The sequence below is a fragment of the Bicyclus anynana genome, chromosome 24, assembly GCF_947172395.1.
Source record: "Bicyclus anynana chromosome 24, ilBicAnyn1.1, whole genome shotgun sequence".
NCBI classification, from domain to species: domain Eukaryota; kingdom Metazoa; phylum Arthropoda; class Insecta; order Lepidoptera; family Nymphalidae; genus Bicyclus; species Bicyclus anynana.
The window spans coordinates 9,977,892-10,049,075 of record NC_069106.1 but is presented as its reverse complement, the minus strand read 5'-3'; the positions used below and the strand labels follow the sequence as shown (position 1 = coordinate 10,049,075).

At 37.5% G+C, this 71,184-nt stretch overlaps 7 protein-coding genes across 7 annotated transcripts in view; 3 read left to right on the top strand and 4 right to left on the bottom strand.

Annotated features, from left to right (window-relative positions):
- LOC112054904 (BTB/POZ domain-containing protein KCTD9) overlaps positions 1-4,521 on the top strand; it is a 9,597-nt gene extending 5,076 nt beyond the window's left edge. Inside the window, exons 4-6 of the mRNA XM_024094847.2 lie at positions 2,668-2,742; positions 3,218-3,336; positions 4,284-4,521. Of these exons, the coding sequence (XP_023950615.2) occupies positions 2,668-2,742; positions 3,218-3,336; positions 4,284-4,400 (311 nt within the window). The 3' untranslated portion in view covers positions 4,401-4,521. The remainder of the gene's footprint in view (positions 1-2,667; positions 2,743-3,217; positions 3,337-4,283) is intronic.
- A 1,134-nt stretch (positions 4,522-5,655) lies between these two features.
- On the top strand, positions 5,656-28,400 carry LOC112054908 (methenyltetrahydrofolate synthase domain-containing protein). The gene is made up of 13 exons (XM_024094851.2): positions 5,656-5,850; positions 11,456-11,672; positions 18,088-18,248; positions 19,268-19,354; positions 20,819-20,907; positions 21,983-22,057; positions 22,968-23,083; positions 23,531-23,660; positions 24,007-24,150; positions 24,917-25,006; positions 25,817-25,867; positions 25,993-26,226; positions 27,085-28,400. The coding sequence occupies exons 1-13, from the start codon at positions 5,811-5,813 to the stop codon at positions 27,091-27,093; spliced, it is 1,443 nt and encodes a 480-aa protein (XP_023950619.1). The 5' UTR covers positions 5,656-5,810; the 3' UTR covers positions 27,094-28,400.
- A 5,796-nt stretch (positions 28,401-34,196) lies between these two features.
- On the top strand, positions 34,197-36,693 carry LOC112054906 (uncharacterized). The gene is made up of 4 exons (XM_052888899.1): positions 34,197-34,250; positions 34,784-34,945; positions 35,518-35,713; positions 36,500-36,693. The coding sequence occupies exons 1-4, from the start codon at positions 34,197-34,199 to the stop codon at positions 36,691-36,693; spliced, it is 606 nt and encodes a 201-aa protein (XP_052744859.1).
- A 5,215-nt stretch (positions 36,694-41,908) lies between these two features.
- Positions 41,909-47,571, bottom strand: LOC112057053 (uncharacterized). The gene is made up of 8 exons (XM_052888898.1): positions 47,514-47,571; positions 45,896-46,089; positions 45,206-45,440; positions 44,338-44,549; positions 44,070-44,255; positions 43,607-43,744; positions 42,413-42,585; positions 41,909-42,011 (listed from the first exon to the last, which is right to left on the bottom strand). Exons 1-8 carry the CDS (start codon positions 47,569-47,571, stop codon positions 41,933-41,935), a joined length of 1,275 nt encoding a protein of 424 aa, XP_052744858.1. The 3' UTR covers positions 41,909-41,932.
- A 92-nt stretch (positions 47,572-47,663) lies between these two features.
- LOC112054911 (uncharacterized) lies at positions 47,664-56,133 on the bottom strand. Its single transcript, XM_052888897.1, has 10 exons — positions 56,121-56,133; positions 54,471-54,601; positions 53,216-53,367; positions 52,168-52,250; positions 51,393-51,610; positions 50,711-50,878; positions 50,249-50,413; positions 49,033-49,205; positions 48,164-48,241; positions 47,664-47,842 (listed from the first exon to the last, which is right to left on the bottom strand). Exons 1-10 carry the CDS (start codon positions 56,131-56,133, stop codon positions 47,692-47,694), a joined length of 1,332 nt encoding a protein of 443 aa, XP_052744857.1. The 3' UTR covers positions 47,664-47,691.
- Positions 56,134-57,276: 1,143 nt separating this feature from the next.
- On the bottom strand, positions 57,277-65,033 carry LOC112056491 (uncharacterized). Its single transcript, XM_052888896.1, has 10 exons — positions 64,943-65,033; positions 64,351-64,499; positions 63,314-63,465; positions 62,280-62,362; positions 61,532-61,749; positions 60,608-60,763; positions 59,586-59,738; positions 58,706-58,878; positions 58,175-58,252; positions 57,277-57,442 (listed from the first exon to the last, which is right to left on the bottom strand). Exons 1-10 carry the CDS (start codon positions 65,031-65,033, stop codon positions 57,277-57,279), a joined length of 1,419 nt encoding a protein of 472 aa, XP_052744856.1.
- A 3,562-nt stretch (positions 65,034-68,595) lies between these two features.
- Positions 68,596-71,184, bottom strand: part of LOC112056490 (uncharacterized) — a 7,769-nt gene continuing 5,180 nt past the window's right edge. Inside the window, exons 6-9 of the mRNA XM_052888895.1 lie at positions 71,131-71,184; positions 70,197-70,361; positions 69,164-69,336; positions 68,596-68,680 (exon numbers count right to left, since the gene is read on the bottom strand). The exon at positions 71,131-71,184 is cut by the window's right edge and continues 120 nt beyond it. Of these exons, the coding sequence (XP_052744855.1) occupies positions 68,596-68,680; positions 69,164-69,336; positions 70,197-70,361; positions 71,131-71,184 (477 nt within the window). The remainder of the gene's footprint in view (positions 68,681-69,163; positions 69,337-70,196; positions 70,362-71,130) is intronic.

The window sequence follows — 71,184 nt, the reverse complement described above, 5'->3', positions numbered from 1 at the left end:
ATGGTGTTTTATAGAGCTTCTGATTATAATAGCTGTGCCACCATGAGCTGTGCCATCGGGGTGATTGGTTAGGTATGTACTAAATCCATCAAATTTAATGCAGCTGTTATTAGTACAATGCGTTTCAGTAATAAGTAGGGCGTCAAGTTTGTGTAGTTTTAACAATAACTCTGCCTCTTCTTTGTTTGGACTTAGGCCATTGATGTTCCAAGTAGCAATTCTTAAACCTATTTTTGGGCTAATTTATCTACAAGCGTTGTGATGAGGCTCATTAGAGTACTCATTTGTTGTAAGATGAGATCAAATTTTTCACTTTGCTTAATGAGAATTTGTTCTAAGTTAAAGCTTAAGCGATCATCATATGTTGTTTGAGGTTCTTGAGATTTTTGTTTGTTTTTGGTTTTGACGGCTTCTGCATAATCCATCCTGAGTTTTGATGATTTTGGTTGTTCAGAATTCTGCCCTTCCGACCTTTTATTAGAAGAGTTTATTGGTTTTCTGGATGGCTGTTTGGTTGACCTCCTAGCTAGAATTTCTTTATAAACCTCGCATCCTTTATAGTTGGCAGGATGTGATCCAAGACACAAAGCACATTTTGCAGGAGTATTTCTGTCGCGTTTGGGGCATTCTGATGTTTTATGCGATTGGGCACACTTGACGCAGCGAAATGGTCTCATACAGTAGTTTTTGGAGTGGCCATATTGCTGACAACGTTGACACTGTACGATCGTTTTACTTTTTCTAGGGTCTTCAATTTTGACAGACTGATGGTAAATGTACTTAATGTCTTTAACAAGTCGATTGTTAGCATGGGGAAGGAGATTCACAAAGAAAGTAGATGTGGGTTTCTTTTCTGGGCCATATCTGGCATTAATAATTTCACCAGATACTGTATTTCCCGTTTTCTCTATTTCCTCTTTTATAACCTGAATTGGTGTGGTATGGTGCAGATTTCTAATCACGAGCCTGCAGCATCTGTTATCTTTTCTGTTGAACGTATGACCAATTAGTCCTTGCTCTCTTATTACGGTAATGATTTTCTTGTATGTGTCTACATCACCAGAATGAACTCTTAGCTGGTTTTTGTTTACAATTTTGTAAGAAAATTGTTCTTTCTCAGCTACAGTTTTTAAGAGATCGGTTAACATATTTAAATCCTCAATCCCATATAGAATTATTGGAGGTGGTTTATTTGATCTGACTGTGCTTGGAGCCGCAGTTTCCTCAGGAGAATCAACATCCAGATCAGAGAATTGGTTGGAGGTTTTAACAGGATCTGGTGAGGGGCTTAACAATTTCCTTTTTTTAGAGTTCCTATTAATGGGCACTCTTTGCCAAGATGGAGGTTGGTTTTCCAAATCTGGGGTGGGTTCCGACCTTGATGGTGGTTCCTCCGGCTGCCTGTTTCCAACCGAGGAGGATTGTGGCCTGGATATAAATAAGCTTGGGTGAAACGCTTGCTGTACAAGCTTTTTGGTGGTGTTACTGCTGTTACTTGGGCCCACAGTGCTGGTCTTAGAGGGTGAACTATCTTTTTGCCATTGGTGTGTCTTCTGTATTTTCTTCGTAGTTGTTGGTGGAGTCCTCTGCAAGCCTCTTCTTTTAAAAGGGTCTTCTTTTTCTTCTTCATGTTCTTTCTTCTTGTTTACGTTTTCTCTTCTGTCTTCCAGTGACAATTTGGGTGAGCGGACTTTGCCCCCCCCAGAATACGCGGGGCAGACAGACGAATCTGTGAGGGATTCTCCTTCCGCAATGCGGTCGGTACCCTCCTGGGGTAGTTTATAAACCTTGTTTTGATCCGCCATCCAAATTTTCCCCAAGTTTCCCCCCCTGTTTGGCCGTTTGTGTTCAGAGTTGGCCTTCTCCTAGATGGATTACCAGCCAAGGTTGACGAGGCCCATCTCCCCGAGCAAAGAACATAGTTTATAGTGGCGGCTCTCACTCGCCACTGACGTTCATCTTCATCGAGTTTTACGCCATTTGTTGGGGTATACTCCGCCACAAGCTCCCCAGCGACCCTCCGATGAACCGCTCCCTGTCCGCAACTGCTTATTGGGTATTCGCAGCTAACCCCCATATCTGAGGGCCGTTTCGCTATCCGCAACCTGCGACGCGTGTGGTGGCATAGAGCTCTGCCCCTGGGAATTGTCGCCCAGAACCACAATTTGTGAATATGGGGATAAAATATAGCCTGTGACAGAATTTCACGTGTACGATGTCACGGGCATCCGCTAGTTATCTATACTAATATTTTAAATGCGAAAGTAAATCTGTCTGTCTGTCTGTCTGTCTGTCTGTCTGTCTGTTACCTTTTCACAGCTAAATGACTAAACCGATCAAAATTAAGTTTGTATGGAAAGTCTATAGCAATAGCAATAATATAATAGAATAGAAAACCTAAACTCCGTTTTGAGTTTAAATGTTTAAATTTCTTAAATCACATTATATTTCGTAATTATTTTCATGATTTATGCAAAATCTTAATATATAAAAGCGAAAGGTCATTCATCACGAAATCTCGAAAAACCGATTGATGTACAAAGCTGAAATTTGTCAGGGAGGTAGTAAGTAGGTATCCATTTTGTGATAGGGCTGGATTAAAGAGGTCTACGGGCGGACGAAGTCGGGGACGTCCGCTAGTTATTAATAATATTTCTGTATCTTCAGGTGCTCTATTGAAAGGGTGCAACATGGAGGATCCTGCAGGATCAAGGGCTGTCATGGAGAGTGTCAATTTGAAAGGTAATTAATTGTTTAAAGGCCAATATTATTTGGCCGCCATTTTGAAATTTTGCAAAACTTTAGTTTGTGTCCCAGTTATCATCACAACTTATATAATACAAGAGGACTATTACATTATTATTTAAATTCTGTTTTTATAGAAATTCTGCTTTTTGCGAGAATCTTCTACTCTAAGGTCCTAATTATCTATATAGCAAATTTCATTTAAATTGGTGCAGTGTTTAGCCGTGGAATGGTAACAGACTTACTTTAGCATTTATAATAATAGCATGGAATTGTGGATTTATAACTGAATCTAAATGTATAAAAGCAAGAGGTCATCAGGAAATATTCAAAACTGCTTAATCGCTATGAATGGAATTTGCAACAGGGCTGGATTAAGGAGATCTAAAGTCTGCTAGTAAAATATTTATAAAACTATTTTTATCTGACTTCATGTCTGTAATTCTGTATGAGTTTTTTTTTATAATTTCAGGTGCAGATCTAGAAGGTAGCAATATGGCGGGCGTGAATTTGCGTGTGGCAACACTGAAGAATGCCAACCTTCAAAATTGTGATCTCAGAGCCGCTGTGTTAGCCGGTGCAGACTTAGAGGTGACATTTTTTTATTTATTCATTAATTAAATTCAGTTTTTGGAACAGTGGATTTATTTGGGATAAAAAGTAGCCTATTATGTCATTCAATTAACTCCTCTGCTCTTTCTACTAGTGAAAATCTTATTAAAATCGTTTCGAAATTAGAGCAATAGAGATTAGACCGGACAAAGACAAATTTTAAAAAGTTTTTTCGTGTTTTGCTGTGGTGTGAAAAGAACTTGAACTTGATAAAACACAGTTATTTTGTAATCGCTGACTAGAATTTCATTATAAAATGTAGTGACAACCAACTAAATATGGTAGCAGAAAACATTAATTCCTCCTAACAGAATATAAGATTAATCTGTGTATTGCCAGCTGGCATAATATTCGCGCTAAGAGTTAATTAATATAATATTAACCATGTTTTTGCATCAGTAATTTTCCATTTTATAAAAAAAAATGGCTTCTTATGTTTTTAAATATTTTAAAAACTGTTCACAAAAACTAAAGAAATAAAATGGAGTAATTTTATATTGATAATTAATGATTATTTTACGTAATTGTTGTTAGTGTTAAATTTTGAAATACAAATTATGCTTACAAAGTATGTAAGCGGTAGCATTTTAACACTCAATACAATAGAATGACGAAAGAAAATGTAAGCGGTTGTCAAGGAGACGGGTGATGTTTGTTTTTTTAATGGCTTTCATCGGCTTCACGTTGCTTGTAAATACTCACTCTGGTTACTCTATGGCTTGAAATTAAATTCTGGAGCTTAAGTCCTTGGTTTTGTAACGTTGTCCGGTCATCTATTCCCGCAAGTTTTGTAACTGAATTTCCAGTTTGTAATTCACGTAATTTTGGGATGGAATTTTCATTTTTAGTTAATAAAAATAGAATATAAAACCACAGATTAGCTAAAAATTAGTTTTTGAAAACCATACATTGTCTTTTTTTTCTAGAGTTGCGACTTGTCGGGCAGCGATCTTCACGAAGCCAACCTGCGAGGAGCCAACTTAAAGGACGCCATGTTCGAACTAATGCTGACACCATTACACATGTCGCAGACTATAAGATAATTTATTTATACATGTTAATTACTTAAATAGTTAATTATTGTACTCGAATTAAATAAAATTTTATTTGGGTTATTTATTTTTAATATTAGTTATCTACTTAAAAATATAAACATTAATTTACTTCTATTGTTTCATTTAATTCACTTTCCGTATGCACGATAAAACGAATGTGCAAGGCGCAATTTTAACTAAAGTAAAGGAATGTTATGTCAGTTTTCACTTCAACACGTGATAATGAAACACTAGAGAAAATCTTGGTTTTAATTAACATGCAATAGGTAACAAGAAAATTGACATTAATTATGTATTTTTAATATGACAATCACAAAGATTTCTATAGTACTAACATCAGTGTATTCATTTCTGAATATGTGAAAGTGAACAAAATAAATATTATATTTACATATATATATACAAATCGATTAAGTCGCGCTCGAGTTTCGGCTTAACAAACTAACGGCTATTAAAATTAAACATTTTACAAGTACTGTTTGTACGTTTCGATTGCAAAAGAAGAATATTTAGTTAACGAAACAGCCATCATAATTCTCATCACGTAACCTTGGTTAACAAAAGTTATTATAGTGCGACTTATAAGAGTAGAAAATAATAAAATTTGAAGTAAAATATTCGCTGTGTGGCAACACTACATTTACTGTCATTATCAGAAAGATCTGTCATTATAGAGCAACCGATAATTATTGATAGTTTTATCAGAATATTAAAATCATAGTTGAAATTCGGATAGTTACCAGACGAATTACAATAAATATTTAGATGAGATTGACTTGAATTTATTGAAATTTAATAAATGCAAACCATGAAATCACCTGTTTAGTACCCATAACACATAATGATCACATCTGGGCTAGATAGTAAGTATTTTTCAAATATGTTTATTAATTTATATCAGATAATAATATGATTTTCAACCTCTCATCTTATTTCAAAAAATAACTCATTTATTTAAAAAAAGAACATAATATTACCTATGTAAAGAACCAAATATCAATTAATGTCAAGTATCAAGGTAGTTGCAATACCAAGTGGGTGACAGTACACTGGGCTACCTAACCCTTCTTTATTGTTTACTCTTTTGTGTCGCATTATACGAAAATAATACGAAATAAAAATCCAAATATACATGGTAAGTTGGCTTCCAAGTTGGTGACCAAGTTGTAATCGTGTATCACAGCCTTAAAATATTTCCCTGATGTTGGCATTACTTTGTTCTGCATCGCGAAGTTGGTTGCATTTGTTTTTTAATTTTTATTCGCGTTCTATTTTTGTGTGTGACGGTTCTGTTGAGTGGAAAGCATTCTGTTTTGCAAAAAAAATTGAAAATTTGATGATTTTCACTTAGTTTGCCACTAAATCGATCTTTTCCTCCCGATTGCGATAGTTTTCACAATGCAGAACGGAGAAGAAACGCCGGCGTCGACCGAAACAGGTGAGTTCTAGGTTTGTTGTCGTAAATATTAGCAGGACAACAATACTAATGCGCTGTTTTCTTTCCGGGTTTCACCGAAAATAACTTTAGAAAATGATTTAAAAATTGTAAAAATTTGTTCTATTACTTGATAAAACACGTTGCGAACACGTTATTTGGTATTACCCTCAAAATTGGCTCGACATTTAACTTTTTTTACCAAGCGATTTTTCCATTAACGAATTCATTGCATTTCCCTCTAATTACGCTGTTAAATTATGTTTTCACTTGGTTTCGTGCATTGATTTACGTTTTGGGTGGTTTCGCTTGCAATTACACTACAGTTGGTGGCATAATTGGAGTGTGAAAAATGAGTCACATACCAACATTCTGCCCACTTATTGTAAAAATGTTATTTATTAGACTTCTAATTGTGTTTGCTATCATTTTTCTACGTTACTATTCGCCTTGATAGATATTACATGTCAGAAACAGTGGCTTGTTATAAGAAAACGTGGAGATTTTATTTTCTTTGCCTACCTTCATTTATGTCTCTAATTGAAATGAATTTCTAATTTGATTCTAAATCCTTTTTAATCGTACATTGTACAGATGGATTATAATATATCTATTAAAATTATGGTTCTGTATTAATTGTTTTGTATGTGGGAGTTATTATTTTAATGTAACAACTTGATGAAGTTTCAATGTCAGCCCAATTCTGTCTCACTTGGCTTAAAGCACATTTCTCATTAATTAGCAGGAAATGTTAAAAAATTAATGAGCCGTGATAGCCCAGTGGATATGACCTCTGCCTCCGATTCCGGAGGGTGTGGGTTCGAATCAGATCGAGAGGAGACTTGAGCTCTGCAGTAAGCCGAATATGGGTTGATGACGTAGGGCTAGACTAGAGAGTGATGTTTTGATCATGCCGCCATTGGCAAATGTCTTTCTCTCGTTTATAGATATGTCGTAGCACACATTTTAGGCCTTTTTATGTTGTACCAGCAGTTGCCTCACAGTTTCACCTGTTTTGTTTTCACTTGGGAATATAGGGATAAAGCCTATGACACTCGTAAATAACGTGGTTTTCTATTAGAAAAAGAAATTTAAGAAGGAAATTCGGAGATTACCCCTTCCACAAACTTTACCTCTTTATAATATTAGTATAGAAGGTAGGCCTGTCTACAATCATGCCTGATGGAAAGCAATGATGAGGTCTAAGATAAGGCGCACTTGCCTAGAAGATGACTATTCACCATTGCTTTTAAGGTGCTCAAATTATATGTGTCTGGGAACACAAAATCCTGAAGGGCATTCTACATCTTAGCAGGATTGATATTGAGTGGTTAACCACAATACCGTCTTCATCATAAGGGTACACGGGGCATGTGCCCAGAGCCCTACTTCTAAGTATATACCTGATAGAAGATTTTGCTCAACATTATCGTAACCATTATCTATCCGTTATCGTAACCAAAAAATCAGCAGAATTCTAATATCATTAATGACATATTACCTTTATCATACTGTATTTGATTACCTATAATATATGGTCATACTTAATAAACAAATGGTTGTATAATTTACTTTTTTTATTTTCCAAAAGGGCCCCAAATTCTTGAGTGCCCAAGAGCCCCAGCATAGTTTAAGACGGCGGTGGTTAACCATTGTATATAACAGAGCCAGGTTATGAAGGTATACAAACAACATTCCGTGTTAGACTGGCTTTTGTCAACCTGAGGCAAAATGCAATAAGAAAAACAAACCCTTGCAGAGTTTCTTGTGGGCTCTTCTTAAACCAATGTGTATTTGGGACCCTCCTAACTTTAATTTTAAGTTTTCAAGGACTATAACAATATAACCAGATGTTGCAAGTGCTAGTGAAATAAGCCTACTTATTTAAATTAAATGAAATTGGAATTTGAGCTTCATGTGTCTGTCATTTCGCTGTTATAACTTTCAGACTCACAGCAATGCTGTTTGGTGGCTTAATTGAGCTTCATCAGGGTATGTTAGGCGTAGGTTAGAGGTAGGGTAGAAATAGGGTAGGGGTTGTGTTGAATAGGGGTATGGTAGGGTAGGGTAGGGAAAGGGTTTCACACAGACAGATTCGCAGGTGGCCGTTAGTCATAGAATAAATTAAAGGCATCTCTTTTTTGTAGATGTCCCTAGGACTTTAAAGAGACTGGAATATAATGCGTGTGGTCTTCTATTAGCATGGCTATAGTTTGGATATACCTTTCGTGAGTCTGTGGTTCTTGATTCTTATAACTTGGGCATGTTTAAAAGCAAGAGTGAATAGGCATCTTCTAGGAAAGTTTGTCCCATCTTAGACCATATCTACACATCAAGTGAGGTCCAGTAGCGTAGCTTGCCCTGGAGGGGCACTGTATTTAAATGAGTTGGGGACCCAAATGAAAGGTAATTTCCCACAAAAGAAACATAAATGCTCACTTAAAATAAATATGACAGTGACTTAAACTATGTAAGATGTTTCCAACTTTTGGGCGCACGCTTAACCAGGGAAAAAAAGAGATAGGTGGGTTACCTATGTTTTACTAATTTTTGCTTTCACACGTAAGGGGCCCCTATAGTCCGTGGGCCCTGTATTGATACGGCTGGTACGGTGGTAGGTACGCCCCTGGTGAGGTCATAGACAAATGCAAGCCTATCTTGAATTTAAAAAATTCAGGGCATACTAAGTGTGCTCCTACAATATTAGTCAAGTGTTACACATACAGTTATTATAATATATACAGTCATTATTATATTATACTAACTGTTGTTGACTGATAAGATGTCAATTAGTAACTGACAATCATACTTACCTATATCTAACACATTATAATATACCTAATACTTTATTAATATTAAATCCATTCATTCTCACCTCTGAAATAGTACAAAAATCTTTCTCCGCGAAAGATTATAAAATTTCAAAATCTATTGAATTGTTTTATCGTAATTAGATGAAAATTCGTGCAGATTTAGCTTACTTACATTAAATGTAACATTTTTTAATAAGTGAACTATAAATATAAACGTACAAATAAAAAAGATATTAGTAATTTTGTTTGAACGCCCATAAATTTGCTAAATGAAAGCTGAAATTGCAGCCAAAAAACTGGGAATCCTGAATAAGGTCAAGCGGTACTTCACACCCCAACAACTTCTCACCCTCTACCAAGCTCAAGTCAGAACTTGTATGGAGTACTGCAGTCACCTTTGGGATGGTTCTGCAAAATATCAGCTTGATGCATTAGACTCGATAGATCGCCGCGCTAGAAGGATAATTGGTAATGAACCGTTGACACAGGCGAAATTGCAGACCTTGCAACATCGTCGCAATGTAGCTTGTCTGTCGGTTTTTTACCGGATATACTTTGGCGAGTGTGCTCAGGAACTTCACCATCTAGTTCCTCCTTCCCCTTTCTACCACAGAACAGCAAGATGTCGCAAACGGTGGCATCCATATATTGTGGATGTCCAGGCAACTCGTACGAAAAGATTTGCATCTACATTTCTAATTCGTACAGCAAAAATTTGGAATGCCCTTCCGGCGTTTGTGTTTCCTGACAAATACAATTTGGACACCTTCAAAGCTAGAGTGAATAGGCATCTTCTAGGTAAGCGCGCTCCAACTTAGACCGCATTAATGCTTACCATCAGGCTTAATTGTAGTCAAGCGCTGGCCTATATTGCATAAAAAAAAAAAAAAAAAATACAAATCTAACGAACATTATGTACTTACGACGTCATTAATTCGTATCATATTGTATGGGGTATTTTTCAAGATCCGTGGCAGCGCCGCAAATCTGACCCTTTAAATCCCTGTAGCTCCGAAAGTAATGATCACAGATACCCTGTTACTTTTACAAAATTGCTGTACTATTAGCATACTATTAATGTATATTATATATACTATTTTAAAAACTGTCATCGTCCCTATTATAAATTTCATTTCATAATTATTGTGAGTTATTATGGTTGCCTTAAATAAACAGTTGTACAACTTTATAGAATGTTATGTGTTCAGGTGTTTGGTATGTGGAAGACTTGGCCTTGTACTGTAGTACTAGTTTTTAGTTTTTTTTTTTTTTTTTTTAAAAGAATATTTGCCATATTTTTAAATATGACCCAATGGGGAATATTTCCCATTCCCCTCCAACTAGTCGGGAAAGACTGTATTAGGAGTGGGTGCGACAATAGACCAACGGGGCGGGGATCGAACCACCACCCTTCGGTGGTGAGTCCGACCGCTCTTACCGTTGAGCTATTGAGGCTCTAACTAGTTCTAGTTGTTTTAAGGTGATCACTCATTTGATAGCAATGCAAACAATTATAATCTAATACTATCCTTTATTATAACCATTGCATTCCTAATGTATAATCATGGACCTCTTATAATAAAAAGATGCACAATCATGTAGAAAATTTCACTTGATAACTGGCCAATTTTGCTTCGACAGTTTTAGAATTATTGGTAAAGAAAATTATACCTAAAGACCTTTAAATATGGTCCAATAAAATCCCAAATTCAGAGCAAATTCAACCTTAAGTATTGTGTTTAAGGTGTAATTTGCAAATGCGACTACTTGAATTGAGTGCCAAGTAGTTGTGTTTGGCACTCATTGAGTGGGGACGTTTTTTGGTTGCTGATTGTGCATCCACTTATTAATGGGAGATTCATGTGTAGAATGTCTACTTGTTCTATATTTTATAGTGCACCTGTAGCTCTCAGATGCTCAGACCAATGACCTTTTATAGGACCTGCCTCGGTAGAGGTTTACCCTTAGAGGTTAAAAATATATGATGCAACTGCATCTATAGAATTGATGTTTCATTGTGTTAAAATTACACATGTGTGTATTATGATTTAAAGTTTATAGTTGTGTGTGTAGTGTAAGGACACAACATAATTATTAGTGTTAAATGTTTTCGGTTTGTGAGTTTACCTCCTTTCCTTCAAAAAGCGATGGACAATTTTGTTGTTGAATTTTTTTCAATCTATAATATAGAAAGTTCTAAACTGACCTAGCTGAGAAATTAGGAACCGAACCTAGAACCTCTGTGTTGAGAACCACTGCACTACAAACTGCTGATGACGCCAAAAAGGTAGTCAAATATAGTTGCCCTATCCAGCGTCTCCCTGCAACCCGCTTGATATCCTCGATCCACCTAGTGGGGGGTCGACCAACACTGCGCATTCCAGCACCTTGGGACCCCAACGTCCATCGGCTCTTCGAACTATGTGGCCTGCCCATTGCCACTTCAGCTTCGCGACTCTTTTTTTTATTCTCTACAAGTCAGCCCTTGACTACAATCTCACCTGATGGTAAGTGACGATGCAGTCTAAGATGGAAGCGGGCTAACTTGTTAAGAGGATGAAAATCCACACCCCTTCGGTTTCTACACGACATCGTACCGGAACGCTAAATCGCTTGGCGGTACGTCTTTGTCGGTAGGGTGGGGTCGGCCACGGCCGAAGCCTCCCACAAGCCAAACCTGGACCAATTAAGAAAACCTCAATCGATCCAGCCGGGGATCGAACCCAGGACCTCCGTCAACTGCGCCACGGAGGCCGTCAAAACTCGCTGACTTTGGTGTACATTGTCGTCCACAGCACCAGTGCCCGAGGAGATAACGAAGCAGTCATTCCGCGTGAAGATATGGCGCCACCTGGAGACCAATGGGCTGGCCATGTTCCCCCGCCCGGTGTACAACCGTATCCCCAACTTCAAGGGTGCTGCAGAGGCGGCCGCCAAGTTGGCTGAGCTCGACGTGTTCAAAAATGCCAACACGGTGAAGGTCAACCCTGACAAACCACAGGAGCCTGTGAGGTTAGTGTTTCCTATAATAATAGTATAGTCTATGTAAGACAAAATATTAATTTGTACAAACGAAAAGGAGATTTAAACCCACGTCTTACTAAGGTTGTTGAACTTTCAGCCTTCCTAAAATGAGGGATGTCTGACTAGCACAGGCTTTCGGTCCACTAGTTTATATAAAATCTCTTTTTTTTTAATATATTTTCTATATTTTGATCTGTCAGCTGTTTCGAAAGTAATATTAAAAAGACCAATGACCCCTACGCTTATTTCTGTATCCAATGGTGTCGGTCGTGGGTTTTGGCAGCAAAGCCGTGTAGGCCCGTTAACTGTTCAATATAAATAGACAAGCGCTAATGTACACTACGCGTTAAGAAACACACTATATTTGCGACACGATAAAAGGGCTGTTTTGATTTGATTTTAGGGTTCCGAACGTACTTAGTACAAAAACGGGACCCTTATAATATCACTCGCGCACATTTTAATGTTTATCTGTTTTCTCCGAATGTACTGGACCAATTTCAAATTGTTGTGACCCAAATACATGGATGAATAGGTAAAATTTGGATATGGGGGGTAAGATGGAAAGTTGGAAAAAAAAAACTTTTGCAAACTACATCTTGTGATACATCACATGAAAGGTCTCGATAACAGGATTTAAAAAATACTTTTTTTGGAATTTGAAAAAAAAATGCTTTTAAGTTATTTAAACAAATAGACGACAATTGACCATGCCCTTTTTCTCCGAAACTACTGTATCTAGAAATTTGAAAAAATACAGAAATTAGCTTTTTACGTGAAGATTTTCGAAAAATTTGGAAACTCTGAATTTTTTTATATCTTTTTTAACTAACGTTACCAACTTGCCTATTATTATTTTTATTTAACTTTTTGTCAGCGTACCTTTTTTTCTGCCTTCTCTGTCACTCGTGTATTGTGCATGTATTTATTAAGCAATTATGTTACTTTTAATTTGGTATGATTTATTTTTATTTACTGAAAAAATTATATGTATTCTACACCCGAACATATACTTCTGTTTTAGAAGTTGGATAAAACTATGAAAGAATCTATTTAATTATATTTAATCTATTTTATTATTATTATTATTTTACTTAGCAACTAAGCTAAGTAAAAAAATATTTATAATTTTTTTTAATTAAAAAAAAACAGTGACAATATTTTTTAAAAGATTACTCTTGTTGATGAGGTCGTCTTTGCTTGTAAATGTTATACTGTTCTTTTTTGTATTTGTTATATTGTATATGTGCAACAAAGATGTCTAAATATATAAAATATATAATGATATTCACAAAAATTCTTATAACCTGATCTACAGACCTTTAGTTTGACTGTGCAGTTTTAACTGTACAGTTTTATTAATCGAATGTTCAATCAAACCTGTTTAGCATCGCAACAACGTACACTCATGCAATAATTAAGTAATTTTGTTTTACTACCTGCTAATGATTTATTTTTCTCTTTTGGTTTTTAGGTTTTAATACTGTATAATTTTTTATAATAACCAGTGTACAGTAAAACCAACTGGTTTATGTTGCACTATGGTTAGGCTTAATTTCAATATGTATTTTGTAGAATAATAAAAAATCATTAAAATAATTCATTGACCTTTTATAATAAAAGGACACACAATCATATAGAAAATTTCACTTAAAAACTAGCCAATTTTGCTTTTACAGTTTTAGAATTATTGGTAAAGAAAATTATACCTAAAGGCCTTTAAATATAGTCCCAAATTTAGTGCAAATTCAACCTTATGGATTGAGTTTAAGTTTGAAATGCGACTACTTGAATTGAGTGCCAAGAAGTTGTGTTTGGCACTCATTGAGTGGGGACATTTTTTGGTCGCTGTATGTGTATCCACTTTTTAATAGGAGATCGATGAAATAACTGTACAGTCAAAACTGAAACCCGTGTGTGGTGTCCGTTTTGACTTTACAGACTATTTATTTTTAGTTATTTATTATTATTATTAATTAGTATGGACAAACCCATTTACACTAATTAAGAAGGTACATGAAAAAGAAAAGGAAACAAAACAGCACAGTAAAAATAATAAACTATAATTTAACTATACAGCTGCTGTACAGTTAAAACTGCACATCTGTAACACGTATAAGAAATTTCGTATTCGTAGTGCGAATCTAATACCCGCTTCAAGTAATATATTTAATGATAGTTACGCCTATATAGCAGTGGGCAATTGAATTAATAGTTTCAATACACATCCTGCACGCTATGACTTGTTTATATAATACGGAACCACTCTACCAGAACTGAGAGAGCACCGTCTCGCAATGTTATAGTTGTCGACTGTATGTAACTATACAGTTGTTTACTTTTTACCCGAATTCCGAGGAAGGAATATGTTTTTCGAGTCTATAATTAATTTGTGTCTTCTTGGACTAAGAATGACTGACAACTTTAGTATCAGACTTTGATAATAAAGCTATTTTCGTATCGACTTAGGCTGCCAGTCCACCGAAGCGGAGCGAGGCAGCGGAGCCGAGAAACGGAGAAATATTAACCAACCAGCTGACGCCGCGTGGTTTTACCCGCGTGGATCTCGTTCCCGTAAGAATACGGGGATAAAATATATAGTCTTCCTCGATAAATGGGCTATCGAACACTGAAAGAATTATTTAAATCGGACCAGTAGTTCCTGAGATTAGCGCGTTCAATCAAACAAACAAACAAACTCTTCAGCTTTATAATATTAGTATAGATAGAATTTCACAAAATCTCCGCTCCTCTTTATTGGACAGGGACTTGCGAGCTAGTTTGAAAGATTCATATAAAAATGGTAACGGAGTTGGGTATCACGTCTGCAATTCTGCTCCGTAGTACTTTTTCACTCCGCTCCGCAGCCTCGCTCCTCTCCGGTGGACATACAGTACGCAACTCCGCTCCGCATTAGTCTGTTTCTCCGCTACGCGCACTGGACAGTCAGCTTAAGGCTAAAATTTTTTTATTATTAATCAGCTTTCTAAAGACAGGCGTCCACAGATTCGACTCGTACGTATCGGACATATCGGTTAAAGGGATTTTTAATTTTACGGTAGATTCGTGCGATCGGCACGATGCGGATCAGTGGACGGACTTGTATGACTTTCTGAAATAATTGCAAAATCAAACGTTAATTTCTTTTTTTTATAGTTCAAAATTTTTTTTTGTCATTTAATCATTTGTTTTTAAGGTCAAGTAGGTACAAAGATTAGCTTAATTGCTTTTTGACACTGATATGCGGGCGACGGGGGAAAGACTGCGCGTGTTTGAAATCGTGCGTGCGGGGAATTGAGGTGCATCAGTCATGGGTTTTTCATTCATCGCTACACGCCCCCCGACAAGCGCGGACCATAGCGAGTGTTACCAAGCTATATGGCTCTTTAATGGGACCTTAACGGCGTCACCGGGGGTTAGGGCGAGCGCAGAAGCATCGCCTGATGGTGCCTGAAGGCAGAAGCATAAGATGTGGGCGGTACGTCTTTCTAAGGGCGTCTCCTCTAATTATAATAATAATATAGCCTTTTATTTCCTTATCGAATCTTACAATCTAAATATAATATAGAATAATTATTACAAGTAGGTATTACATAATGTGCATGCATGATGTTACTAAACTTTTTACAATTGATAGAAGTTACGATTACATTTTACTCGTAAATAAACACATTATATAAACTTGTACCATATTTTTTTTTTTCATTCCATATGGACCCCACTACGAGTAAAGGCCTCCTCCAATTTGTCTCCTCTAATTAGCTTAGCTTAAATTGAAACCAATGTCAAATATTGATAAATAATGTTTGCATATTTGCATTTTGACCCAATGTCTATAAAACTGATACACTCGGACCTCTTGTTAGCACATAGATAACGTATTTATAATTGCACGGGGCTCGCACGCTTTTATTAAACTAATAATAATTAAATTGAAAATTTTGAAATACTCGGACATTCATTTTTTTTTACTCAAACAATAAAACAAGCAAAAACTTGTCTAACCACCAGCTCTCGTACCAAAATATCATGTCACACCTCAACGGTAAGAGTGGTCGGACTCATCACCGAGGGGTGGTGGTTCGATCCCCGCCCCGTTGGTCTATTGTCGTACCTGATACAGTCCTTCCCGACTAGTTGAGGAGGAATGGGAATATTGGTCATATTTAAAAAAGATATGGCAAATATTTTTTTTATAAAAAAAAAAGCGTACACCAAACAGTTTTAGTTAATGCGTTTGTCTATCTCGGTATTGTTTATACGAGTACAATGAGTGCTTATAACTTAATTTTAATAAAATAACTTTTGTTATCAATAAAAATCGTTGTTTGGGATTTTAAGGTGCTGATAGACTCGAGTATTTTTTTTCTGACTGTACCTATAAGTGCCGTAGGATCCTTATGGGACCTCAGCGGCGTCACCGGGGGGTTTGGGCGAGCACAGAGTCATTGCCTGATGGGGTCCAACAGAAGCAGAGTAAACAGGCGGAACGACTCTCTAAGGGCGTCTCCTCTGAGACTCGGACCTCGGCTTAGAAGGCCGTTCGGGAAGGGTGTTTTGGCATGAGTGTATCAGTCGGGCGCCCCCGAGATCGTGAGTTAAAAGCCCACGTCTGGGTGACGTCAGATATTCGGAGCCTCGTCTTTGCCGGCGAAGACGCTGTGTAGCTTGTGTTTGTGTTGCCTGGGAAGCGTTGTCGTCAGGATCGTAAAGGACGTTATTTGGGCGTCTAGATCTACAATCAGCGTTGGTATCGGGGATGTAGCTGCCTCAACCACCAGTTGCTTGGGGTATTCACTTGTAACAGAACATCGAGCATTCGCCATTTTTATATTTGTTGAATTGAACAACGAGCCGAGCTAAGCATAGAGTCAAATATTGTTACTAACATCTTGAGAATTCTAGCGAACGCTCTATTCGAAGCAATCAATTAAGATTTATTTATTATAAATTCAGGTTACAGTCTGATCTTATTGAAATAAACACCAAATTCCGCCTTACAGCTTGCAATATCATTATAAAAAACAGCTAAGATTGTAATTTACAATAATCAATTCACACATTAATTATTTGTACAGTGATTAATTTATTAGTATGTAGGTACATTGAATATTTTAGAGAATAAACCATGCAAAACAATAAATTCCAATAGTTCCAATAAAACCATGAAAAAAATTCGATGCTCGACAAAAGACATTCTTCATGAAGATGTCAGCAAAAAGCTCCAAGCAAATCTGCTCGCTAAAATGTTCTCGTATTTTTCTGTGATTTAACATTCGCACGAATACTCATTACTAGTGAATGCTCAAGTCTGTCAGCATCTTTAGATTGCAACAAATTACGTAATCAAGTCAAGTAAGGAAGCATAAGGACAAATGTCTGAATTTGTCAAAGGCGAATAAATAATGACTAATGAGCGAGATAGGTTGACCTCGGATGCAGTATCGCTTTTAATAATATCTAGATGTGACATTTCTCTGATATATCTATCTTAAATATATAAAACAGTAAGGTCATTCATCATGAAATTTCGAAAACCGTTTAACGTACAAAGATGAAATTTGGCAGTTAGTAAACGTTGTAAGAAAAATTGTAACGTAATTGAATGAGAGGGTTTCAAAGTTACAAAATAAAACATTTTAGTTATCGAGTTACGAGCGCGATTAATTGTTTTACTTATTTTGAAGGAAAATAACCTCCTAATTAATCGCTAAAATTTTCTGACAATTTTAGTAAGCCAAAATAATAAAGAGCCGTGATAGCCCAGTGAATATGACCTCTGCCTCCGATTCCGAAGGATGTGGGTTCGAATCCGGTCCGGGGCATGCACCTCCCAACTTTTCAGTTGTGTGCTTTTTAAGAAATTAAATATCACGTGTCTCAAACAGTGAAGGAAAACATCGTGAGGAAACCTGCATACCTGAGAATTTTCTCATTCTGAGAGGAGACTCGAGCTCAGCAGTGAGTCGAATATGGGTTGATAATGATATCTATCTTTAATATATAAAAGAAAAAGGTCATGAAAATCGAAACCACTTAACGTACAAAGAAGAAATTTGGCAGGGTGGTAGTTTATAGTTAGTAAACGTCCGCAAAGACGGGATTTTGCGACATGGCCAGATTAAGGAGCCCTAAGGGCGGTCAAAGGGGCGTCGATTCCGAGGGTGTAGGTTCGAATCCGGCGCGAGGCATGCACCTCCAACTTTTCAATGTGCATTTTAAGACATTAAATATCACGTGTCTCAAACTGTAAAAAGAAAACATCAGAGAATTTTCTTAATTCTGCCAATCCGCAATTGAACCAGCGTGGTGGATTGTTAGCCTTTACCCCTCATTCTAAGAGGAGACTCGTGCTCAAAAGTGAGTGGAAAATGGGTTGTTAATGATGATGATTTGTTCCCAGGGTAACGTGCCTGGAGAAACAGAAGACCCTGTACGTGCCAGTGCCGCGTCTGCAGAGCGGCTTCCTCAACCGCATGGTGTTGCCAGAGGAGGAGACCAGGCCCGGCGCCATAAGGAAGGCGGTGTCTCGGAACGGCATGGAGACGTATGGGAAACCTTTGAGTGAGTGTTTCAGCCGTAAAAACCTATGCTAAGGCTGCCTTTCCACCAAAGCGGAGCGAGGCAGCGGAGCGAAATATTGTTGATTTCTGGTTCAGTTATATAAAAATATTAACTAAATTGCATACATATTTCCTCAAAATTAGGTAAAGTCCCTTTCAATACAAGCCATTTATGAAAGGGACAAAATACAAAATTTTTAAAGATGAGGAAATAAACTATGAATTGATTAATGATAACTATTGCATTTCATTTCAATAGTCTAATATTAAACGCTTCCTATTCGTCTTCAATCTGTTCCAAATATTTTCTCAATCGCTTACTGTGGCCTCGTATTCAAAAATGTCCCTTTCATGCCACCTCTCCCCTACTCGGTTTGTTGTCGGTAAACAGTGCACGTCATCAAGTATAGATTTAGGCTGCCAGTCCACCGGAGAGGAGCGAGGCTGCGGAGCGAAGTGAGAAAGTAATGCAAACGTGATTCCCCTAACGAACATACAGACAGACAGACAAAAACTTTACTAATGCATTTTTGCACCTTTCTAAATTTTTGGAAATATATTTCGCTAGCGGACGCCCGCGACTTCGTCCGCCCTTAGTTACCTCTTTAATCGAGCCCTTACGCTGTAAAAATGGAGAAACTTCTCCCGTTTTCCCAACATTTCCCTTCACTGCTCTGTTTCCATTGATCGAAGCGCGATGAAAAGTAAACTATAACCTGTCCAGGAGTATGAAGAATAATTGTACCAAGTATCGTTAAAATCCGTCGAGTAGTTTTTGTTTCTCTATCGAACATACAGATAGACACAAAAATTTTACTGATTGCATTTTTGGCATCAGTATCTATCACTAATCACTCCCTGATAGTTATTTTGGAAATATATTTCATGTAATTCTATACATGAAATATATTTCCAAAATAACTATCAGGGAGTGATTAGTGATCTCTCTACAGATTTATTATATAGACTTGAAAAACTGTCATCATCCCTATTATTGAATGTATAAATGGTCTCCAACAGGTATCGAAGACTCCGTTTCGCTAGATCTCGTCGTGATGGGCTCCGTCGCGGTCTCCAAGGAGGGATATCGTATTGGTAAAGGGAAAGGTAAGCCATGTTCATTAAAAGAAAGAAAGAAAAATGCATTAATTTCAACATTATGCTACACATCATATCTTTATACACCCAGAACAATTACCTATACCCTGCGATTTCTGGCATAACCAAGAAAATGCCCCCAGCTCGGCTTAAGCTACCCTTAAAAGGGTTGATTTTCATAGAACCATAGATGAGGTGTCGCCACAGACACAGCTCACACAATCTTGGTTCATCGGTTCATTGTTCAAAACCTCAGACTAATTACATAAGGATCTGCCTCGCTAGACGTTACTTTTCTGTCCAAGTATATGATTGATGATCTAATGCGATTTTAAAAACTGTCTCTATAGAATCGATGTTTCATAGTTGTAATCGAGTATAAAATAGTTTAGTAAAATATTCAATGATTTATTTTAATTGATAATTAAATGTACAAAGTCTACAATTTTGGATATTAAGGGAGATGCTTTTACCCGGTAACATAATTTCCGACTACTGTGAAGATGAATAATGAGTATGTGAGGTAAACGTGGGAGATAGTAGTTTAAAAAACTCCTTTCGTAAGTGAATCCATTCGTTGTTGTTTTCTCCACTTTACCTAGGTAGTGAAAATAATATTTATAATATTAGTGTGTTTACTCGTAGTTGTTAGTAGTAGGGGAGCCGAAGAGGGGATTTTTGCAGTTTCGAGCGCGGCAGATAAACATAAGGGAGTATACCTTGCACGTTGTTGAATACCTCCACCAAGTATGAGACCTTAATATTGGGTGAGTACGTTTAGGGCAACCAAATAAAAAACTAACTTCATAAATACTCATCCAGCACGTCAGATTAAGATAAGTTAGGTGAGTTGATAGCTAAAAACTGCACATTTCGAAAATCTGACGATTTGAGCGTAACGTAATGAAATGGGAGGGTTTCAAAGTTACAAAATAAAACCCTTATATTTTAGTTCTCGGGTTACGAGTGTGATTTTTTACTTATTTTGAAGGAAATAACCTCCCAATTAATCGCTAAAATTTTCTGACAATTTCAGTAAAGCATAGTAATAAAAATTGCTTTTAAAGTCTGTAGTTTTTTTTTTCTACCGCTAAAAGTAAAAAAAAGTAAATAATCATTTATTCTTTTTATAATTTAATCTACCAAATGCAATCGGTCCCCATGACGTTCGAGTAACTGCAAATTTAGCATTCCGGGCTTCCCTACTATAGTATAGGTTATCCATTAACTTCCCTACTATAGGTTATTATTTAATTATTTTATTTTATTTATTTAGAAAGGAAAACTTACAGCTAAATAAATAGATAGCAAGCTCACAAGGAAAACATACTTCAATAAAACTTAATAATGATAATAATAGAAATAAATTAATAGAAAAGGCGAAAAAGAAAACAAAAACAACAAAACTAAATTGATAAGTAAACAAGCTAGCTTAACATAAACAATCCATTAATATTATTATAATGTTTTCAGGCTACGGTGACTTGGAGTTTGGTTTGATGATGCACATGAAGGCGATCAAACCCAACACGCTGGTCGCTACCACTGTGCACGATTGTCAGGTGGGTATCAATTAATAAAAAATCAGAATGTGTAGCGCACTTGTAACAAAATATTTTATTAAAAATAATTTCGAATTGGGCTTCTGTATTAACGTTTATTTATAATTTTTGTTTTCTATAATTTAATTTTGTATTCTATAATTTAATTTTGCTTTCTATAAATTAATTTTGTTTCTTTTTCATAATGATTTTACACTGCTTTCTCTATTTAATTATTACATATTAGGTTTATAACCTTCTTCTTAGCTTCTTCGTTTTGTTCTTCCCTCAAAAGGATTGGGCAGAATATCAGCGTTGTAGGTACTGTTGTACCCACAACATTCTAGCTGAGTCGGATCCATATTATTGGCATAACACATTTAATTCTATATTATTTATATATTTATAGTTATAAGTATCACGATGTGTATTAGTTTTAAGTTTTCAATGTGTTGTGTTAACAAATAAAAATTTTCTATTCTATTCTAAAAGTTAAGGATTTCTTATAAAACTCAATTTAAATATCACGTTCAAATTTTCCAAACGTCAAAAACGCTGTCGTCCTTTTTGTGACGTCACTTGATGTATTTTCTATACCAATAATTCTAAAACTGTCAAAGCAAAATTGGCCAGTTTTTAAGTGATAGGTGATGGTCCATTTCACGTCCACTCTTGTACCCCGTATCATAAAATTTTAAAAAATACAAGTATTTTACAAAAATTTATTAAAGTGAATAAATCTAACTAAATAAAAAAGAAATAAATCAAAAAATAAACCCAAGTTTTTGAGTTATATCAAGATGGCGACCATAGAGCAAGACAATTGACAGCAAACGTCAAATCGATTACTGCATCGAAAACGTCATCTATCCGCCATGGGTGCATTTCTTGGGAGTTAATGAATATTATTTCTAAAGAATTAAAGTAAATTCGTAGATTTATATAATCTAAAATAGTTAAAAAAAATTATCTTCTTTTATTTCAGCCAGGGTACAATCCTGATCCTGGGCTTCATACAATTATGGACCATTTCCTTGTGTACACGATTGTGTGTCCCTTTATTATAAGAAGTCAATGTATAATTATGATGTTTCAGGTGTTCGACACATTGCCAGCTCAGCTGTTTGGTCCACACGATGTGCCCATAGACCTCATTGTCACGCCAACACAGGTATATATCTATCTATACTAATAATACTATTTTAGCAAACTCAGACAAATATAAGAAAAACAATGTCAATGTCAATGAACAAAGTTCACAACATTTGTCAGGACAACTTAATAAACAAATCAAACTGTAACAAAAATAAGACAATTGAATGGCAGAGAATGACCTTGAGTGAAGTCACGCACTTGTAAACGTTGTGTGTAGGGTTAAAGACGTCTTTGACTGTTAACCAACACTCCTTTTTCACACTCACTATAGCCGACCGTACAACGAGCGCTTTATATCGCAAGTCGTTCCCGCCAACCGATCGCTACCCCTCTCTAACGCCCCACTCTTTACGACAATAAGTCGCGGCACTTGACGTCATTTTCGTCTCAGACTACAATGTCCTACAGTAAATATAGCTGACGCCGCGTGGTTTCTATTCCCGTAGGAATACGGGGATAATATATAGCCTAATAGCCTTCCTCGATAAATGAGCTATTTAACACTGAAAGAATTTTTCAAATCGGGCCTGTAGTTCCTGAGATTAGCGCGTTCAAACAAACAAGCGTTATATATTAGTATAGATAGTTTGCGAGGTTTTAGGGGATAAATTCAGAATCGCGGAATTATGGATACACTTCTTCTTCACTTCAAAAAGCAAAATCTTTCGAAAAAGTCCCATTTGTCACTGGTGATCATTTGTTTTTTTTTCCGAGAAAATCGAATTTATACTAAAAGAAAATGGATTCTATTTTAGATTGTATCATCACTTACCATCAGGTGATTGTGGTCAACTTGTAAAGAAAGAAAAAAAAAAACATGAAAAACTGTCATCATTTTTACTATCACCCCTGCAGTTATACGTCCCCCGTCGCCCGCGGAGACTGTCACCAACGAATTTGCCAACTGTTTGATGATTTTTTACCAGGTGATAGAAACCCAACGCATGAGCCAACGGCCGGTGGGCATCCTGTGGCACCTGCTGTCCAACCGCCGCCTCGAGCTGATGCCGGTGCTGGGCCAGCTGCGCGAGATCGAGATGCTGTGAGACAATCTTTGTAGTCTTAAGTTATACCAGGTGATAGAAACCCAACGCATGAGCCAACGGCCGGTGGACATCCTGTGAAGAAAACTTAATTTAAATATCACGTATTTTTTCAAATTTCCAAACGTCAAAAACGCTGTCGTCCATTTTGTGACGTCACTAACACACTTGATGTACTAAGCTTCGAACTATTGTTAACTAAATATTTTCGTCAAACGCTCCGTTTGTGAGGGATTTATTATACTGACGTGGTGAAACAGTTGAAACATAGACTGTCATGGCTGACAGGTGTTTTGGATCGTATTATCAAAAACGTATTTAAAATCTCGTCTCAAAAAAAAATATGATTTTTTTTTCCGTCTAGTAGAACGATAATGAACTATTTAAGACCATTAAAAAAAAAGTGTCAACTAGCGTATTGTTTGAGTCGATTTTTGTTTTTGCAGCGCGGGTCGAGCGTGCGTACTGAAGGAGGACGACACGGACATTGAGGAGCGCACGGCGCAGCGCACCGGACAGCGCACGCGCCGCCAGCGCAGGCGCACGCGCTCGCACAAGAGCCAGAGCGAGGGCGAAGTGAGTTACTGTCAAACTGTATACAAACATAGGACCAATGCATTGGTGTTGAAACAACTCGACATCTCGAAAAGACTTACAAGTATAGGAGCAATGCATTTTAAAATGGAGCGAGATCCAATTATGGCGCCTCTCCTGTTTGCTCCTAATTATATGGAGACATCTATACCATATTCTTACTTTAGTAAGAATGGAACGCGAATATCTTGACCATACTATGGGTTGACCAATTGAAAATCAGTCGCAGTACCGTCTACGGTTGATTAGGATTATCATTTAGGCGCTCTCTAGGTTTTGGCGCCTGGAGCGACTGCTTATAACCATTATATTATCGTTTCGTTCGCAGGGCAACACCACAGAGGGCGAGGACGCCAAGTCGACGAAGGCGCGCCGCACGCCGCGCCGCCGCAACAGCACCAAGTCGCTCAGCAAGGAGGACAAGCCGCGCCGCCCGCGCCGCCCCAAGCCCGTCATCGACTTCACTGTCAAGGTGAAGCTATGCTTCAACGATAGGCTCAGCGATGCTGCAACAATGTTAACGCAATGATTCAACACCAGGCTCAGCAATGCTTCAACACCAGGCTCAGTAATGCTTCAACAATAGACTCGACAATGCTTCAACAACAGGGTCGTTATGAACGGTCTCTTTGGGACATAAATGTCAAAAGACATAACAAGTGATTGTTCCAGGATCTAGTTGAAGATCCGTATTAGAAACGTTCTTCACCCATCTGATTATTGGATGAAAAGTGTTCTATATCAAACCAGCGGACGCCAGCGACTTTTCCACTCAAGTCACTCTCTCCGCCTATCCCAAGTAACCCATAAAGAATTATACAACAAGAAATGTGGACTTCTCGAACGCCACGAGTATACTGAAGCCGACCGTACGACGAGCGTCTTATATCGCAAGTCGTTTCCGCCAACAAATCGGTACCCCTCTCTAACTCTCCACTCTTTACAGAACCAAGTCGCACCACTTGACATCATACTCGTCTCAGACTACTATTTCCTACACTATATTAACCATTATTAATTATTAACTATCATTAAAGAGAAATGGCGAGCAGTAGATACAGCAAATTACTGAATTTGTATCAGTAGAGGATCCCAATATATCCTGGACTGAAATTTTTTAGGCAACCCATTGGCAATATATTTGTTGACATATTTAATTTGATATAAAATACTTAATTTATATAATTTGTGTAGATCTTTTCTAATTCGGATCTTAGACTATATGTTTTGTTGTATAGATCTCAAACATCAGTCCCAGTACGCGAGTGCGCGATCTGAAGCAGGCGCTGTCTGAACGCGGCGTCAAACCACAAGTCATGGTGTGGAAGGTCAGTATTTTTTTTTTTTAATTTAAGCACACAAGAAAACGCTACTGAGCTCTGTAGCGTTTCTCAACAGGTGGGCCTGAAAATGAACACGGCCAAAACAAAAATAATGTGTAATGCTCATGTATCGCTCCACCCAGTTATAGTTGAGAACGCTGCATTCGAAATTGTAGACGACCTAGGACATATTATGATCCAGTTGGTCTAATTTCGAGAAAGAGGTGAACCGTCGAATTCAACTCGGCTGGGCTGCATCAGGAAACTTCGCGACATCTTTTCGTCCGAAATTCCTCAGTGCCTGAAGAGAAAAGTCTTCAAACAGTGCGTGTTGCCAGTTCCGAGACTTGGTCGCTGACTATGGGCCTCATAAGAAGGCTCAGAGTCACACAGCTACTGGAACGAGCTATGTTAGGTGTATCTCTGCGTGATCGAATCAGAAATGAGGAGATCCGCAGAAGAACCAAAATCACCGACATAGCTCAACGAGTTGCGAAGCTGAAGTGGCAATGGGCGGGGCACATAGTTCGAAGAGCCGATGGACGTTGGGGTCCCAAAGTGCTGGAATGGCGACCCCGCACTAGTAAGCGTAGTGTTGGCCGACCCCCCACCAGGTGGACTGACGACATCAAGCGAGTCGCAGGGATTCGCTGGATGCAGGTGGCTCAGTATCGTGATGTTTGGAAGTCCCTACAAAAGGTCTATGTCCTGCAGTGGACGTCCATCGGCTGATATGATGATGATCAGATTTGCGGCGCTGTTATCATCCCCATTCTAAAATTTAATTATATATTAAATTTTTATTATATTTTACAGGGTTTCCGTGGATTCTGCTATCTACATTTCTTCAAGCCTAGCCCACCAAAGGTAAAATTACCTCAATACCTGTATCTTCTAGAGAAAGTTCCATTAAAATTCTAAAGATTAGCTCGGACAGAGAAGCACTACAGACAGATATGTATTAGTATTGTTGATTTCTTGTTTCACCCCAGGGCGAAGGCGACGTGTACACACCACCGAACATGGAGAGCGTCATCTCTGCGCTGTCGGAGATGTCTCTGGGCGGGTCGGGGGGCGCGCCCGGCGAGGAGCGCGACGACAAGCCACGCCTGCTGCTCGTGGAGCCCGCTCCCCCACGCCAGCCGCCGCAGCCGCCCGCAGACGTGCCCGCAGACGCGCCCGCAGACGCGCCCGCAGTCGTGCCCGTATCCGCGCCCGCACCTGAGGTACGTACGCACGCACGCACGCCGCGCCTGCTGCTCTAGAGCCCGCTCCCCCATGGCAGCTGTCGCAGCCGTTCACAAACTTTCTAAGACAAAATATTCATCATCATCATCATATCAGCCGATGGACAAAACATCACGATACTGAGCCACCTGCATCCAGCGAAAAAATAATTGTTCTCAATTGTAAATTATAATACTGTATGACTTCAAAAGAGCAACTGTTGAATTTCTTGCCGGTATCTTCTCAGCAGAACCTGCCTTCCGAACCGGTGGTAGAAACTTTACAAATAGTCAACTGACGTGTCAAAAGTGCTTGTAAACTGAGCCTACTTGAAATAAATTAATTTTGAATTTGAATTTGAAAAAAACGTGCCCGTACCCGCACTCGCACCTGAGGTGCGTACGCACGCACGCAGACGTGCCCGCAGATGTGCACGCAAACGCGCCCGCAGTCGTGCCTTTACCCGAGGTACGTACGCACGTGTCGGTGCGTGTGAGTCATTAGATCGGTTCGTGACGTCACAAGCCGAGATAGTACAAAGTGTTACGTGAGTTAGGTGGGGATTATTGGGAGGCCGAGTGCTGGTGATGAAGGCGACTAGCTCATTCTTGTCGTGACGTTCGATCCGTCCACACTTATTGTTGGATTTATGGATTATTTGCCGATGGCTAGTTCGTTGATGACCATGCGGGCGACGGGCGGGGAAGGACTGAGCGCGGTTAATCGCTACCCCCCCTCTCGGCTTATCAGGAGTGTTACGAACAAATTTGCCAAGCTATAGGCATACAAATCGATTAGCAGATGCGCACAACATTTTTATATTGAGATAAATAATGTCATAATTATATCATTTCCAGGTACACTGATTCCCGCGAGCCGAAACAATTTTCGACCCGACAGAGTACACTAAATAAAAAAAAACATAATATTTTTTAATAAATATAATTTGTAAAACACACATATATTACGGTCGTTGCTCGCTTTAATTTCGCACGCGGAGCCTCGACGGCCACTGTTGGCTGTCGCATTCCGATACTAATTGTTTTAGGTTTAAGGTTGATTTTACTCTGCGCCGGGCGTGTGACACTAATTTTAACAATACTTGTTGTTTTGATACTGAACGTTATGGTCAATTTGATTATAAAATATTACAAATCTAAAGGTACTTTTTACTTAAAACTTGGGTATCGAGAGTTGTAATACATTTTCAAGTTTTATTTTATTCGAAAAAAAAAATGTTTGCAATCACTGGAACATTGATTGCAAACATTTGATGTTAAATTTGTTTTTAAAATGTTTATATATCATTAAATACGTTGTCTGGATTTTTCAAGTTTAAGTTATTAAAAGAAGTAACAGGCCAGAACTGATTTTTTATTATTTTATATATTTTCAAGTAATATTGACTTCCATACCTAAGTTTTAAATATTCATACCTTACCATTTGTGTTCATACCTATGTAGATCTTTACTATATAAATATATATATTTATTTTATGCACAAAGTATTCTTGTGTAGGTACATTAGTATACGGAATTCACAATTAGTTGTAATTATACCCCTTTATTATAACCTCTTCTTCTATCGTATGTCAAATTACTGTTGTTAGACAGAGATAGGGTTACTATTCAACCGTTACGTTTATTACTAAAGTACTGTCATAATGAAAATTTTTAGTTCATACGTTTTTATATTTATGTATATTGTATATACACCTTATATATTGGATTCTTTATTAATATTATACCAGAAGTGAGAATTTTAGTTTCCCATATATAAAGAACATAATTATTATGTTATATGTATTTGGTTTTTTATCTCTCTCGCACACGTACCCCGGCGCATCTGTTTAGAAAGAGTGAGCTATATTTACAAAGAGTATAATTGATATATCTTTATGAATGTTTAAGTTGTTCTCTAGTCTTAAACGTTAGATTAATATATATTTAAAAGTAAAAAAAAAAATAGTAAAAGGAATTTACTCTGTTTTTTTTTTTCAATGCTAATGTGAGACTTGAGCATTTCTTCCATATTTTGTTAAACATATTTTCTTAGTGTTGTAAGATTTCGGTCGAGTAGAGAAGATACCTTGCGATGAGTTTTGTCTCCACTTTGTATACGAATGACGTCATTAGTAACAAATCATCCAAAATCGAAATTCCATTTGAAAAACGTAAAATATAATAATACCAGTTAATTATTTGGAGATATCTTGCTGTTTGTCATTTTTTGGTAAGACAGAAACCGAGAATGAGTTATATAATAAAAGTTAAACAAAAATCGAAATTTCACTATCTATATAAAATATGACTTGTCGGATTCGTAAATGCTAGTGACGTCATTAACATATGTACAAAGTACTGAAAAAACATAACAAGGCGATCTTCCTCTCTTGCGAGTGAGCCTTACAAGTAGATTTTTTTATTTTTATTAATAAAATTTAAGGTGCTTAAGTAAACGGGATTCCAAACTACCCTCTTATTTTTATGAAAAACTTGCAATCTGCTTCTGTGGTTCCAAAATTATGATTCTGATTGTGAAATATTCAATTTGGTTATAACTGGTTCGGGATTTTGATTATGAATTACTCAACTGTATCATATCGAACTTCCTAAAAATATAAAAATATTCTGATTAGGAAAAACTCTTTTTCACACATGCATAAAGGAGATGGTCTAAAATTGTATGGAGCCCAGGATCAGTCATTGGTGAAAATAAAAGGAACTGAAAATTTTAACTATTTTCGATTATACAAATCTATGGATTTACTTTTATTCATTCGAAATAATATTCATTCTCTCCCAAGAAATGCAACACTAATATGGGTATCAATGGCGGACTGATGACATTTTCAACGCAGTAGTCGTTGTGATGTTTGCTGTCAATTGTCATGTCAGAGTTGCTTTATGGACGCCATCTTGATATAACTCAAAAAATTGGGTTGTTATTTTGTTTTTTTTTTATTTAGTTTGTTAGATTTATTCACTTATTTAGATTTTAACAAAAACCCTATATTTTAAAAATTTTAATGATGAGAAGATCCACAAGAGTGGAGTGAAATGGAACATCTCCTTTGGTATCGTCGTGATAAGTCTTCGGATATCGCCTTAATAACTTGGCCTGTAGTAGCCACGTGGCACTATTTCTATTAACGCTAACGTTACGAAAACTAAAAAAAAATATGTGAATGACATTTGCTATCGACATGTCACTTGATCATGTAATCGATCGGATCTGTCATTCCATACATTTTTTTAGTTTTCGAAGCGTTAGCGTTAATAGAAAGAGTATCAAAGTGCCACGTGGCTATAAGGCTTGTTTCGTCTCAAGAAAGGAGATTGCAGTTTAATTACCTATCGTCTAGTGATTTTGAAAATTGTTTAAAAGGATTTGATTAGATTTTAAGGAGATATTTTTTTTATATAAATTAAATAAGTTTGGACTCCCGTTTCGAAAACTGTATCGTTGTTTGTGCCAACTTTGCGAATTTTTAACTTGTTTTTTTTTAAAACTTTATCCTGTAGGGATAAATTGTATAGTTTGCTAAAGTTATCCCATACAATGTGCGAGGCGATACGATGCGATGCTATACTAAAAATCCGTTAATTTGATTATTACCTTTCACTTACTATTTGAGATTGCTCTATGGATAAGAATTTATTTATTTTGCATAATAGGTCAATGCATATGAAACAATTCATTATGTGTTTGTTTCAATGTATTGCCGTTATATTATGGCGTCCAAAATAAGTTATTAAAAGTGGAAAATTAAAAAAAATAAAAGTGCTATAGAGATTTTTATAGTATTTCAAACGAAAGAAAATATACATCATCACTTTCAGTTGTCAGATTTTTTCCAAAATCCGCATAAATTTTATAGTAGGTACATACTTAAAAATATATTATCGCTTCATGTCGCTTCGCAATTTTGATGGATCGGTGCCCCATTTCTTACATATCGATGGATATAAAGTTGGTATAAATATGTGTTATTAAACTATAAAAATACTTTTTTTCAGTATTAGGTTATTCGTAATTTAAGACGCGAGAAAGTTAATATATTCGTCATAATAATATATTTAAATTATTTACTATTTCTAGAATTTAAGGCGAATTCTCACAATGTCTGCACAATAGTTTATTATAAGTTAATTTATTATTATTTAAAATTTAAAAAGAGATTATTATGTAGGAGTTATACCCAATCTTAATGTCAACTTAGTTTATAATGATTAATAATGATAACTGGCGTGCAATAAAAAAAATAAACAGAAATATGTGACAGGTTTGGGTATAAAAAACTCAACGCAATAAACCATCATGATTATAGAATCATGAAAAGGCATAGCATGTGGTCATCCATACAAAATTGTAAAGCCATGACTTTATTATCCATACAAATTTCATACAACTCTCAACACAGTTTGTGTATGTAGATAACCTAAATGCGACGTTTTATCATCCATACAAAATGGCACAATGAAGTGATTGGTGCAATATTAGGTATCATTAATTTAGTTAAACTATTAATATCGCCGTGCAGCAAAGTGTGATGATTCGCCTTAATGTGAACCGCACGGTTCACGCGTCCTATGGTCTCTTAGTAGCGGAATATAAAGATGTATTTTATATAGATACTTTGGGGGATATATTTTTTATCTCGGGTGTATTTTTCGAAAATTTTCGTTCGAAAAATATATATATTTAGTGTTTAGCTCTGCTTATACGAGACGAGGTTTCTTTGTTACGCATTTTTTCTTGTGTAGATTTAATAAATATGTTGTAATGGCACTTTGTCTTATACATATTATGTGTAATTAAAACCCTTGTGCGTTTTTTTTTATTACTTACTGTCGTTTATATATTTTATTTAAGTTAATTTGTAGACTTCCATAAATCGCTTTTTCTATCAAGAAAAGATGGTTGTTATGGAAACAAAAATAATATTTTTCACTTTTTAACGAAAGAAGGGCAGTGAATTAGTTAAAAATAATATTTATTTTGGGATAAACCACGGTTTTATAGATCGTACACAGTTTGTTAGCCTCGCTTTTTTTTTAAATTTAACTTGACGCTTGGTTTTTGTATGGCAAAAATGTTCTCGCGTAATACAATTGCGTGCTAGATAACCATACATTTTACTAAGAGTCATTCACATAGAACGCGCGACGCCGCGCGGTTTAATGTGCGGTTAATTAAATGCGCGACGCCGCGCGGTTTATGAGCGGTTAATTAAACGCGCAACTGTATAACGCGTTACATTATTTGTCATTTGAAACAGAGTTACTAGAGTACAGAGTTACAGAGTAACAGTTACTCAGTAGTTAATGAGCTTTGTTGAAATTAATTGTTACTAAATTAAATTACAAATAACACTTGTTTTCACTTCACTGAGTGATGCGAATGCGATGCGATGCGAAGTTTCGCGCGGTTAACTATTTGTGTGCGGTATATAGACTACGGTAAAATCCTTTGTGCTTTATTGTATTACTCGTAAAATTTAATTTTTACATTTTATTTATACAAATGAAACATTGCTTATTATCACACAGGTTTGGTATTCGTGTCTCACAAACATAAATGGACCAAACATATATAATGTCATACCACATTCATGCAATTTATCCTGTAGTAATGTCATTGATTTCACATTTTTGAAAATTGCTCTTAGTTTGCCATTATTTTTTTCTTAAAAAAATTAACATTGTAAATGTGGATTGATTGAATATCTTAAAACGTATTTTTTAAACGAAGTAAATTCATATTAGAATAGCGGTGGTGGGATTTAATGGCATCAGATAATTAGCAATATGTTATTAAATTATAAAATGCCAAACAGAGCATATAGCTCGTTTTGTTTTCTTAGTAAACAAACATACTATCGGTATGAGGTTATTATGTTTAATTTATATGGTATAGGTACTAATGAGACTTCGTTGTAAAATGAAGTGAGGTGGCATTACAAAATGCTAAACTCGAGACTCATTCTATCACATCTCACATCCAGACTATTTGTCTGGATATAACGTTTATTACATCCAGACAAATGTTTTCCAATCCAGTTTGTTTATGTGAAAAGCTAGGAGGAGGAAATCGTAACCGATGTGAAAATGGGCATTCCAGATAGTACTACCCTGGGTGATACAAGATAATTTTATTAGACATATTCAGTTAACAGTAACAGAACTTAAAGTACTTGTAATGACACATGACACAGAACTTTTAAACATCTGTATTACCCTGGCTATTACTAATTTTAATCCCGTATTACTTGTATGTAATATGGGTTTTAATCTTCCATTATCTTTTTTTTTTTTTTTTTATAAATATTGTCGAAGTTCTTTTTTTTATTTTTAGAATTAATATGTTGATTAATAAAGCGCACAAGTAGGTGTTTATTTACAATGAATTATCACTAAAATGTTCTATAAAATTTGCCAAATATGAAGTAGGTACAGAAATAACTTTTGACTAAATATTATTTTTTTTAGCTAAAATATTTATTGACGGTTTGAGTTGTGGTAAAAAAAAATACACTTGAATGAGATTAGCGACTTTTAGAACAGTACTATACTGTTTTTTTTTCATTTGACTTATTAATTGCATTGAATTGAACGCATTTGCGTCTAAACGGTGCGGTTTGATTAGATTGGGCGTTTATTAGTGGTCGATGGCAGCTTTTTTTTACAACTTTAAAGTAAAATGGTAAAAAGTATATTAAATGACACCCAATTGGTTATTTTATATATTTGTGTAAATTTTATGAAATTTTTTGTGATAATTCATCACATGAATGATTTCCAATTGAGTTTTAATTATTTTAAGCACATTTGTGTACTGACTAATTCCTTCACATAACCATGCGTGTATCTTTCATTGATTTTGTAGTCTTTAATAGCGAGCGCGGAAGACGTTTTTTTTTTGTTTTGTATTTTTTTTAATAAATTTATTTAACACTTACTGGATTTTTCTTTTTTTTTCGTTTCTTATTTCCTTATTTTTAGTAGACTTCTTTATTTCCTTTCACACTACGACATTTGCGATGCGCGTAATTATGAATTTAATAATTGTTTCTGCATTCTAATAAATAAGCGAGTATTCGCTAAGAATCGTTTTGTTTTATCTGCGTCAATGTATCGCGTTAGTATGCGACGTTTTTTTTTCTGACGCACGTAAATTACTCGTATAATGTCGTTGTGTGAGAGGGCTCTTATATTTGAAACTAAATGTTGTGATGTAGATACTTAGCCGGTTAGATATGACGGCCAAATTATATACTATTTTTCTAGAGAATTGGTGTATTATTAAAATACCTGAAAGATTTTTTTAATCATAACTTTACGCAAACTGCAAGCTTGTTAAATATTGACTTTGCAATTTATCGGGAATGGTCACATTAACATAGAACGTAACATACGTCGATGATTATAAATACTCTTTGATACCTAAACTAAAATGAAGTACTTCTCATAAATTAATCAAAATAGTCCGCCGTTTTTATTTTACAAGTTTACTACAATCTCACCTGATGGTAAGTGATGATGCAATCTAAGATGGAAGAAGGCTAACTTGATAGGAGGAGGAATGAAAATTATTCACACTTCTTCCGGTTTCTACACGGCATCGTGCCGGAACGCTAAATCGCCAATCAAGAAAACCTCAATCGGCCCAGCCGGGGATCGAACCCAGGACCTCCGTCTTGTAAATCTACCATTTACCATTCTACTGCGCCATGGAGGCCGTCACTTACTACTTCAGTACTTGCGGACTGTTTCGATGAGTCGATGATGAGATGAGATGAGATTTTTTTTTTATAGTTTACTAACTGAAAATTATCTACACTATTGCATTTGCGTGATTTACACCCATACATCATGGTATTGACAAGAAATGTTTTGTACAATAAACGTTATAATTTGTCGATTATTATCCATTCCGACATGTTATTAGGACGCTATCAGATCAGCCATGCTACACAGCATGGACTGTTATAATAAAAGTGGAGGTAATATCATCTCGCAGGTATTGCTTGTTAGGACACTTGAAGATGCGGACTCTGGCTGCGTTCGTTTTGATGAAATTATTGGCGTTCGTAAGTTTACAGGTGAGCTTTGTTTATTGGCACTGTCCTACTTTAAAATTAGTTTGCAATATAATATTAAAAAGTCGTCGTCGTCGTCATCAACCCATATTCGGCTCACTGCTGAGCTCGAGTCTCCTCTCAGAATGAGAGGGATAAGGTCAATAGTCCACCACGCTGGCCCAATGCGAATTGGCAGACTTTACACACGCAGAGAATCAAGATAATGCGTGTAATGCTACTTCGCCGCTATAGTACACCGGCGAACTTTTTGAACATTAAGACTGGATATAAAAACAATATTTTTTCTTCAAGAAACATTTTTTTATTCTTATCTATACATACATCATATTATCATCTCTATATACTTTTATAAGGGGGTATACCTGGGATCCTGAAGCCGGTGGTTTGTTACCACTCGTGAGAGCTAGGGTACCTACCTACTGAGTTGTTGATGTTTTTACCGTTTGTTCAGCAATATACCCTCAACTTCGATTCCCCGATATACTTGTGCTCGGACGAGGAGAGTCAGGCGTACATAGATACCTCAGAGGTGCAGGTGAAGAGGTACAACGAGACTACCGTCGTGATGACTGGCATCTTCAAGCTGTTGAAGGCATTCGAGCAGGGCACCATGGTAAATAATATGTTAAATTTTATTTTTTTATTAGCTAAATACCTACTAGCGGACGCCCGCGACTTCGTCCGCGTGAAACTCGATATGAACTTTCAATCCCTATTTCACCCCCGTATATATTTTCGCATGTATTATGTATGTCGGCGCGTGTCGTCATGAGTCGAGATAATAGGTGGGGAGTAGTGGGAGACCGAGTGCTGGCGTCCCAGCGGTCATCTGTTCTGCGACAAATCCTGACGGCCTCCGTGGCGCAGTGGTATGCGCTGTGGATTTACTAGGCGGAAGTCCTGGGTTCGACCCCCGGTTGGATCGATTGAGGTTTTCTTAATTGTCCCAGGTCTGGCTGGTGGGAGGCTAGTTAACACCCTACTAGCAAAGACGCACCGCCAAGCGATTTACCGTTCCGGTACGATGTCATGTAGAAACCGAAAGGGGTGTGAATTTTCATCCTACTCTTAACAAGTTAGTCCGCTTCCATGTTAGATTGCATCATCACTTACCATCAGTGATATGGTAGTCAAGGGCTAACTTGTAAAGAATAAAAAAATATATGTTATTATATCATATTACAGATTGAAATAATAGCAGAAAAAGAGGCCGGAGGAGTCTACGAGATGGTGTTCTCCCATGAGATTTGTAACATCTGCAAGGAGTTGACGAACCCTGAAAGCCTATACAAGACTTACATGGGATATTTTGGGTTCCCTGCGGAGTGTCCATTTGAACCTGTAAGTCATCAATACATTCACTGGCGTCCACAATATAGCGGTAGGTAGGTACCTATTTTTTTTTTCGAAACGTTAAAGTTTGTAGAAAAGGTTTTGATGTTTAACTTAGCTACAGGACAAATCTGTAGCCATCTGGCAAGTCGGTTTTCTTTCTACAAACGTTAACGTAACGCTTCGAAACCTAAGAATACGTATGTGGATGACAAATCGGATTGATGACTTGATCACATGACCTGGCGATAGTTAATGTCATTCACATACAATGTGTAGGAAATAGTAGTCTGAGACGGATATGACGTCAGGTGGCGCGACTTGTTTCGTAAAGAGTAGGGATTTAGAAAGGGGTAGTGATCGGTTGGCGGGTACGATTTGTGATATAAGGCTTCAGTACGCTCGTGGCCGTCCACAGTCCACATTTCATGTTGTGTAACTTTTTATGGGTACTTGGAATAGGCGGGGAGAGTGACTTGAGTGGAAAAGAGGAGTGTTAGTTAACCGTAAAGGACGTCTTTTTTTTATTCTTTACAAGTTAGCCCTTGACTACAATCTCACCTTATGGTAAGTGATGATGCAATCTAAGATGAAAGCAGGCTAACTTGTTAGGAGGAGGATGAAAATCCACACCCCATTTCGGTTTCTACATGACATCGTACCGGAACGCTAAATCGCTTGGCGGTACGTCTTTGTCGGTAGGGTGGTAACTAGCCACGGCCAAAGCCTCCCACCAGCCAAAGCGTTTTTCGAAGCGTTTGCGATCGTAGAAATAGAACCCTTATGCCTTGGCTACAGGGGCTGGTCTTACGAGTAGTTTAGGTAAATGACTTAGTTATCACAAATTTCCAGAACGACTACAACATCAACGACCTGGTGACGGACACCGAAGCTCTGCCGCTGAACATAGCGACAGAAGGCCGGTACCAGGTCACCATGAATATGTACAAGAGCGATGAAGACAAGTGTCTAGAGGACAAGGAATTTCTTGCGTGTTTAAAACTTGATTTTCTTGTTGAAACTGTATAAAATAAAGTAAATATCATCATTGACCTACCTGTTTTCAAACTTTTATTTAATGTGAGTAGGCAGTAAATCTTAGAAGCTATAGCTTGTCAAGAGAAATATTTTGTATTTCTCTTGACAAGCTAAGTACGTTTTGATAAATTTGAGTATATACAGTTCCAAGACGTTACGGGTGAAATAAATTGACCAGTTGACTCCTAAATGGACGACCGGTCGCCCATCGTATCCGTTACGTGACATGTAAAAAAATGTAAAGTTAACTAAAGGCAATAGGCGAGTACAGTATCATGCTCCGCGCGATAGAGGAATATAAAGATTTTTTAAATAGCTCACAACGGTAGATTAAAACCGCATTCCCTGACGGTCGGCTTTTTCAACGCAGACGGGTTTTCGATAAAATACTCGCGGGCAGTGAATGGTTAAAAAACATTTTTAGACGAAATACATTTTATTTACTAACTCATTCGTCGTCGGGCTCATTGACAATTTCGTCACGACTCGACTCATAGAACTCTTATCTAATCTGCGGCTTAAAGTTGTCTCGTTTAGCTTGTTTGTCACCTACTAAATAATACCTTCGGAATGAGGTATTAAAATACGACTATCTATAGTTCAGAAACGTGCTGTGAATAAGCATAGAAATCTCGTGTGTATTATGAAAAAGTGGGTATTATGACCAATATAAAATATTTTTAGACGAAATACATTTTATTAACCAACTCATTCGTCGTCAGGTTCATTTACATTTTCGTCGCAACTCGACTCATAGAACACTTCTCTTATATAAGGCCTGAAGTTGTCTCACTTAACTTGCTTGTCACCTAATACTAAATAATACCTTCTGAATGAGGTATTAAAATACGAGTAAGAAAAAAGACCAACTGTTGAGTTTCTTGCCGGTTTCTTGTCAGCAGAACCTGCCTTCCGAACCGGTGGTAGAATCTTTACAAATAGTCAACTGACGTATCAAAAGTGCCTGTAACCTAACCTACTTGAAATAAATGATTCTTATTTTTTTTTAATTTTGAGTATTTAAAGTTCCAAAACGTGCTGTAAATAAGCACAGAAATCTTATCTAAGTGGGTATTATGACCAATAAAAAATATTTTTAGACGAAATACATTTTATTAAGTAACTCATTCGTCGTCAGGTTCATTGACGTTTTCGTCACGACTCGACTCATAGAACACTTCTCTTATCTGAGGCCTGAAGTTGTCTCGTTTAGCTTGTTTGTCACCTAATACTAAATTATACCTTCTGAATGAGGTATTAAAATAGAAATCTCATCTAAGTGGGTATTATGACCAAAAAACAATATTTTTAGACGAAATACATTTTATTAACGAACTCATTCGTCGTCAGGTTCATTGACGTTTTCGTCACGACTCGACTCATAGAACACTTCTCTCATCTGAGGCTTAGAATCGTCTCTTTTAGACAGTTTGACGTGTCGTTTCGTCTTCTTCATATGTATCGGTCTTTTCTCGTGTTTGTCGTCATTTATTGTTTCTTTCTTCTTTTTGTGCTCTTTGCTGTCGCTATCTGAACTATCTGAACTCTTGTTTTTGTCTGCTTTCCTAATAAAGAGAATTAGATATTGAAAGAGCCGTGATAGCGCAGTGAATATGACTTCTGCTTTCGATTCGGAGGGCGTAAGTTTGTATCTTTCGGTCCGATGCAGGGTCGTTTTATTAAATTAAATATCACGTGTCTCAAATGGTAAAGGACTAACATCGTGAGGAAATCTGCATACATGAGAATTTTAAGGGTCCAGCCCCCCTAGCCAAGTGGCTCGCCGATTCTCATTCTACGATCGCTAACGTTACGAAAACTAGAAAAATGTATGGGAATGACAGATCTTGATCACGTGACCTGTCTATAGCAAATGTCACTCCCATACATCTTTCTAGTTTTCGAAGCGTTAGCGATCGTAGAAAGAGAATCGACATGCCACTGGGCTAGGGGAGCAGTTATCTATCGACAAATAAATATTTAGTTTTGTAATTTACTTTAAGTTTTTATGTATTAACTATACTATGCACAAAAATTAAGGGAGAAGAAAAAAATCCAAATTTTTGGGGGATTTTCAACAGGCTGTAACTTATACAAAAATGGTCGTACAGCAAAAAAAAAGAAGCAAATTGTAGCTCTAAGTGTTTAATTTTTGGATCTGAGTTTGAAAATTTTTTTTTGAAAATATTTTTCGAGTAATCATAAGAAAACCACCGAAAAAAACAATTTCGATTTTTTTTTGGTTTTTTTTTTTAATCTACGGACGTGGAAAAAATTTTTTCGACTCAACCTCCATATGGACCGGATAGCTTGTTTATTCAGATTTAATTTCGTTTTTTTTAAATCTCGATACGAGCATTTCTCGCTGAGATATCGATGTTTGAATGGAAAAACATCATTTTGTCTTTGATTACCAATATCTCAGCAACCAATGATCGCACAGAAATTTTGAGGTTGGTTTTAAAAACTTGAATAAATTTTCTACAAGGATTGGCAATTGAATTTTGAAAAAAAATTTTTTTTTCAATCATTACATGAATTTGAAAAAGCATCCAAAAAAGGGCTTTTTGTCGTTTTTTGGAAAATCAAGCGCTCAATCAAAAATATTGCGGAAACCACTGACGTTAAGTGTGCCTTTTACTGTTCAATATACCCACAAAAACCCTACAAAGTTTCAATTCAATCCAGTCTACCGTTTTTTTTTCCCACTTGATCGAATTTTTGAAAAAATTAAAGGAGCAAGAATTTCGCTCTGAAAATGTCATAATTTTTATCAAAAATGAAAAAAAATATTTTTTTTCATTTTTCTCTCAATTCTGTATTAGTGACTTGAAAAATTTAAGAAAATTTTTGAGAAAAAAAAAATATTTTTGCCAATCCTTGTAGAAAATTTATTCAAATTTTTAAAACCAACCTCAAAATTTCTGTGCGATCATTGGTTGCTGAGATATTGGTAATCAAAGACAAAATGATCTTTTTCCATTCAAACATCGATATCTCAGCGAGAAATGCTCGTATCGAGATTTAAAAAAAACGAAATTAAATCTGAATAAACAAGCTATCCGGTCGAAATGGAGGTTGAGTCGAAAAAATTTTTTCCACGTCCGTAGATTAAAAAAAAACCAAAAAAAATTCGAAAATTTTTTTTTCGGTGGTTTTCTTATGATTACTCGAAAAATATTTTCAAAAAAAAATTTTCAAACTCAGATCCAAAAACTAAACACTTAGAGCTACAATTTGCTTCTTTTTTTTGCTGTACGACCATTTTTGTATAAGTTACAGCCTGTTGAAAATCCCCCAAAAATTTGGATTTTTTTTCTGCTCCCTTAATTTTTGTGCATAGTATAGATGACGCCACGCGGTTTCACTTGCGTGATTTTCGTCCCCGTATGAATACGGAGATAATAGCCTATAGCCTTCCTCGATAAATGGGCTCTCTAACACTGAAAGAATTTTTCAAATCGAATCAGTAGTTCCTGAGATTAGCGCGTTCAAGTTTTTTTTTGTTTAAAAGAATATTTGCCATATTTTTAAATATGACCAATATTCCCATTTCCCTCCAATTAGTCGTGAAAGATTGTGCTAGGAGTGGGTACGACAATAGACCAACGGGGCGGGGATCGAACCACCACCCGTCGACGATGAGTCCGACCGCTCTTACCGTTGAGCTATTGAGGCTAAAGTTCAAACAAACAACTCTTCAGCTTTATAATATTAGTATAGATTTATTTATAACTTACTTTTTTCTTAATGCGTCTTGATGTTCTTCGTCGCTGCAATACATTATTGCTTGATATATCCATTTTATAAACAAACACTTGAATTGATTCATTAATATAATTAAGAATAAAAATATTACCTTTCATCCTTGTCATGTTTGTCACTGAAACAGGTAGGTAGTATTTTTTTTATCAAGTTTAATATAAATAACAATTGGAAATAGTAGTCTGGGGCGGATATGACGTCGCTCGATCTCGTGTTGCCTCGTGCCGACGCTAGGTGGCGCGACTTGTTTCGTAAAAAGTAGGGATTTAGAGAGGGGTAGTGATCAGTTGGCGGGAACGATTATTATATATAATTAATTAAGTTGTCCTGACAAATGTTGTGAATTTGTTTGACATTGAATTTCTTATTTCTGTAATCCACTTCTGAGTCTGCTAAAATAAGATTAAAATCGGCATGATATTAAGATGGACACAATAGAAGATGGGGCATCGTGTTTGTTTCGTTGAAAATATAGCTCTTGTGTTTCTCATTGGGTTAATTTTTCATTTTATTTGTTGATTTTTCATGCGGAATCGTTTGAAGTTTTCAAGGGGAATATTTGTTATCTGAAGCACCGAAGTGTGGAAGATGGCTCGAATACCTACTTTCTTTCTCTTTCTCTAACTTCCAAAAAGTCTTTGCCGAAGAATTAGCGGACGCTAATCCGCATTTGGAATTTACGAATCCCTCGGGAACCATGGATTTTTCCGGAATAATTCATAAATAATCTATCTCTACTTCAAATTCTAGGTGATTCGGTTCAATAGCCGAGGCAACAACAACGAGGAATGTAACAAACATTCCTATCATCAAAATCATCAGGTTTTCGCAAATCTTGGTAGTCCATGGATTTTGTCGGGATAAATAGTAGCCTATGTGTAAAATCTATTTCCATTCCAAATTTCAGCGAAATCGCTTCAGTAGTAGCGGCATTAAAGAGTAACAAACATACATCCATACAAACTTTCGCGCTTATAATATTAGTAGAATATTAGATTATAATTTATACCAATAACTGAATTGCGAGTAAATCGAGAAAAGTCATTTTTAAAATAAAATAAAAACCTGTCATCTTTATCTTTGTCCTTTTCATCATCCCTGAAAATAAAAATAATGTTCTTTATTGTCTGTAAACTGGTTTTAAGTGTGTTTAAATAAATTTCGTTGGTTACTATGCGACTAAGTCAAATTAAGACAAATAATTATCTTTACACGCCCCAATTTCGATTTGAGGCGTAAGTGACACGTCATGTATCTAATAACTAAATAATTAATAGTAAAAATCACATTTTTTTGTCCGTTTGATTTAAAACACCACTACTCGACCGATTTCAAGAATTCTTTCACCATTAAAAAGCTATATCATCAATGAATAACATGGGTTATATTCTATCCCCGTATTCACGTGAGAACGAAATCTACGCGGGTGAAACCGCGGGGCATCTACTATTAAACAAATAGAAGCTTACTCGTCAACCTTGTCCCATTTGACATCCCATTCCTCGTGAGTGATGCCTGATCGGAAAACTCGCCGACAATTTTCTCTGTAATATGTAAATTAACTATAATTAAACATTAAAAAGTATAGAGAAAGAATAGTCTGAGACAGATATGACGCCCCTCGATCTTGTGTGCGTTGTAAAGAGTAGGAGTTAGAGAGGGGGAGCGATTGGACGGGGGCGACTGGCAATATAAAGCGCTCGACGTTGCAGGGAGCCACTAGCTGCTGGCTGCTCGAGATCGTGGTGATTGGAAGACGGAAGTCCATGCAAGAGGCAGCTATGTCCAGCAGTGGACGACCATCGGCTGTTAATGCTGAAAGTGGACCTATTTATTACTATTTAAAGTTCACGTTACCTTGAAGGAATTTCAGGTTTAGGTAAATCCTAATCCATGTTTATAAATAAGGTAGCTAGATTTCTTAGATTGACTAAATTGTACTTACTCAACGTCTTTGTGAATGGCGCAAGAGATGAACTGTCGGTTCCTGAAGACGCTGGTGTAGAGGAAGGGTCCGTGGCAGGTGTGGCTCTTGGGGTCGATCTTGCACGCCGATATGACGCCGATGACTCGCTCCTTGCCCTGGTACTTCACTATGAGGGGCCCGCCGTGGTCGTTCTAACAAAATAAACAAAATATAATAACTAGCGGACGCCCGCGTTCGTCCGCGTGGAATTTTTCCGGGATAAAAAGTAGCCTATGTGTTAATCCAGGCTATAATATATCTCAATACCAAATTTCAGCTAATTCAGTTAAGTAGTCGAGGCGTGATAGTAACAAACATTCATATCATCAACATAATCAGTTGTTGCAAATCTCGAGAATACATGAATTTTTTCGGGATAAAAAGTAGCCTATGTGTTGATCCAGAGTAAAATCTATTTCCATTCCAAATTTCAGCCAAATCGCTTCAGTAGTAGCGGCGTTAAAGAGTAACAAACATCCAAACAATGCATACAAACTTTCGCGTTTATAATATTAGTAGGATAGTAGGATAGGAAGTAGGATAATATGCTCCCGACCGAGAAGTTAAGCCATAACCATGTACGCAGGAGATATTATAGCGCACAAGTGTGTGCGCAAGCACAGGTGCACTCTCATAATCCTCACTCTCATAATCAGATAGAACGCCAGACTACGACCGGTGAAAGATCAGGCGCAGGACCGACGGATTTACGTGCTCTCCGATGCACGGGGGTGTGCCAACCTCCAACTTTCCCAACTCTAGGCTTTATTTTTATTAAGTCTTATCTTAAAAGAAAAATCCCAATTAGCTATCGACAGGTCACGTGGTCAAGATCTGTCATTCCCATACATTTTTCTAGTTTTCAAAGCGTTAGCGATCGTAGAAAGAGAATCGACGTGCCACTTGGCTAGGTGGGTGGGGGGGGGGGGGGATGGTTTCAACGGGCTGACCCAGGATTCGACGGATGATTGTTGAGGCTAGCTAGCGTGCCGCGGCATACGGCCAGTGCTCCTACTGCAAGAAAGTCCGTGGTGTCCGAGTTTATCGACACTAGTTCTCCACAGATACAGCGATGCGGAGAAACACACGGAGCAACCAAGCGAAGGCCGGTGACAATTCTGTCGTCCAACAAGGTCTATACTCGTAGGTACTATAATTTAACTTATTAGGCACCTCACAAAAGCCGCCCTGCTTGTTTGTCCGGCGCGCGGTGTAGTCGTCAGGGTCGCGCAGGTGTCGGCCCAGGTCCAGCCGGTGCTGGTGGTCATCCTCACGCCGGGTCTCCACATCCGTGCAGTTGGCATATCTTTTCTAAATTTTCAAAGCAAACATTGTCTGTAGAGCCTTTTTAATCAAGTTCTAAGGAGGTTCAGGATTTTTTGGTAAATATGTTTTCCTCCAAGTAGCAAATTTTTGGGCGAAAATTTAGCGAACAATTAGGCGCATGCTTAACTTGAAAAAGAAAAGATTGCCTATTTTCTTTAGTCATCTCTAAAGTAACAAAAAAACAAAAAAAAACGCCGCATTAATACGGCTAATGCGGCTGTCGCTTAGCTCCTGCTTTTCTTCAACATTTACATTTTCAAAACAAACACAACTGCTATGTTTCTTGTTAGCTCAAAGTTGACAAACTCACATCACAAATGTCACTGAGCCGCTTCATGACATCCTTGGTGCAGATCATGTACTGTGTGATGATGCTCCGGAACCGTTGAGCCCACTTCTTGGCGCACGCCTCGTTGTCCATCACACACACCTTGGCCTCTTGGAGGAACTTCGCGTTGCCTGGCAGCTGTTCCGTCCTGAGCCGGCGGTACACTCCCTGGTGAGAGAATATTGTGAGCATAGAGGAATAAGATATGGAGCTGTATCTCATTCACACGGTTACGTCTTCAAAGCCTCACCTCTCTGAAGTTACTGCCACTGCCCCATCCAGCAATCCAGCCCTTTGTGCCAGCCTTCTCCAGCTCCCGGCTGACATTATTGTAGGCGACGAGATCCGTAGCGAACTCGCAACCTTTCTCCAATACTCCCAATTTGAAGGGTTTGTCTACTTTTACTATGGCTATGTCGTTGGATGACCATTTTATGCTGTCTTGGAAGTCGAACTTGTAATCTATAAAAAAATAAAGTGATATTCCTTTTCGAACGTACTGCACATACTCTAGTTGACTCTATGCACGCCACTGAACTCTAGTTGACTGTCTTTGGCGAAGGGTAAATATAAAGCTATGTGTTTTGCGAACGGGCACCTGATTTGTCATGAAGATACGCTTTTTACTTTGAAAATTAAGAGCTTGTACATTCAAAATCAGCTATCTCCCATCTCTATGATCCCAATCATCAAACAATCATAGTCCCAAATGGACAATTGGCTAACAAACTTTCAGCTGCTTTAAAGACACGGCGATCTAGCTGGAAGCTCTGACAGCATTGGACATTGGAGGAGTAAAACCAGGCGGGTCATCCATCAACTATAATAAATAGGCCCATAGGTCGTGGAGTAGACATGCCCGTGGAGTAGTATGTCTACTCCATCATTGTTAAAATGGCGTGGCCAAGAAGCCAAAGAAGGGAAGGAAAGGAAAGCTACTCACCTAAAGACTCAAATTATAACCATGTGCAAATCATCTTAAGTTCTACGGACATTCCGTCGACATGCCTAAAACAGTGGCTCTTAAGGTATAGGGCTACAATCATATTAACTAACACCTCCCACCCCCCATTGGTTACTTGGTGATTCGCTTTTCATCACTGACTCAAACCACTTACTTTTAGGAATGCATTTCCACACAACCTTGCGCCGATGATGGCAAACGCAGTCGTCGCTTTTATAGTCAAAGCTGTCCACAAACTTGGTGGTGCCAGAGACAACGTAGAAGCGATCAGCGTCTTCCACGCACGCGGCAGAAGTCAGCACATAGTGAGAGTCCACTATGACACCTCCACACAACCAGCCGCGGTACTTGTGTGCTTTTGCTGACTCTTTGGTTAGTTGGAGGTAGACCTTATGAAAAATAAATTTAGGGTAAACTTAATATTGCCTCGATTGATTCACGGTTTACGACGTTTATGACGAGTCCGAGTAATATCCAACCCTTTTAGTGTACTACCAGTGCCAGGTTTTTGCTTCATTGGCTAGAAAATGCCAGTAAATTAAAAAGACAGATTAAAATCTGATTGATGTAGGCTGCAATTCCCATTCTTTACAGTTTTTGTTGTACCTAAGACATACATTTTCGCTTCGTTTAAGGAGTTGATTGGTTACTATAAATTGATCGTATATTATGATACTATCATCAGCATATTTTAATAACCCATTGCATTGCAAAACCAGGTCACTCTCCTGAAAGAAGCGACGCGATAATTCAGTTACTGTTTTCCCTAATATTGAGACAGTATCGATATCAAATCAGTAATGGGAAGTCATTTGTTATTAACATTAGTAATCTATATTCTTACCATGTAAGGTCTCTTCCCTTCACTAACTCTCTTGCTGTATAAAATCCTCCTCGTGTCAATAACCGTGTTGTTTTCAAACTCCCATCCTTCATCTGGTATGTCGTGGATTTCATTGACGCTTTTATTAACTGCCGCAGCTTTAATACTCGTAGTTACATTCTTAACATCATTTGTTGGTATTGCGGTAACTGTAACTAAATTTATAAAATAAATATTAAATCTATCATTTTTGTATGTCGTAATTTGCGGTGTGACAAGAACGGATATATAATCAGTTTTTAAGGAGATTTTCTCGACCCTGAGTAGTAAGTAGGAGGCCTGGTCCCGTTAGGGGGTCGTTGAAATAGGCTGAAAATGGGGATAATGATAATAGGGTTAGTAAGTTACTTTCAATTTATCTATCACTAAGTGACAGATAAATTAAAAGTGTTACCTCTAATTGATGAAAGTACAGAATGGAAAACTACATAAAGAAAAAAATAGTAGTAGAGAAAGGCGAAAGACGAGATTGTAGACTTCTGGTAGATCACATTGAGTGGGATGATCAATTATTTAATTAGTTATACAATTTACCTAAAACCAAAATAAATGATATATAGAAAAGTCCAGTAGTCACCATTGTAATAGAAAAATCAATTATAAAAGAAAATTGTTGTATAGTTTTATATCTTTCGTATAAACTATTAATTACATGGTTAATCTACAACGTTACTAATTAATTTCGATGGTTTTTCAAAATAATAATCAATTTTTAATGGAATTTCAAGTAAATATATTTTTATTATGATTAGACTCGACCACTACGCGATCAAATGTAGAAAATAGACTACTGTTTACGAAATAAACTCCTTACTCATTTAAAAATTTGTCTCTATTTTATTTTATAAACAATACCAGAGATATTGTTTGATTTTAGCATATTTTATTCCATTTGAATGCACGGTGAACTTGTCGATTCATCGTGCAGAATCAGATGACTTTTTGATTGACAACATACCTATATATTTACTGTACTGTGTACAATTAATAAAAACATTAAGTCTGTAATGTTTACTATATTGTACGAATGACGGGTTGAAACTTATAATTGGACCAGACTTGAAAGAATATAGAAATTGAAAAATTAAGGGAGAATCGAGCTGGACCCCCTCGTATAAAGCAAGCCATCCATATACTACGCCACAGAGATCGTCGATTATTATATTACAAGTTTGTCCCTGATTTTCAGTTTTATGATGTGTCTGGATATATGGAATCTGGAAAGATTAGTGAAAAATCCCTAATCCCGATAACCCACAATGTAGTAGCGTGGCGGGCCGAAGCTCTGTATCCTCGTGTGTTGACCTATTAAAATACGCTGAGAATTATGAAGATGTAAAATATCATTTGGTTAAATTGGTTAATTTGGTATAACTAAGAAACGTGACAAGCTAAGAAAGACCTAAAGGAGATCTCATAGTCAAAGTAAAAAATCATTTATTTAAATTAGGCTTAGTTTACAAGCACTTTTCGATGAAACTTCACGATGGGATTCCACTATCAGCTATAATATTTCCAGCGTCTGTTTCCTTACACCTATAAGTTTGAGCATCTTCAAGGCTATGGGTATTTTATAGACATGTGTCCCCATCTTCGACCTGGTAATTGCTCTTCTTCTTTGGCATTCGTTTCGGCATATTTGTAGTCAAGCGTAAGTATTTACTATAAAAATAACTAATTAGTATCAGGGTTGTTAGAAGATGCAAATAAAACTTAACATCATCATAATCTGCTTTATTAGGAACAACGTTAATGACCTATTTAGGTTTACTTGTACCATTAACATTATTTGCAGCTCTCGTATCAGGTCTAACGATAGACCCTCTGTCAGAATAAACTTTATCTCTTTTAGTTTCTACAGAGTCTTCTTTAGCACGCTGGATTATTGATTGCTCGTTCTTAGCTGGTCTGAAACAAAGTAATATGTCATAATTATCATCATCATTAACAACCTATTTTCGACTCACTGTTGAGCTCGAGTCTTCTCTCAGTATGAAATTGGATAGGTCTTGGTCCACAACGCTGTCCAAATGCGGTTTGGCTAGTACATGTACAACGAATTTATTAGAGGATTTCTTTGGACAAAATATACTCTTAAATGAAATCTTGACAAATCTGACGATATCATCATCCAAACGATGATATTTAACAAAATATCCTAAATTCCCATAAATTTATTTTGAAACAGAGGAATTCTAAACAATAGTCATAATAAATCTCTTTCCTTACCCATCAACATGATTCTTCCACGAGACAATAGTCTCAGTGTGAGTTATTCCAGACCTGAATTGTCGCCTACATTTTGGTCTGAAACAAAAAACATTTATTTTAATAGCATCATACTTGAGAAAATAACAAGCAAAAATAGGTTTTTTGTACTATCTATGTCAAAGGGAAAAATCATACCAGACCAGCGACTTAGCTCGAAATATGTCTTTAGCTTTTGATGTACCCCTAACTTTTGAACCACAATGTAAAATGGATATCAAAATGATTGCTGTGACAAACTACACATGATGAAATACTTTTTTTTGTATTTGACTACCAGATATTGAATTAAGCGATAAAAATCCCTAAATTTCTAATTTTCAAATTTAATAACATTTTAATATACAAGTGTTCTTTGAGTGCCAAAGCTATTATATTACCATTTTGAGGCATTTATTAGGTTTTTTAGGGTTCCTTGCCTCAAAAGGAAGATTGAATCCTGTGATAATAAATAGTAAATGGAACAAGCAAACTGCAAATGGATAAACCTGAAGTAAACCACAGCTTTTAACAGAACAATATTTCGCAGGACATTCTTCAAGTTTCATCATGTGCCTACAATTACACCAGGACTGATACACATCAAACCGGAATGTATAGCAGCTTGACAGCAGTTATAATCATGTCAGTACTTTAACGGAGAAGCTCTGGCATAAAGAGGTCTATTACTATAACTCTACTCTTTAACATTAACAGTCAGAATTCCAGCCACGTACGAAAGTCAAGTTTCAATTAATTTCTTTAATTCCAACTTGTCAGTGCACTCAGAGCTGTTGAACTTTGAATTTTATAAGTATATTGAAGACATTATAACCTATCTTCGTACTCACTCAACGTCCTTATAAATGGCGCAAGAAATGAACTGCCTGTTCTTATAGACGCTGGTGTAGAGGAACGGTCCGTAGCACTTATTGCTCCTCTCCTTGACGAGACAGGCCGAGATAACGCCGATGACGACGCTGTTAACCCCGCTGCCGTACACCAGAGGACCGCCGTGATCATTCTGAGGATGAGAATGAATTTATCAGACTTGCAAGTAAAGTCGTATAAGTATATATTGTTATCATCTTTCATCATAATTATCAGTCTATGTTGATTGGTTGGTGTTTGGCCACAAGCTGAAGTTGCTCAGCGAGCTATGAAAAGAGCTATGTTAGGACTTTCTGAAGGACCACCACCAGAGGATCTGGAACGAGGAAATTCGTAGGAGAACGAAATTAATCGGATAAGGATTATCAAACTGAAGTGACAGTGGGCGGGCCATATTAGTCACAGAACAGATAGGTGCTGGGGCTGACGTGTTCTGGAGTGGCGATCACGTACCAGCAAGCGCAGTGTAGGACACCCTCCAGCCAGATGGTCCGACGACATTAAGAAGGTAGTGGGAAGTGGCTGGATGAGGAAAGAGGAGGATTGTGTGTGGTAGCGCGCTCTCGGAAATGCCTATGTACAGCAGTGGACTGATACAGGCTGTGGACTGATACAGGCTGACAATGATCAGCCTATGGATTTTTTTGCCTATGATCTTTTGTTGGAAATTTATGTCATTCTCTTCCATTTGCTTCTTATTCATACATCACCTCATTATCCTTTTACACATATTTCATACACTCAAAATGTCTCCTCCTTCTTCTCCACTTGTGTTCACCTTACAATTTCAACATTCTTCTTGTTATTACCTTTATTCCTCCGCATCATGTGTCAACTAATTACTACTCAATTTTTAGACTTCCTCTTGTATTCAGTATACTTAAATTGCCCAACAAGCTTCATGGTTTTATTTTTCTGCGGGAAGAAAAATACCCCACAGATTTCTGCAGGTAAGCATTGCTTGTTGTACTATCCTGGACTAAAATATATCCTTCCAAACTTCTCAGTCAACACGCAACGACAGCGTTAATTCGACGCTTTATACTATAATATAACGTCCAACATCTCAAATATATAGCGGAAAAACTGCTCTACTGACAAGACTTAAGCTCTAGCACCCGCAGGAAAAAGTTGCCGATCTCCGTGGTACTAAAAAAAGTTGTACTAAGAACCCACCTCACAAAATCCTCCCTCAGCGGCCGAGGCGTATCGCCTCGTGTCGTTATGTGCAGAATGAATCGTCAGGTTGGTCGGTATTAACTCACTTCGGAGCACTTTGCCGTCTCTCCTTGCGTCTTCCTCGTCAGAATAGCTTATGTCTTGACAATCGACGTATTTTTCCTGCAAAAATTTCAGTGAAATCGTCGTTATTCGTATCAGTGAGGTCAAAAACACCGTGAGGAAACTTGCATACCTGAGAATTCTCTTAATTTCTGCGTGTGTGAAAGCTGCCTATCCGCATTGGGCCAATATGGTGGACTATAGTATAACCCCTCAATATGAGAGGAACCCGTGCTTAATAGTGAGTCGCATATGGGTCATGGGGTGTTAGCGATGATGTAGTAATAATTATATAAAATAAGCCATTATTGAGAACTTAATTAGTCCTCTGTAGCAGAGAAGTCATAAAACTCATACATTACAAATCTCAGACATGGTTTGCCCGATATCCTTGGTGCAGATCATGTAGTTGTCAATAATGTTATGGTATCTGGAGCCCCAGCGTCGCTTGCACCTGTTCTTGGGGATGATCTCCACTTGGGACTCTAGAAGGCTCTGTTGGTTTTCCTTTCTTCTACTGACCCACTGAAAGTTACATAATCTATATAAACTGGGTTTTGTACAGATGGGGTATATTACCCTGAAATATGTAATCAACCGTCTATTCTCTATTCACGTATTGTCTATGTAGGTACGCATTAGCAGTGGTAACGATAAATAACACAGCAAATAGGTTTTGTGCTACACAGTGCCTTATAAATAGGAAATAATAATAATAATTAGGTAATAGATAGACTAGGATCGTGTTTATCTAGAAGACTAAGACGCCCCACGGTATTACGTGCTCGGTCTCTTAATTAGTCCAGGTCTGGCTGGTGGGAGGCTTTGCCTATGTCTAGTTACCCCCTACCGGCAAGGACGTAACGCCATGCGATTTAGCGTTCCGGTACCGATGTCGAGTAGAAACCGAAAGGGATGTGGATTTTCATCCTCCTCTAAACAAGTTAACCAGCTTCCATCTTAGATTTCATCACTTACCATCAGATGAGATTGTAGTCAAAAGCTAACATGTAAACAATAAAAAAAATATATAACATACATCATTGTATCGAGACGTAGTACCCCAGCCAGCTATACTGGCAACAGTTCCAGGGTTCTCCATTGTCAAGCTCTGGTTATTGTAGCAAATGGGCTTAGGCACAAAGTCACATCCTTTGATCCTCCTGTTGAAATCGAATTCATCCTCCACTTTAACGATCGCTATGTCGTTGTTCATCCATCTTATGTTGTCGTTTTCATGACCATCGAATACGTAATCTGTGAATACATTTCATTACATAATGTAGTAGCAGCAACTTTGACTGTATCATGATTTTTTAGTAGAGGAAACACTACGAGCAATCCGCAGGACTTGTGACCTTGGGTGTAGATTCAAAGGATCCTTTCCTGCCCGATATTGTGACGTGACTTGTAGCAGCAACATTGATTGTACGATGATTTTGTGGTAGAGGAAACACTTAGAGCAGGTACCTGGACTTGTGACTTGGGAGTAGGTTTAAGGGATCCCTTTAGAATGCATAACTCACCTTCCCTGCCCGACATGTTTTCCATGCCCACACTAAACTATTCATGATCAATAATTACAACATAATATCAATAATAATTACAACAAACATTATTGCACAAAATCACTAACGCGTCTAGCAGCGTATCGGTGTCCACGCTGCCTAACAAACAACTGAGTTCAAGTCATCAAATACCTTCTTATTTATACCCACGTCCCCTCCACTCCACAATAACATAAATAATATGTATGTAAAAACAATATGTTCTCCATGCCCACACTACTTTACTAAAAATTTATTAATACATACTCTTAGGAATACATTTCCAAATAGCTTTTTTTGCACCGTTTTTGATACACGGGTTGTTGTATCGATCATCTTCATCGGCATACCTAAAATTATTTAAATCCAATGATGTTAAATACTGTAAGATGTTTTACTAGGTCATGAAAAATGAGGCGCTCAAAAGAGGAAATTTCCACATCTCAATGTTATTTGTGGTAAACAACGAACGTTATATAAACAAATAATAACTAAATATTGTCTACAATGTCGGTTATGTGTTCAGGAAGTGTAATTAAATAATGGAATTATGGAAGACAAAATTGTGCATGTGTGCGCTCAGTTTAGTAGCCTATTAATCGGATCACTTTTTGCGGTGATTTTGTAGGGACGTAACCAATCTATAGTATAAAATTATCATTGCTTAAATCAGATCAATCAATCCTACTGATAATAAAAACGTGAAATTTTATATGGATGTCTGGATGCATGTTTGGATGTTTGTTACTCTTTAACGCCGCTACTACAGAAGCTATTTGGCTGACATTTGGAATGGAAACTCTTACTCTGGAATAACACATAGGCTACTTTTATCCCGTAAAAATCCATGGTTTCCCGAAATTTGCGAAACCTGATGAATTTGATGATATGAATGTTTGTTACTCTTTCACGCCTCGACTACTAAACCGAATTAGTTGAAATTTGGTATTGAGATATAATATAGCATAGATTAAGACATAGGCTACTTTTTATCCCGGAAAAATCCATGGTTCCCGAGAGATTTGTAAACAACTAAATTCCACGCGGACGAAGGCTAGTGAGTATTTAAGAGGAGTAGAAGGTTAGCTTGGTATGGACATGTAATGCGTAGGGAGGAAAGTCATATTACTAGAAAAATGTTGAATGTGCAAGTGGAAGGACATAAGAGAGAAGGCTGGAGTGTGTAAAGAGGATGAGAGTGGATGAATTGACGAGTAATAGAGACGAATGGAAAAGATTGACATATTTTTCCGACCCCACTTAGGGGGGATAAGGGAAAGGAGATGATGTGAGTCATAATGATTGCAATTCTTACTTGTAAGTCCCAGAAACTACGTAAAAATGTTCAACGTCTTCAATACAAGCTGCCGACGTCAGTATGTACTCCTCATGGAGGATGACTCCTCCACATAACCAGGAGCGATAGTTCGGTTTCTTATTGTTATTGCGCGGTAGTTTGAGATAGACCTGGGAATTAAATTATGGTATAACCTTTATGAAGAGACGCGCCAACGTCGTGCGTCGGCCTCTGCGTTTTTTTTTATTTATTATTCTTAGAGGAGACCTCTGTGTTTTTTTTATTTATTATTCTTTACAAGTTAGCCCTTGACTACATTCTTACCTGATGGTAAGTGATGATGCAATCTAAGATTTTGAAGGAAAGGAAGCGGGTTAACTTGTTAGGAGGAGGAAGAAAATCCACACTCCTTACGGTTTCTACACGCATATATATACATCGCACCGGAACGCTAAATCGCTTGGCGGTACATCTTTGGCGGTAGGGTGGTAAGTAGCCACGGCCGAAGCCTCCCACACGCCAGACCTGGACCAATTAAGAAAATCTCAATCTGCCCAGCTGGGGATCGAACCCAGGACCTCCGTCTTGTAAATCCACCGCGCACACCACTGCGCCACGGAGGCCGTCAAAAACCAGCTCAAGCACGATTAAATAACATAATTGCCTAGCAAACGAAAACAAATAGACTAAAGATATGCCACTGAAGCGAATAAACTCGCTAATGGACTTAATTTAATAACGTAAGTTATTTAGACTATAAAATAGGTACCTACCTGAATATTGTGAACAATGTCGAGTTATGTGTTCAGGAAGTGTCAAAAACTATATAAACATATACCTAAGTATATACCTAGTGCATGTAAATACAAAATTACGCACGTGTGTGCTGTGTAGAGTAGCTAAATTCGGATAACTTTTTGCGATGATTTTGCAGGCACGTAACATATCTAATATAAAATATCATTGGTATGCAATATACTTGTACGTATGTATTCTGTGACGTAACTCCGCATTTCTAGGGTCGTGTAGGTACCAAATATAGTTTGACAAGTTCGTTGTTGACACTCCTATGATTTGCGGGCGACGGGGAGGTAACGCCTGCGCGGGTGTGAAGTCGTGCGCGCGAGACAGATGCCGGAAGTGGGAAGCATCAGTTGTAGGTTTATCTGTCATCGCTACCCGCCTCCCGGCCCCCGCGGACCACGGAGTGTTACGAACGAATTTGCCAAGCTACAGAATCGTATTTGAAGCTTTACAACAAATATGTGTTTACCATGTAAGGTCTACCATCCGTTACTTCATCGCCATTGATAATTCTTCTTGTATCATTTATTACTGTGCTTAATTCTTCAGGTAGATGCGTTGCTACCTGGATCGCATGAATATCTGTAACTAATCCAGTATCTAATTGGTAATTCTTTTATAATTATACTTAGACTACCTGTGAGAATACGGAAGTAGAATATAGCTCATATCACTCGCAAATAACGTGGCTTTTTAGTGGTAAAAGAATTTTAATAATCGGTTTAGTAGATCCGAAGATTACCCTCTACAGCACCACAAACTTTACCTCTTTATAATCTATACTAGCGGACGCCCGCGACTTCGTCCGCGTAAATTTCGATGTCAACTTTACTATTAGTAATTAGTTTAGTTGTATAAATAATGACGTAAACCTAAGTATATAAAATTAATAATTTTTAAAACACAAAAGGTACTATATCTGCTAATATATAGAAGATAGATATATGGTGTCGCGGACTTTTTTGTAGAACTTTTAAAGATACATAAAGTCTCCATACATTAATTTCAATTTTACACAATAGTTAAGGCAGCGCATGCGAATAAGTCTGTTTAAGAGGATTTTCAGTCCGACCTGTATGACAAAAACTGTGATAACTCGGCTAATATATATGATACAAATATAAAAATATAGCCTATAGCACTCCCCGATAATGTAGCATTCTACTGGTGAAAGAATTTTTAAAATCGGACCAGTAGTTCCGAAGATTACCCCATTTGAAAAATGTGACAAACTTACAAACTTTACCTCTTTATAATATTAGTATAGAGTATAGACTAGTATAGATTAGTATAGATATAGACTAATTACTAATATTATAAAGCTGAAGAGTTTGTTTGTTTGCTTGCTTGAACGCGTTAATCTCAGGAACTACTGGTCCGATTTGAAAAATTCTTTCAGTGTTAGATAGCCCAGTTATCGAGTATAAATATATATATTATTCCCGTATTTCTTACGGGAACGGGAACAACGCGGGTGAAACCGCGCGGTGTCAATTAGTTTTAGTAAAGATTAAGTGATTAAAATGTTGGTACATCACAATATATTTTACTACTAAGTATATAATATCTGTTTTAGTTATATTAATTAAAATTGTAATTTATAAAATTATATATAAACATATAGCAAGAACTTGTTGAATTCAAATAGTTGCATTAGTTAGTAGGTTTTTTTTTTATTCTGTACAAGTTAGCCCTTGACTACAATCTCACCTGATGGTAAGTGATGATGCAATCTAAGATGGAAGCGGGCTAACTTGTTAGGAGGAGGGTGAAAATCCACACCCCTTTCGGTTTCTACACGACATCGTACCGGAACGCTAAATCGCTTGGCGAAGGTACTAACAATTTAAAAGATTTCAAGATCAAGTTATATACCTATTCCGTAATTATTTATATATTTTTGAGAGCTGGTAGATATACTTACTGTAAATATATAGAATACTCGCTGCTATGTAATGAATAACCTTCATTTTAACTAAAGAATGACTTGAAGTAAGAGAAATAAAATACAGTTTAAAAGTCAATTTCATGCGTTGGTTTTACGTTCCTTGATATGTGATAGAAAATAATCAAATAATGTAATAGTAAAACTGTTCCATTGATTAACTTTACAACATACCATTCATCAACATTACCAATTTGTTATATTTTAAAATAATAATAATATAAAAAAGCCTTAATTGCTGTTTGGGTTGTTTTTCATCGTATCAGCCGATGGACGTCCAATGCAGGACATAAGCCTTTTGTAGGGACTTCCAAACAACACGATACTGAGCCGCCTGCATCCAGCGAATCCCTGCGACTCGCTTGATGTCGTCAGTCCACCTGGTGGAGGGTCGACCAACACTGCGCTGCGCTCGTTAATGTGGTCCAGCTTGTTTTGCACTACGAGTCCATGTTGGACCCGCTATATTCCTAATCTTATCCTGGTCCTCTGATTCTTTTGCCGTCTCTCGGATACCATTCTGTTATTAGTTTGATCTATTTTCCCTGTTTGCTTATTATCATCTTTTACGAAAAATAAACAAATTCCAGACTGTCAGACCCCAACAGTCTATCGGTTCTTCAAACTACTATTATGTGCTCTCTCTGACTTGACTTCAAATTTCTGAGCCTATTTTTGAGGTCCATAGCTTAGACCAATTATAGAAGGACCTGTATCGCACTCATAGTCACGAACGAAATTGTCTGTCATTTTCTGAAGAAAACGAGCTTAGATTTGGTATATATTTTATACTAAATTAGAAGTTTCTGCCCGTTTTTTACATAATTCAATTACACAAAACGGTATTATTACCAACCAACCAACACGATTACAACTATTTAACATCGATTCTACAGAGACAGTTTTTATAATCGCATTAGATCGTTGATCATATACTTTGACAGAAAAGTAACGTCTAGCGAGGCAGGTCCTATAGAATAATTGGTCTGAGGTCCATAGCTAGCGACCCAATCTCGGATCCGTAGTTTATCAAGAGTAACACCAATTATTCGAAGAGTTCTTTAGGCACTGAGGAATCATGGACGAAAATATGTCGCAAAATTCGCTGCTGAGAAGAATTCGGCAGTTCAACTCTTTTTCAAAATTTTACCTACCTAACTGGTCTCTAGGACCCTGGTCTTAGGTGTATATACTCCACTGTTTGTTTATAAGATTTGTAAAAGAATCGATTTGTAAACGACTCGAGATTTAATAAAATTCTTAAACGACACTTGTCGATTCTTTTCAGGACAAATTATTAATGAAATCCAAGATTATAAAATATATTTATTTAGACAGTAGAATTAATATTCTCCAATTTCATCGCTGCATGATCAGTGTGAGTTCTTAAAATGACACCGCCGTGTTTCATTACTTTATCTAGTTTTGTATCATTCGATGGCTTTTCATTAATACTTCTCTTATCTTCTGATCTTCTCATTTCATTTTTGGCTGGCCTAAAAGATTGTACAAAATATTTTATTCACGATTCAGTTATAAATTAACACAATCAAAGACATCGCCGAAAGGTTGTCTGTATGTCGGTTTTCTATTAAACATATTTTGGAGAGTGTTGGAGAGTGTACGAAATTTTTGATCTAGTTCCTTCTTCATCCTTTAACCAATGAAGTCCGTCAGGCATCTTAATTTAAATCTAAAATACATTCGAAAATCACTCCAGACTAGAATCCCGAAGTTTGTATTTACATTTTCTTAAAAGCCGCATTTAATTCAACGCGTTAAAAATTTCCCCAAATCCACATTGCATCAAACGGATATTTAATTTTATGGTAGATAAAATCCGTTCGATGCGATCCGTATGATGCGGATTAGTGGACGCACTTGTATGACTTTCTTTACAACGAATACTAAAATCCGTTTCATACGATACGTCCGATACGATGCAGATTTGTGAACGCCTGTCATAAAATAGTATCTTCTAGGCAAACAGCTAGCCTAACCATATGTCAGCCACTGGCGATAAAGTAAACTCACATGCCTGCAGCGCTAACAGCTTGACAGCCGATAAAACTCAGCGTCTGTTGGTCGCGATGTGCATGACATTATGCCGATCGCATGTGAAATTACTTGATCGTCAGTGGCTGACAATAAGGTATGATCATGAGGATGGTAGGATGGTAGGATATTAGGATCATGGTATGATCATCAAACTCAAGACTTGTGCTTACCCGTCTGGATGACCGTTCCAACTTAGCTCCTCTTCTCTATATGAATCACCGGATCTGAATATTTTTGTGCAGTCACCTCTGAAATTTATAATATATTTTTTGTGAACTCATTGTGCTGAATTCAATATATTATTAAAAGTAATAAAGAAAGCAGTCGTTAAGTCGAAAAGTTACTTAATTGATACAAGCTCCTCAATTATAAGGTGGTATTAACATTTATTATTTATATTATTGTGGAGGGGAGGTATCAATATTGGTATAAATAAGACGGTATTTGATGACTTAAGCTCAGTTGTTTGTTAGACAGCGTAGTCACCGTCACGTTGCCAGTCGCGTTAGTGATTTTGTGAAATAATGTATTGTGTTGTAAATATTGATAACGTTTTGTGTTCATTAATTTCAATTAGGATTAGTTTTCAAGCGAATAATTGAACTAAACAAGCAGGTAATTGAATTTCTTCCTTGAATTGAATGAAATAGTATTGTTTTCTATACTAAAACGAATATGAACAAGTAAGAATTTTGACATACGCAACGTCTTTATAAATGGCACAATTTATCAGGATCCTGTTTTTATAGACGCTGGTGTACAGAAACGGTCCATAGCACTTGTTTGTCTGCTCTTTGACGAGGCAAGCGGAGATTATGCCGATCACCATAGCGCTGGCTCCCTCGCCATGAATTAATGGTCCACCATGGTCATTCTGGAAAAAAGTTTTTTTTTTTAAAGAGTTAACCGTTGAGTTTCTTGCCGGTTTCATCTCAGCAGAACCTGCCTTCTGAACCGGTGGTAGAATCTTTACAAATAGTCAATTGAGGTGTCAAAAGTGCTTGTAAACTAAGCCTACTTGAAATAAATGAATTTTGAATTTCAAAAATAAATCTTAAATGGACATTATTTCCCAAATACATGACAAAAATCTTTCGCTTTTGCTAACGTTTCGCTTCAATTTTTCTTGACTACAATCTCACCTGATGGTAAGTGATGATGCAATCTCAGACGAAAGTGGGTTAATTTGCTAGGAGGAGGATGGAAATCCACACTTTCAGTTTTTACCAGAACACTAAATCGCTTGGTACGTCTTTGCCGTTAGTAGATCGTCAAAATGATATTTTTTTTTATTCTTTACAAGTTAGCCCTTGACTACAATCTCACCTGATGGTAAGTGATGATGCAGTCTAAGATCTAAGATGGAAGCGGGCTAACTTGTTAACCCCTTTCGGTTTTTAAACGACATCGTACCTGAACACTAAATCGCTTGGCGGTATGTCTTAGCCGGTAAAATTAATTAAGAGACAAACATCCCGCCCATCTAAAGCAGATCGGTGGGTTTTAGTTTCTTACCCCCTCTCCTATAAGGAGGGAATGTCGGGCTTACTAGTGGATGTAAAATGATAATGATGAAGCAACCTCACAGAATCCTCCGTTGTATTGCTGCTGGTTCACTCTGCGAGTGTCATTGTGGTAGCCCGAATGTAGAGACAACTGATTTGGATTGATCACCCGTCGCGACTCCTGGTTTTCATCGGAGTAGGTAATCTCTGTGCATTCGACGTACTTTTCCTAAAATTATTAATAAAGTAGAGTAAAAATTTTAAGGAAATATATCGTAAGGAATCCTGAATAGTTGAGAAATTTCTTAATTCTCTATACGTGTGTGAAGTCTCTAATCCCAATCGCGCCAGTGTGGTGACTCTCATTCTGAGAGGAGACTCGTGCTCAACAGTGAGCCGTATATGGTTTTTCAATGATGATAATGATAACTTTTAAATTGAAGTCGTTTATTTCAATTATGCCCCACAAGCACTTTTAAAATGTAGGGTACCTATTCATATTACTTTTCTTACCAATACCAAATAGGTAAAAAAGAATAAGTTTTTTTTAAATGAACAATTAAATACCACAACTGCAACTAAATACTAAATTTTGGTAATATAGTTACCACATTCGTTAGTTAGTTGATATAGTCAACAAGAAAGCCTTAACTTTTACCATACTACGAGTATCACACAGTAGAAATAAAATAGTAGTACCTAAATTAAAAAAAAAAACACACACACACACACACACACACACAAAATCCTCGCCATGTTACGAAAAAAAAGGATACACTTAAAAGTATTTGATGCCTTCAATTTTTAAAAAGTTTTAAATTTTCATTTTTTTTCCGATCCTGTAGATAATTTTCACGGCCTCCGTGGCGGTTTTACAAGACGGAGGTCCTAGGATTTAGGCTTTATTATTTAGTCCAGGCCCAGGTCAAGCGATTTAGCGTTCTAGTACGATGTCGTGTAGAAACCGAAAGGGGTGTGTGTTTCATCCTCCTCCTAACAAGTTAGCCCGCTTCCATCTTAGATTGCATCATCACTTACCATCAGGTGAGATTGTAGTTAAGGGCTAACTTGTAAATAATAATAAAAAGATGATCATACGTTGCAAACTTCACTTAATTCATTAACGATATCTCTTGAGCATATCATGTAATTGTCTATGATGTTGTGGTACCTCGGTCCCCAGCGCTTCTTACACTGACTTTTGGATATCAAGAGGACAGAGGTTTCGAGAAGATCTTGACTCGTAGGCTTAGGCTGGAAATAAAAAAAGTATTTATAGCACTCATAAAATATAGAGAGGCAATATTTATTACATATTTCCTTCATCATCATCATTATCATCATCGCAACAAGCCGAAGGGGGAGCCGCTGACAGGGAATCTGCAACAAACTAGCTTTCGAGGAAATCCTTGAATGATGTGATGCCATCAGATACGAGTACCTACATGAATGGTTTATTGCCTCTGAGCAGATTGACATGACAGAAAGTATTATTTAAAAAAATCATCATCATCATCATCATCATCATCATACATCCGTCGAGTAGTTTATGTTTCTATAACGAACATACAGACAGACAAAAATTTTAATGATTGCATTTTTGGTATTAAGTAGTATCGATCACTAAATCACCCTCTGATAGTTATTTTGGAAATATATTACAGAATTGACCTCTCCACAGATTTATTATAAGTATAGATGTTATGAGTTCCACTTGAGATTGATCCATTTATTAATTAAAAGACACCTGTATATGGACCTCGATAAACCGGTATTATGGTCAAGTGGAAGCCATTAAAATCTATACTAACATTATAAAGCTGAAGAGTTTGTTTGTTGATTGAACGTGCTAATCTCTGAAACTACTGGTCCGATTTGAAAAATTCTTTCAGTGTTAGATAGCCCATTTATCGAGAAAGACTATAGGTTATATATTACCTCCGTATCCCTCCGCTAACGGGAGACATGCGAGTGAAACTGCGCTGCGTCAGCTAGTACAGAATATTTTTATTATCACCTTACATCATTATATTTCTCAGTGCTTCCCCATCCGGCTATAATGGCTGTTTGGCCTGGATCCTCGAACCTGCTGGATTGGTTGTTGTAGCAGATCGGCTTCGGTATGAAGTCACAGCCCTTCACACGATGTGTGAAGTCGAACTCATCCTCCACTTTTACGATAGCGATGTCGTTGTTCATCCATCTTATATTGTCATTTTCATGACCGTCGAAGACGTAATCTGTGGAGTATTCAGTGTTGGAAATAGTAGTCTGAGTGGGTTATGACGTCATTCGATCTCGCGCTGGCTCATGCCAACGGCATGACTTGTTTCCGTAAAGAGTAGGGAGTTAGAGAGGGGTAGCGATCAGGTGGGAACGACTGGTGATATAAGGCGCTCCCGTACGGCCGGCTTCAGTATTCTCGTGGCGATCGAGCCGTCCACATTTCTGCTTGTGTAATTCTTTATGGGTTTAGGTGGGGAGAATAGATTGAGCAGTGAATGGTGAGTTGGCATGTCGGAAGGGATCCCTTAAACCTGCGACCGGGGTCACAAGCCTCTGTGACTGTTCAAGGTATTCCCTTCCATTCTAGGGTTTGTTTTGGTTACCTACAGTTTGATTTGTTAGTAAAGTTGTCCTGACAAATATTGTGAATTTGACCTTTGTTCGACATTGGTTTTCTTATTTCCATGACCCATTTTTTCATTTTCACCAGGACCCTTGCTTTCCTAGTTACGTCTGATTGTACCATTTAGGTAATTGAACTTACTTCTGGGTATACATTTCCAAATAGCTTTCTTGGCTCCATTTTTGATACAAAGATTGTTGTAGCGATCGTCCCTTTCAGCAAATCTGATAAAAAAGAGAAAATCCTTTTCATTGAACGTTTGCTTCCAAAACTCATAGCATAGCATAGGTTCAGGACGAAGTTTTCTCGAAAACTAATATTCATTTATGGTCACGCTGCTAAAATGTGTAGATATATGATATTCATGGCGAACTGGACAAAACTATGAATGCAGAGAACCATGGTGGCGTTTTTCTTTCATACAATCTTCCCAGACTTTGTTGCGTCCGTTGCGTATAAAATATCATCATCACCATCATTATCAGCCGATGGACGTCCACTGTTGGATATTAGTTTTGGACATAGACTTGTCTATAGACTTCCCAGGATCACGGTTCGAGCCGCCAGCATCCATAGGCTCTCTGCAACCCGCTTGATCCCCTCGGTCCATCTATAGAGAGCGGTCGACCAACACAGCGCATTCCGGTGCGGGAGCTTTCCAACACTTGGCACCCCAACATTCTTTGGCGCTTCAAGCTCTATCTTCCCTACCCATTGTCTCTTAAGCTTCGCGACTCGCTGAACTACATCGGTGACATTGTTACCCTTGCGGATATCCTCATTTCTGATTCGATCACTGACACAGAGAAACTCTGAGCATAGCTCGCTCCATCGCCCGCTGAGAAACTCTGAGTCTGAACCTTCTTATGAGGTCCATTAACTAGCGAACAAGTCTCAGATCCGTAGATTGACTCGTTACTGGCAACACGCACTGTTCGAAGCTATAACAAATATGCCCCCAAAATGTAAAAAACGAATCTTAGGTTGCTTCATTTTTTACTCGTAAAGTATTCAACAGAAAACGTTAAAAACCCTACCATGTTTCGTATCGTTCATTATTTTGTACATCACGCCATGAATAGGTATCACATACGCAATCTTTTAGCAGTATGTCAGGATTTATTATTTTTTTCCTTGACCAAAGGACTTTAACTTTAATAGAACTCAAGACAAACCTGGAAGTGCCAGAGACAACATAGAAGTGTTTGGCGTCCTCTATACAAGCGGCTGATGTGAGGATATACTCCTCATGGACTATCACACCAGCGCAGAGCCAACGGTGATAGTTCTTGTATTTAGGATCGTTCGTTGGAAGTTTTAGATAAACCTGCAAATAACAATTAACAAAGCCTTAATTGCTGAACGGTAAAGAGAAACCGAATCAGAAATGAGGAGATCCGCAGAAGAATCAAAGTCACCGACATAGCTCAACGAGTCGGAAAGCAGAAGTGGCAATGGCCCGGCACATAATTCGAGGAGCCGATGGACGTTGGGATCCCATGGTGCTGGAATGGCGACCTCGCTCTAGAAAGCGCAGTGTTGGTCGACTTCGGGATCGTGATGTTTGGAAGACCTTACTATAGGCCTTTGTCCTGCAGTGGACGTCATCGGCTGATATGATGATGATGATGATGATGATGATGATGAAAGGAGCCGAATTCATCACCGAGAGCTCGTGGTTCGATTCCCGCCTGCTGGACTTTTGTCTAGTCTTTTCCGACTAATTCGGGGGGAATGGGAATATTGGTCATATTCAAAAGTTATGGCAAATATTTAGAAAATTTTAGTTTGAGGGCATTATTATAATCGATATTGAAGCAAAAAATATACTTTTTTTTTTGTCTGTCTGTTTGTAATTTTTGTTGATCGGGCATCACGCTAAAACTACTGAATGAATTCAAATGAAATTTGGTCCGATTTGAGATCATAATACGAAGAATGTTACAGGTTACTTTTTAAGATTTATCATAATTCTACCCCTAAAAGTGTTAAAAAGGGGCTGAAGTTTTTTTATCATGAATCGCTCGAGCGATTGCTTTGACTTATATTTTTGTAAAATGAAAAGAGGACTATTTATTATAATTATATTAATCATGCGAATATTATATTAAAAATATTAATATAAGGGGGTGACATATGGGTTGAAAATTTATCTTCCACTCGTAGTTTAATCAAAATCACTGATACAATACGTATACATTTGAAATCTTACCATATAAGGTCTACTATTGTGAGATTTTTCGCCATCTATAATTCTTCTCGATACATTCAGGACACTTCTAGCTTTGCTTAAGTCTGTATTTTTTACAATATCATATACATTGGGTGGCAGTGTAGTTGCTACATTAATTGAACTTTTTACTGGAACAAAAATGAATATTACCATTCCTTCCTTCCGTTCCTTTCTTCTTGATTTTATAAGCTGAAAGTACGTCAAATCTTCCAGTTCCAATACCATAGGTTAGTAGCTAAGGTTTCACAGTATAATGTGCTAAATGATCCTGTGATGTCACCAAAGAACGAAGCCGGATCCGCTGGGTTTTAGTGGGTATTCCGCAGTTTCGGCGAGTCCCACATACCCTCTGGAGTAGGGATGCAGTGCATTTCCCAGCGAAAAAAAAAAAAAAAGCTAAGGTACTATGATATTATCTCATTGTTTATTGATATATAATAAACATTAAACAATGAGATATTAGGAAAGAAATTCATAGATTTTTAAACAAGAAGGCGTGGAATGTCCTTCCAGCTTCTGTTCTCCTAAACTGAGAATTCCTGGTGTGCCATACTTAAAATACGTAGCAAACCATACACTAATACGCTTATAGCTGGCACTATGTACACAAGCTCCATATGCAACATGGTGTTGCTTCTGAACGATACAGTAAGCTGCGTCATTACTAAGTATACGGCATCTATTGTACGTATCCTGCACCTGTAGTAAATAGTGATGTGCTAACTCCTTTCGTAAGTAGCTCATTTAAGTAGATTATTTTTTTCAGTGTAGACACAATATAACAACTTGAGCACCAAGAGGCAGGCAAGAGTGAATAGACGTCATTATCGCTTTCTGTCTGGCATGATTCATTAACCCATATTCCGCTCAGTATCGAGCACGAGTCTAGTTATAGTCCACCACGCTGGCCCAATGCGGATTGGCAGACTTAACACACGTAGAGAATGGGGATGATGACTAGGTTTGAATATATTGATTTTCATGATACATTCGGGTAAATAGGGTCAATGTTAACTAATTTATACATAAAAAGCAAAGATTGTCTGGATATTTGCAAAATAAATGAGATTATAAAATTTCAAAATCTATTAAAAATATTTTATCGTAATTAGATGAAAATTCATACAGTTATAGCACACATTAAATGTGACATTTTTTAATATATGAACTATTACTATTTATGTATGAACTATTACTATTATTATTGCGCATAAAAATCTAACGATCATTACATTGCCTATGACGTCATTAGTTCGAGCCATTTTGTATAGGGCGTTTTTCAGGTATCCGCGGCAGCTCCGCAAATCTGACTCTTTAAATCCATGTAGCTCCGAAAGTAATGATCGCAGATCCTTTTACAAAATTGCTTTACTATTAGTATACTCTTAATTTATATACAATTTAAAAACTGTCATCATCCCTATTAAGAAAATACTCTGGAATGCATGGTTTCCTCACGATTTTTTTTCTTCACCGTTTGAGACACCATACGTGATGTTTAATTTTAAATGCACACAACTGAAAAGTAAGACCGGATTTCGGTATGTATAAATTCTTTAATTTTAATAGTTTCTGATAATTTAGTGAAATAACATTGAGTACATACCCAAACTAAACAAATCTGTTACAAATACTATTTTACATGTAAATTTCAAGAAGTTGCATAACTTCATCCTTATAAAAACAATAAATTACACACTTCAAAAGTAAAAACGTTATACAAATTGTTGTTTTTCGATTTTCCGCCAATTTACATTGTTAATGCATTTTTGAAGTAAATTAAAATTACAGTCTATTAGTATCAATTACACATGATCAATGATCATGTGTTATTGGAAAATTTATAGATGCATTTACCTTACCTTACCTTATCAGCCGATAGACGTCCACTGCTGGACATAGGCCTCTTGCATGGACCTCCAAGCACAACGATCTCGAGCCGCCATCATCCAGCGGCTCCCTGCAACCCGCTTAATATCCTCGGTCCACCTAGTAGGGGGTCGCCCAACACTGCGTTTTCCGGTGCGGGGTCGCCATTCCAGCACCTTGGGGCCCCAACGTCCATCGGCTCTTCGAACTATGTGCCCCGCCCATTGCCACTTCAGCTTCGCGACTCGCTGAGCTATGTCAGTGACTTTGGTTCGTCTGCGGATCTCCTCATTCCTAATTCGATCACGCAGAGAAATTCCAACCATAGCTCGCTCCATCGCCCGCTGAGTGACTTTGAGCCTTCTAATAAGGCCCTTAGTCAGTCCATAGATGCACTAAAAGTTATTATTCAGTCAGAATTATTTAATAGGCAATACATACATATCTTACACCTGCGAAAGTACCTAAGTACCTATGACGACATCCGTTGCGCAGAGGTAAGCGCGGTGGATTTATAAGACGAAGGTCCTGGGTACGATCCCCGGCTGGGCCGATTGAGGTTTTCTTAATTGGTCCAGGTCTGGCTGGTGGGAGGCTTCGGCCGTGGCTAGTTACCACCCTACCGACAAAGACGTACCGCCAAACGATTTAGGGTTCCGATACGATGTCGTGTAGAACCGATAACCAACCGTAAAAGCGTGTGGATTTTCATTCTAATTCTAACAAGTTAGCCAATTTCCATCTTAGATTACATCATTGCTTACCATCAGGTAAGATCGGGCTACTTGTAATTGGTAGAGAATAAAAAGAAAATACTCACCGGTTTCAGCTTTTTCTCACACACACGGAGCCTATATGTCATCGCAAGTACCGTCCCACCCCATTTCCCAGGGAGCGTCAGTTATTATCAGGAGGCCTATTCTGTTATAATGTTTTGTATAACTCGTAAGTGCGAGTGTCGAATTCACCTCTATCTCTCTCTATTTAATATGATACTATAGACACATAGTATCATGTTAAACAGATAGACAGACAGACAAAGAACATATTCCTTTTCTTCTACTACAATACTATGGTGGCGGCAGATCGTTCACTTTACGGGTTGACTCGTATTTATTGTTTGATTTTTCCTGTTAATTTAGTTTCCCATAGATATTAATTTTGTTATTTTTTTTTTTACTCTGTTCTTTTTTTGTTTTTGTTTCATTATTTTATTTTACTTAGTATAAATTATATAATATGTAATCATGTATAAGTTTTAAGTTAAGACACGTCACGTAGACACGTCCGTGAACACATAAGGTTTCACCTGAAAACCAGCGCCACAGCTCGCTGTGGCATCGTGCTGAGGTGGATACCTTTTTTGTCCACGACCAGATGTATGTATTGTATGTTCTGTTTGTTTATTTTTATTTCATTACTTGTGTGTGGACAAATAAAGAGATTGTACTCTACTCTACTCTACATAGCGAAATATGCAAGTTCGAAGCTCATACTGTCGAAGTGGTAAAAATATAGTTACAGAATAGCCTACTAAAGTAAAGTGAAACACAATATAATGCATTGTTAAAAAATATATTTATTTGCCTCTAATTCTAAGGGTGCTTTTTGCGATGGACTTTTCTTTGAAAGGTATTGAAGTTTGTTTGAAATGAATTGAAGTTGGCCTGTAATTTTATAAAAATAGGATTAAATAAATATTATGCAGACAAAAGAGCCTTAGAGATTAAAATACAGTGATAACTTTAGCGTTTTCTTGGTTCTGTCGTTACAACTATCTTATAATAAATAGTAGACGCCGCGCGGTTTCACCCGCGTTGTTCCCGTTCCCGTAGGAATACGGGGATAATATATAGCCTATAGCCTTCGTCGATAAATGGGCTATCTAACACTGAAAGAATGTTTCAAATCGGACCAGTAGTTCCTGAGATTAACGCGTTCAAAAAATCAGCTTTATAATATTAGTATAGATTAGACAGACCATTTTTTATACATTAAGGGCCCTAAGTAGAAATACTGCAGCATATAGGCCTTTTGTAGGTACTTCCAAATATCTCGATACTGAGCCGCCTGCATCCAGCGAATCCCTGCGACTCGCTTGATGTCGTCAGTCCACCTGGTGGGGGGTCTACCAACACTGCGCTTTGTAGTGCGGGTCGCCATTCCAGCACTTTGGGACCCCAACGTCCATCGGCTCTTCAAACTATGTGCCCCGCCCATTGCCACTTCAGCTTCGCGACTCGTTGAGCTAAACATGTAACTTTGGTTCTTTTGCGGATCTCCTCATTTCTGATTAGACTTGCCCTCCATAAAATAGGCTTTTAGGAATATTAACAAATTACTTATTGCATCTAATTACCTTTCACGAAGTTTTGGCCACTCGAAATTTGTCTCAACCATATTTTTGTTTAGTGACTTTAACATTCTTCTGCATGACATTCTGTAATTTATACTTACGTCACGATTATGCCTCAACTAGCGGACGCCTGCGACTTCGTCCGCATGAAATTTTTGACGGCCTCCGTGGCGCAGTGGTATGCGCGGTGGATTTACAAGACGGAGGTCCTGGATACGATCCCCAGCTGAGCCGATTGAGGTTTTCTTTGGTCCAGGCCTTGGTTAGTTACCGACAAAGACGTACCGCCAAGTGATTTAGCGTTCCGGTACGATTTCATGTAGAAACTGAAAGGAGTGTGGATTTCATCCTACTCCTAACAAGTTAACTCGCTTCCATCTTAAATTGCATCATCACTTCAAATGAAATTTGGCACGATTTGGGACCGTATGACGAAGAAGGTTATAGGATACTTTTTATCGCGAAAATAAAATCAGAAGGGGGTGAAATAGGGGTTGAAAGTTTCCATCAACTTTCACACGGGCGAAGTCGCGAACCAAGCGAATGAAACCTAGAACAAAATATTACTCAATGTCTTTTTCGATAGCACAGCTGATGACATGTCTATTCCGCCAGACGCTCGTATAAAGGAATGGTCCGTGACACTTCTGCGTGATGTTGGCGGTCATGCAGGCGGAGATGACTCCTATCACCACAGAAGTCTTTCCGTGGCCGACTACTAAGGGCCCGCCGTGGTCGTTCTGGAACAAACAAGATTGCTATCAACCCATTTTCGGCCCACTGCTCGTGTCTCCTCGGAGAATGAGAGGAGTTAGGCCGATAGTCTACCACGCTGGCCAAAACACGCGAGAATTGAGAGAATTCTCTGGTATGCAGGTTTCCTCACGATGTTTTCCCTTCACCGTTTGATTCACGTGATAATTAATTTCATAAAATACACACAACTGAAATGTTGGCGCATGCTCCGGACCGGATTCGAAGCCACATCCTCCGGAATCGGAGGCAGAGGTCTTATCCAATCCAAACAAACAACATAGAACAGCTAGCCAAGTGGCACGTCGATTCTCTTTCTACGATCGCTAACGGTTCGAAAACTAGGCATGTATGGGAATGACATTGAAAAGGTTGATAAAATATTTACGTTTTTCGCAATTTTCCCTTTACTTGTGCTTGCTGTTGTTGCTTTATACCAAATTTCAATATTCTGAGTTCACAGGTAGTACCCTGTAGGTTTTGATTTCCATGCTAGTATCGAAAATTTGCAGCATAAACGGCTGTATCTTTTGATTGTGTAGACTTAGAAGTTTGATTTTTTCACAGCTCTAAGGGACAGTAGACCTGAGTAATTGATATGAATTTCAGAAGTGATACTTTCACGCGTTCCTGAGAAAAAGGGTCTTGACATACAGACAGACAGACGGACAATGAAGTGATCCTATAAGGGTTCCACTTTTTCCTTTTGAAGAACAGAACGAACCTTTATGGAACCCTAAAAACTGTACAAAATATTCAATTGCATCGCCAATTTTAGGTTTATTTTTGAAGAATTTGAAAATGATCGTGGGTATTTGGAAATCTTACCGAAAAGAAAGGACATTACCTCACAAAATCCCCCAGATATGGGTTTGGCTCTTCTCGCATCACTCCAATGTCCCGACGAATGTATTTGCGTCTTACTCGGCTCCAGAATGTATCTTCTTGCGCGATACGTTTCGTCTTCTACTTCATCAGAATAGACTAGTTCCTTGCAATTTATCTCTTGTTCCTGTTCGAATTTGTAACTAGTTAAGCAAGTAGACATTTTAGAATTCAAACTATCGTTTTAACTATCGAATTTATGAGATTAACCAGGTACGCAAGACAGGAGAGTGCACAGGTGCAATCTCTATTCCCTAACCCTCATAGTCCGATGAGACGGCAGACCGACACGACCGGTAAAAGATCAGGCTTTCCAAGGCACGGGGTGTACTGTTTCCAAGGCTGGTGGCAAGATACTGGCTGCATTTCCACGTTGGATATCCAAGCTGCTCCTTTTCGCAAAAAATGAGCCAGCCCTTTTATCAACTAGCCGCGGGGAAATAATTGAGATAAATGTTTTGGGACTACGACTTCGGTTTCCTAGGTTATGATATTTTGAGCGAAGTAGTCGACGATCTATTGATGACAGGTAGAGGATAACAATGAGCTGTGATAGCCCAGTGGCTAAGACTTCTGCCTCTGATTTCGGAGGGTGTAAGTTGGAATCCGGTCCGGGGCATGCCACCTCCAACTTTTCAGTTGTGTGCATTTTAAGAAATTAAATATCACATATTTCAAACGGTGAAGGTAAAAACGTCAGGAAATCTGCATACCAGAGAATATTTTTAATTCTCTGCGTCTGCATTGGGTCAGCGTGGTGGGCTACTAGCCTAACCCCTCTCATTTTGAGAAGGAAACTCGAGCTTAGCAGTGAGTGTTATGGGTTGATAATGAGGATGATGATGAGAGGATAACAATGGTAATGCACGTCTTTAAAAGATAATAATGATACATACTCTACATAGAAGACTGACGGAGTCTGCGTCAACGCCATCTTTAGCGCAAATCAT

What these genes read in the sequence shown, in the direction of transcription:
- LOC112056491 (XM_052888896.1), bottom strand. Translation starts at nt 65,033, where the DNA reads ATGACGCAGCTTACTGTATCGTTCAGAAGCAACACCATGTTGCATATG. An exon ending in ACAATAGTAGACCTTATATG is followed by an intron (nt 63,466 to 64,350) that starts GTAAGATTTCAA and finishes TGTTATTTGCAG; the next exon opens with GTTTATCTAAAACTTCCAAC. An exon ending in GTTGTCTCTGGCACTTCCAG is followed by an intron (nt 62,363 to 63,313) that starts GTTTGTCTTGAG and finishes CTTTTTTATCAG; the next exon opens with ATTTGCTGAAAGGGACGATC.
- LOC112054908 (XM_024094851.2), top strand. Translation starts at nt 5,811, where the DNA reads ATGCAGAACGGAGAAGAAACGCCGGCGTCGACCGAAACAG. An exon ending in CCACTGTGCACGATTGTCAG is followed by an intron (nt 20,908 to 21,982) that starts GTGGGTATCAAT and finishes ATGATGTTTCAG; the next exon opens with GTGTTCGACACATTGCCAGC. An exon ending in TCAAGCCTAGCCCACCAAAG is followed by an intron (nt 25,868 to 25,992) that starts GTAAAATTACCT and finishes GTTTCACCCCAG; the next exon opens with GGCGAAGGCGACGTGTACAC.
- LOC112054911 (XM_052888897.1), bottom strand. An exon ending in CGGATGGTAGACCTTACATG is followed by an intron (nt 53,368 to 54,470) that starts GTAAACACATAT and finishes TTTAATTCCCAG; the next exon opens with GTCTATCTCAAACTACCGCG. An exon ending in CCATGTCTGAGATTTGTAAT is followed by an intron (nt 50,414 to 50,710) that starts GTATGAGTTTTA and finishes AAATTTTTGCAG; the next exon opens with GAAAAATACGTCGATTGTCA.
- LOC112057053 (XM_052888898.1), bottom strand. Translation starts at nt 47,571, where the DNA reads ATGCCGAAACGAATGCCAAAGAAGAAGAGCAATTACCAGGTCGAAGAT. An exon ending in AAGGGAAGAGACCTTACATG is followed by an intron (nt 45,441 to 45,895) that starts GTAAGAATATAG and finishes ATTTTTCATAAG; the next exon opens with GTCTACCTCCAACTAACCAA. An exon ending in GCCATTCACAAAGACGTTGA is followed by an intron (nt 42,012 to 42,412) that starts GTAAGTACAATT and finishes TACATATTACAG; the next exon opens with AGAAAATTGTCGGCGAGTTT.
- LOC112054906 (XM_052888899.1), top strand. Translation starts at nt 34,197, where the DNA reads ATGCTACACAGCATGGACTGTTATAATAAAAGTGGAGGTAATATCATC. An exon ending in GAGGTAATATCATCTCGCAG is followed by an intron (nt 34,251 to 34,783) that starts GTATTGCTTGTT and finishes CCGTTTGTTCAG; the next exon opens with CAATATACCCTCAACTTCGA. An exon ending in CTGGCGTCCACAATATAGCG is followed by an intron (nt 35,714 to 36,499) that starts GTAGGTAGGTAC and finishes TAAATGACTTAG; the next exon opens with TTATCACAAATTTCCAGAAC.